The following is a 72,089-nucleotide window of genomic DNA, read 5'->3' on the forward strand; positions in this document are numbered from 1 at the left end:
GTTACGGGATGTGTTGAAAGCGGCGAGATGAACCTTTATGGGCAGGTTGTGAGGACCACACTAAGTTATCGGTGACAGCCCGACTATTAAATATCAAGGCGAGCATAATGTGTCTGCGGATTGCTTTAACTCTTTTGTTGAAGTAATGCGGGAATCATTGCCTCGTGATAACATCATGCCAAGTGATTTTTATGATATGAAAAAGCTAGTGGATAACTTAGGTCTTAGGTTGTAAGGATTGATGTATGTAGTAGGGGTTGTATGATATATTGGAGAGATGATGAAAATGCAGAATCTTGCAAATTCTATAGCCAACCTAGGTACAAGATTAACAGGAGCGGGTGGTCGTAATCGAAGCGTAGACCATGCAAGAAAATGTTTTATCTCGCCCTTAATCCCCAGATTACAAAGGCTTTATGCGTCTAAAGCCCTGCTTGAACACATGACTTGGCATGCAAATCATGAAACAGAAGAGGGTCTAATGTGTCATCCTTCGGATGCGGAGGCATGGCAACATTTTGATAGAACATACCACTGAGTTTGCGATGGAGCCTCGGAACATCAAGTTAGGTCTCGTGCCGATGGATTTGCTCCATTTGGGAAAACAAGAAAAAGTTATTCATGTTGGCCAATTATCTTAACGCCGTACAATCTTCCACTGGTATGTGCATGAAGACACCTTATATGTTTTTGCCATTGATCGTGACAGGACCGCAAAATCCGAAAAAGTTGATAGATGTTTATATGCAACCATTGATTGAGGAGTTACAACGGCTATAGGTTGAAGGTGTCCCTACGTATGACGTTTCTACCGATCAAACATTTGTAATGAAGCTGCCCTTCTTTGGACGATAAATAACTTTCCAGCTTACGGAATGTTATTTGGATGGAGTCTGTTGGGATCTTAGGATGTCGATATGTTTGGAGAGGTCAAAGTCATTTAGATTAAAACATGGAAAGAAGCCCAGCTATTTTGACTCATCACTGACAATTTTTACCGCCAAGTCATCCTTTCGAAGGAATAAGAAAGAGTTCACCAAGAATAGGATTGAAAGAACGCGTCCACCATTGAGGTTGACCAGCGATCAAATTTGGGAGCGTGTGCGGGACTTTCCAAGCTGTTGTTGAGAACCGCACGGCACGACTTTGCGTACGGAAGTACACATAAGTGGACAAACGCAGTATATTTTGGGATCTACCATATTGGAAGGCCCATCTTATTCATCATAATCTTGACGTCATGCACATAGAAAAGAATGTTTTCGACAATGTCATAAATTTGTGATGGATGTCGCTGGAAAAACAAAAGACAACTTGAACGCAAGAAAAGATATGAGAGATATTTGCGATCGGCCAATACTAGCTGTGGATGCAAGCGAGCGGGGACCAAAACCGAAAGCGGTTTATACATTGGATAAGGAGCGAGGAGGCGAGTTGTTTGTCAATGGTTGAAATCATGCGGTTTCCTAATGGATATGCTTCGAACCTCGGGAGATGTGTTGATTTGAATGAATGCAAGTTCACAGATTTGAAGAGTCATGATTGTCACATCGATGGAAAGACTAATTCCAATAGTTTTGAGGGAAGTTCTGCGAACTTTGTATGGGGCGCCATTACGAGTTAAGCAATTTCCTCCATGATATTTGCTCGACAGTGTTAAAAGCATCGCACATGGAAAAACTAGAGAGAGATATTTCAATTATTCTTTGCAACTTAGAAAGGATATTTCCTTCAGGCGTTTTTTGATTTGATGGAGCATCTCTTAGTTCACTTGCCTTATGAGGCCAAAGTTGCGGAGTCCCGTCCAATTTCGATGGATGTATCCATTTGAGAGGTCATGTTTTTTAAAATACAATTCAAATTAGTTTATCATATAATATGTTCCGATAAGCTTCTTTCTATTTCAACTAGATTCTTATATCATTTGAAGAAAAAAGTGAAGAATAAGGCACGTGTTGAAGCTTCAATTTGTAATGCATATATTGTGGAAGAAGTGACAACATTTGCATCATACTATTTTGAGCCGCACGTTCGGTCTGCAAGAGGTGGAAGCGAGCAGAAATGATGAGGGCCCCATTGATCCCAATTGCACAGCATTCTCTATTTTCAATTATACGGGTCGACCAAGCGGCGCATGTCAGTTTTGTTACTTATTAGGCGAAGAATTTCATGCAGCCCGTGCTTATATTTTTGAACTTCCCGGAAGTCGAGCCATACTTCAAGTAAGTGTAAATTTGCAAATATATGATTTGTGTGTCAAATATTTGATAATATTTATATGGTTTTTAATATTAGGATTTTCCAAACTTCAATGTTTGGACTACAATAAATGAGTTTGACCGTTTGTGCGATGAACAATTTGCAGCATGGTTCAAGACATATGTAAGTTGCCTATGGACCAAAACCAAGTTATTAAAATTATATACATCATTTAGTATAATATATATTATTGACTTTGCATGTGTAACCTTAGGTTCACTGATAATTATGATGAAATTGGAGGGCAAGGATTGCTATATCATCTGTCATGGGGTCAACGGTTAAGAGTTCGAAATTGGCCAGCATATTTCATAAATGGTTATAATTTTCATACTCAAGAATATGGAATGGGAAAATCCACAATGAATAGTGGTGTGTCGTTCGGTCATCCAATGGTGGCGTTCGGAAGATGATTTTATGGCTTGTTGGATGAAATCATAGAGATAGAGTACCCTGGACCATTAATGATGCGGGTTGTGTTATTTAAGTGCACGTGGTTCGACCCCGTCAAAGGAATGAAGGTGCATACGAAGTTCAATTTGGTTGAAATAAATCACAAGAAAAGGTATATGAAGTATGAACCATTTGTCTTAGCACAACAAGCAATTCAAGTATGTTATGCATCATATCCTAGTTTGAAACGTGACAAAGCTGATTGGTGGGCTCTATGTAAAATCAAAGCACGAGAGGAAAATCGAGACACCTTGGAAGGATAGAGCCTACCAACAATAGGAAGTGTGTAACACGGTTGAAATTGAGGAATATAACATACCAACTTTACGAGATCCATGTGGAGTAATGATAGATGTGGATCCAACTGAAATTTGCGAATTAAATGTACAAGAATGCTCGAGAATCGATTTTCGGACGGATGACGAAGACGAGGACGAAGACGAAGACGAAGACGAAGACGAAGACGAAGACGAAGATTAAAATTTTGTCACAAAACACTACATATGTGTAATTATTAATGCTACAAGTGCTATTTTGGTTGTTATCATTATTGTTCTTGTTATTATTGTTATTGTGCTTTTTATTATTGTTATTGTCGATTATTCTTTTTATTTTAATTGATCGTCGAAATTTTGTCCCTAAATGCCGACAAGTCAAATATTATTAACGTGCCCTAACATTTCCGAAATTCTAATTTCCATTGCAAAATTTGAGATGCCAAAATTTTGGACTGAAAAAAAGACGTAGCAAATTTAGGACCCAAATAAATGAGATGCTAAATTTTGACCGAAAAAAGACGTCACAAATTTACAACGATCATGTAGTATGTCCATATTTGCGACGGACCGGTATAGTCCGTCGCAAATTTGCGACGGACTCAACCTGTCCGTCGCAAATTTCGACGGATTTTTATTTCCGTCGCAAATTTGCAACGGATTTTTTTTTATGGCGCAAATTTGCAACGGATTTTTATTTCCGTCGGAAATTTTTGTCGGTCGAAAATTTGCGACGGACATAGAAAGTCCGTCGCAAATTTGCGACGGAAAGTGGAGTTCCGTCGCAAATTTGCGACAGGACTCAACTGTCCGTCGCAAATTTGCGACGGACTATAGTGGTCCGTCGCAAATTTTGCGAGGCAATTTTACCGTTTGAAATTTGCGACGGATTTTTATTTCCGTCGCAAATTTGCTACGGATTTTTTTACGTCGCAAATTTGCAACGGATTTTTATTTCCATCGGAAATTGTTGTCGGGTCAAAAAATTTGCGACGACATATTAATCCGTCACAAATTTGCGACGGACTATAGTGATCTCTGGTCGCAAATTTTGCGAGGAATTTACCGGCTCGAAATTTGCGACGGATAATCCGTCGCAAATTTACTAATTCTTGATTTTTATTTCAGTAAATTTTTTGTCGATCGAAATTTTGCGACATAGAGAAATGAGCCGTCATAAATTTGCGACGGACACTTTAAGTTCGCCGCAAATTTGCGTTGCGACATTATTACCCACTCTCCTCCTCCTCCCCCCCCACTTCCTCGACGCCACCCAAGCCCCGATCTGCGCGGCTACCCCTTTGTCAGCTTAGTGCTCACCATGAGCCGCCTGTCAAGTGTCGAGGGCCAGCCCGCTTCGCATGCCCCCCACTCGTCTTTGCCCGCCCACCCGCGCCGGTCGCGCCTATGTCATGGCCGTCAGCCACGTCGCCATGGGGCACGACCTGCGCGGTAGCTCGGGCGGCTCCTCGTGGGCAGCCTTCGTCCCGCGTGACGTTACTCTTTTAAAATCGCCTGCCGTCCGGCCGTTTGATAGCCACTGACCCATTGCTGTCCCGCCCACTGATTCATGCCCTCGCCCATCTGCCTCTCAGACCTGCGCTGTCTCGGGAGGCAGTGATGGCTCTCGCCAGCTGTGCCAAGCTGACTCAGGCCAGATAGCAAGCCGCCATTACGACCCCGCCTCGCCTTCGAGCCGCCTGGCAATCGGCAGCCAGCCTCCTTCGCCGCCCGCCGCCCGTCGCCGCCCACCATCCAGCCCGGCCGAGGCTCTCGCCGAGTAGGTCTCCCTCCTTGTCGCCATCGCCGGGAGCACAGCCACCGCCGCCGCCGGCCGCCGCCGACGCCGTCGTACCGGCCACCGCCCGCCGGGCCGGGCGCTGCCAGTAGGCCACCGCCAGGCCACCTACTCCTCCTGGCGCCGCTGCGGCCGTCGTGCATGCTGATCGCCAGCCAGCCGCCGCCGTGGTCTCGGGACGCCGCCGCGCCCCGAGCCGAGCCACCGGCCACCACCAATGCCCGCCAGCTCGTCTCGTTCGCCCGGTCCGTGGGCAGCCATGCTGGCCAGACTATTCACCATTTGGGCCCACGTTACCATTGGGCCACGCCCGGCTTAGGACCACCAGCATTCGATCGGCCGGTTTTTGTTGTCCTTGAACCAAGTAAGCAACTCCCTAAACCTAGTTAGTATAATTAGGTAATTAGTCGGACTTGTTTAGGGATTATTTAGGATCACTTTTCGTTGGCTAAGTTACGGGTCGATTTAGGATTGCATGTGGCTTTGATCGATGGTCATGGTTAATTTGTCTATTATGTAGATGATTAAGCGTTAAATGACGATAGGGTGATTGATTAAGCGTTTTCACAGAAAATGCTTGAAAATTGAACAATTCTATAAAAAATCATGAAAAATTATGGAAAATTAAAAAAACGGTATATGTTGGCAACAAATATGAAATTTGACCGTAAAAGTTTTTTAAAATTTTTAAAAAACTAAAATTTCATAATATCACAAAATGGAAAAAATTAATAGTGACCACCCATTTTGAGTGAAATTTAGATTTTTAACGTTAGGGACAAAAAATATTAAAATATTAAAAATTTTCATAACCTTATAAAATGGCTTAAAATAAATGTGGTCCCCTATTGTGAGGGAAATTTTTATTTTTTTTGGGTGAATTTTTTTTTTTAAAATATAAAATTTCAAAACTGCATAGAATTGCCTAGAAAACATGTGGCCATCAACTTGCAGTGAAATTTTTTAGGTGGCCAAAAAAATTAGAATTTAAAAATTTTCAAAACTTCACGGAATGGCTTATAATACACGTGTCACTTTTAGTTATATTTAATTTTTTAACGTGCCCTAAAAATTATTAAAATAAAGAAGGACAAAAATTTTGGAAACTTTACCTAATAGCTTAGACTACCTGTGGCCACCCAATTTTAGTATGGAAAATTTTTTTATTTCGCGGAAAAAATTTTATATTAAAAAATAATAATTTAAAAATTCTAAAAATTTTTAAATTTCAAAACTTCTATGAATGTCTTAGAATATCGGTGGCCACCAACTTTTAGTGAAATTTTTTTTTAGGTCCCAAAAAAATTTAACAATAATAATAATTTTCTCTTACAAAACTTTACAGAATGACTTAGAATATCTGTGGCCACCCACTTTCAGTGAAATTTAAATTTTTGTACGTGGTCAAAAAAAATTTATTCAAAATGAATGCGATTCATATAGTGATGTTTGATACCTGTGGCCACCCATATCGTGCTCATATATTGATGTTTCATATCAAAATGAATTGGATTCATAGTATATTTGTTCGTAGGAAATTGCACGTCATAAGCACTCGACATATGCACATTTCAAGGAAACATTTTCTCAGTCTTTCCATCAAAATGGTAAGCTTCGTCATGTACATCATTATATATCCGTAATACGTGTCAATAGTTCTTTACATATTTGCATAATCTTCCTACTTGTCAGTATAAACGTGGAGGTCATTCGTATAGAAGACAAGCCTTTTCCTCGTCTTCGTCCCCGGCCCTTTCCTCTTCCCCTGTCCCGTCATCTAATCCTCAACCACAATATGGTCCATCACAATATGGACACGTTGGCCCTTCCTCCAACACTCAACACACATGTTACGGGACTTGGCCACATGCGAACTGAATCTCCTCCAGTTCAATCTCCTTTAGCTCCCTCTCCTTCCGTTCCACCCCATTATTCGACGGAATAATCGAATATTGACGGAAACACAGGTCAAGAAGATAACCGATTCTTCATATGCCCATTTGGAGATTCGTAAGTACTTCATTTTTATTTTAGTATATGTAATATTTAGGACTTTAGATATTGATGTCAACTGAATTGTCGATGTTGCACAATATCCGTATGATTGCAGATTCACGGATGCTCCGTCTGTTGTGAGGGAATTGAACAAAATAGTAAGAAACTTTTGGATGGGAGAGTATATTACTTACAGAAGTGTTCAACAAGAAGTGAAAGAAATGTGGTGGAATGAGTTCAAGGTAAGTTTTACATATTTTATTTTCTCACCAATTAAGTTTGGTGTAGTATATTGATGGTCAAGAATGATGTAAAGGGACGGACCACTAACGTAGTTTTCAATACCTAAAGGACCAGATATTTTCCCGATATGAACTTTACAAAATCTGTCTATATTTGTGCGGTGCATGGTTATGGATATGTGATCATCATAATAACTTTCAATTTGTGTTTTTATTCATTGCGGCGGAAGTTCAAGTGGGAGGAAGCGGAAGACAATGAAGTGGGAAGAATTTTCGATAAGAAAACGGTGATTTTATGCGAAATGTCATGAATAGAGCGAAGATCAAGCAAGTGAAGCCGTCTTTCTTTACGGTGACAATTGGGCGGCAATTAACGGATTTTGGGCATCGAAGCAGTCGGCAACTCTGTGAGCGGAATAAGAAGAATCGATCTTCTAGTTCTAGTGATGGGTCGGCCACATATGCTTGGGGCTCTATCAACATTGCGGAGCATCGCAAACGACTGGTAAGTCGTTAAATGAGTTATAAGTTAATTTAATTCAATTACTCATGTTTACATTTTGTAGGCACAAGAATTGGGGACGGAACCGACATTTGCAGCTACATTTGAACGCACATTTCAAAAGAAAGATAAGACATGGACATGGCGATCGAGCAAAAGCTGTTAAGGTATGTAAGGTTATACTTTGGCTTATATATAAACTATAATGAAAACCGTGAATGCTTTCAATATTTATGGTAGATATATATATATAGTGATTTTATTTTCATCTACATTGTTAATGTAGGAAAAATATGATGAACTTTTAATGAGCAGGATGCTAGTGGTAGTGATGATTGTCCCGAGTGGACCATCGGTTGATAATATGGCATTATGGATGGAGGCAACGGGTGGGGTGAAAAAGGGAAAATATTTGGGATGGGATCGTTGTCAAGGATGTACATGCCGAATAATCTGGAAGTTCATCATCCACTTTGCGGCGGTCAAAGGAAGTCATGACAAGGCGAGCAATTGACTTTAGAAGTGCATCGTCGAATAATTTACTTGTTCAAAAGGACGAACAAATAAATAACTTGGAACAACAAATGAGACTCGTTATGCGACACCTTAACCTCAATCGCTATGACGATCCTCCTGTACCTCCACCAATCCAATAGGTGATGGGCACAATGATGACCAACACATTGATGCCGAGAATGCTGATGATGACGATGATGATGATGATTTTCTCCGGACTTTCTAGTTAAAATTCTCAAAATCGGGGGTAAGCTTGCTTCATAATCTTGGTTTTTCATAATTTCACTCATATTCATATGTAAGAACATTTATGTTCGTCCTGAAACGTATTTTTGTTAACCCTCTTGTTATTTTACACCTAGTTCCACATCCATGCATAAACGCTTCTTTTATATTACGGACTGATTTATATATCGACATTTCCTCGGTCTCGACAAAAGTGACTACTTTTGGTGTCCTGCCATCGTACCAAAGCTGCGTCTTCTTGTGTATGGTTTTTCGTCTTCTATGGTTGTCCCGTCTCTTAGTTCATGTTTTGAATGTATTGTAAGATTGGATATCAAATAGCATCATGTCGGACTACGCAACTTTCCTTCGTTATTTGTTTCAATTATATGTCATTGTGGTGGTTTGTCAGAATCTATGGTTTGTTCGTTTTTTCGTTTCAATTATATGTCATTGTCTCCTTTGTTTGATATGGACAAGAATTTATGGCCGAAATGATGTAAAAATAGCAATGAATATTTTAAGCGAATTTTGCGATCATTACAGCTCGTCAGCTAATTTGCGACGAATACATTTTACTAACGAATTTTGCGACGAAATTTGCGACGAATTTTGCGACGAAATTTGCGACGAAATTAGCGACGAAATTTGCGACTAAATTGCGACGAATTTTGCGACGGTTCGTCGCAAATTTGCAACGAAATATTTGCGACAGATTGTATTCGTGGCTAATTTGCGACTAATTTTTCGACGAATTTTGTGACGAAATTTGCGACGAATTTTGCGACGAAATTTTGCGCGAATTTGCGACAAATTTGCTTGACGAAATTTGCGACGGATAGCGTTTCGTCGCAAATTTGCTGACAAGCAATATTTGCGACGGATTGTATTCGTGGCTAATTTGCGACTAATTTTGCGGCGAATTTATTTTCGTCGCAATTTTGCGACGAACTTTTAAATTTTCCGTCGAAAAATTTTGCGACGACTTAGTAGCGACGGAAATTTTTCCGTCGCAAATTCGATTTGCAACGGATTTTTCAAATTTTTGAAATTTCGTCGCTAATCCGGTGTTTTTTGTAGTGTCAGTATACTAGTTCAAACAAGTGAATATTGCATGGATTTACTAAATCGACCCAATCACATTTCTAGATTAAATACCAAATTTTCTCAGTTCAAAAGCTTAGAATCATACTAGATTCTTCTCGGACACATTATTCACTATTGACACCTAAATTTTGACTAACCATTTAGAAAAAATTACATAGAAAATCAGGGACTAAATTTTAGCTGCTAAACAAAAATAATTATAATTAAACTGCATAACATATAGATATTAGCAACATTTGTATTAATAGTTAATTAGGCCCATATAGCTTTTAGGATCATGTAGTTTAATCCATTCATTGAATTGGACTGGCGGCAGATGGACTTAAGTGAATGGTTTTGAGCTTAATTGAATTAAATGGACTCAGCCCAGAAGATTAAATGTTTGTCCAAGCCAATTGAATACATATATAGCTGAAATTTGAATTATAGAGCAAGTTGGACTAATTGAATTCTTGAATTATTAAATTATATATTTGGAAGATAATTCATATTATTCTATGAATATTCAGCTAGAGGAAATAATCAGAAAATTGCACAAGTTGAGTATAAGAATTAAGAAATAATATATCTTGATTCTTGCAAGATAACCTTGATTAACTCTTATAAATAGATAATTTAGGTTCACAATTGAGGGGAGGGCCACACATTTCATAGACGGCCACATTGGGGCCACACAATTGCGATACAAGGCCACATTGAGAGAAGCAGCAACATAGAGAGGGATTCACAGAGAAAATAGACGGGGGAGGAAACGTGAGAAAGAAAGAAAGCCTGAGGGAGAGGACGGCTACCATTTTACTGTAGATGGCCATTATACACACATGAGAAGAGAGAGATCATGAGTGGGAACCGAGGGAGACATTGAAGTGTCCTTGAAGATTGAAGATCCCACTGGTGATCCTTCCGACGAGCGTCAACCACTCAAGCGAATCCCAAGGCGGCCACGAGTGCACCAGCGGGTCTCTGCACCTACCATAGGTCAGTCCCGACGTGTGGCCAACCCAAAAGCTCATTCATCGGAGAAGACAGTCCTCACTCCCACACCGATAGTGTCTCACTCCAACAGGCGAGCTTCTGACGATCTCTCCAGCCCCCGTCGCCGCTCCTGGTGTTCAGTCCAACAGATCTAGCAACTCAGTCGCCTCTCATCGAGCACCTCTCCTCACTGCCGTCGGCGCTGATTGTCCAAACACCACCACATGTTATTTCAGTCTACTCTCGGTCTTCATTACTTTGTACTAAGTTCTGGTTGTTTGCTTGCTCCAGTATATGTTGATGTCTTGCCTCTCGCCACTCATTTAAGATAATTTGTGATTATCACGAGTGACCTGCAGGCATGAATAAATGAGAAGCACGCATGTTTGAACCGCATGAGGATATGACATCTGTATACATGCTATCATAGCATTGCTATGCACTTGATGGATTGCTGGATGTGTTATTGTGAATTCACGTGTCTCAGTTCTACATGGTTTTAGAGTCTTGTACTTGGCTGTTTCGTATCTAGTGAATCTACTCAAATTGAATTGAATGGTCAAGTTAATGTTTGTGATTTGGTTTCTAGTCAGCTCGTTTCCGTACAATCCCTCGGAGGTTCATTAAGTCTTGAGGTCGGTCCTTGGATACATCGGCCTGTACGGGGGCCACGATCCACCATTGCCGATCACTGTGACCCAACGAACCTCATCCGCAAGCCGTAATCTGGTCCAATTCCAATTCGGCTTATGCATGTTCAAATTAGGTAACATTCTTTATCCAATTCGATTTGAATATTTCATTCATTAATTTGGACCAATTGTTATCTAATACGTGACACTTGAGATCTTAGACATATCCAATTAGGGCTTATTGATAAAGTTGATTAAATTACTAATTTGATCCGCAAAGACATTGGATCATTTTTTTTTGTTACTTCAACTTAATATTGGATAATTGTGTTGCCTAAGATTGTGATAATTTTTAATTTAACCCGTGAAACGATGAGTTATTTTTTAGATTATCGTAATCTTTAATTTGAAATTTTTGTGGATTACGCTACAGATTGGGTGAATATTATCTTGCGATGAATGCTTATCCTTTGCTTGATTGTTTCCATGAAAGAAAATGCAAAAAAAAAAATCTCATCATAGATTAGATTACATTCATAGATAAGTTTAGATGTTTAGGATTAGATTTTAGGGATAACATATTTTCCTAGATAATCTTGCATGTTTGGACATATTTTTTAGAGATAATATTAGGTTAGAATCATGCTAAATAGAATTTCCTTATTAAGTTAGGATAGTTTGGATGGATTGCATATCTAGCTAGTAAATTAGAATTATTTTCCGATTTGAATTATGATTTGACGTAGATTATTTCTAGTTTAAGTTAGATATTATCCTAATCTTGTTAACTAATTTGGGTTATTTTTAATTTCGAATTTAATGAAAAATACCAAAAATGTCATGTTGGGGTAGTTACATATTAACTATTGCCCATTATTTGAATTAAGTCATTTAATTAAAATCGCATGTCATATAGTTTGCATGTTAGTTTTATTAGAAGTTGCATGTCATGTTAGAGTAAACATACTTTGTACGTCATTGCATTTAGAGTAATTGCATCACATGCCTTACATTTTTGCGATATTTTTCATTTAAATAAGAGAAAACCCTAAAAGATTTGAGTGGAATTGCATGCTAATTAGAAATCATATTTAGGGTGATGAGGTGAATTTCTAGCTAACATTACAAATGCTTTCTTTGCTTCAAGGTAAGTGCACCCTTTTTATCTTGCAATTTATTCATCGTTTTGATTATTGAGAGTTTCATTAATGGTTACGCACCCACATGATCATCTCACATGTTGGTGGATAAGTTTAAAATCAATCTAAGCTGCTTGCCAAACATTTTTTGAATAAAAGATAAAAGGTATCAAAAGGGAGTTAGAGTAATTTAGAGTAATCAAGTCTCCAAACTCATAATCTTTGATTCGTAAAAGTGAAGTAATTCTCTCAATACTTTATTTGGGTATCTAATCAACCTATCAAAAACTGATTAGTGGTGACTCCTAGATAAAAATGATTTGCATGTGTCGCGCTGCGCTTTTTTTTTGGAATTTCGGGGTTCGCATGCTAAGGAGGTATTTCCGTGCAAGGGTCTCTCCTAGACCATACCTCACGTGACAATGGATAGTAATTTCCTATTTGATATAAGTTTTCGATTTTGGAGTCGCCACTAGTCATTATTGATAGGTTGACTAGAAACCTAATCGGGGTACTGGAGAAATATCACGATTTTACGAACCAGAGATTCTGAGTACGGGGACTTGGTTATGCTAATGATCCCGAATGGAGATCTCTAACGCCCTTTTGGTACCTAAGAACGATACGATGTCTAACGTGTCTTGCAAGTTTCCGAGGCTTACCATTAATTCTGTCCTTTCTAATTGCGGGGAAAATCAATCAAGAATTAAATGCGCAATCAATGTTAATCAAATTAGTCAATCCTAAATTGTCTCTAACAATGAAAATCAATCAAAACATCTAAACCCTAATGAAGCCTTAAAGGCTTGTTCATTTCATGATTTGTTTCTTTTTTAGGGTTTTAGGGTTTTTTAGGGGTTACAACTCTTGAATTTGAGATTTTCTAAAAATGCCACTTGGGCACTTCAAAAAAATTCAGATTCACTTTCTAAGGTTGGCCACAGTGTTTTTAAACAATTCTGTGAATTTTTGAATTTTTTTTCGGAAATTGAATTTCTGAGAATTTCATTAACCGAGAATTGATTTTTATGAATTTTTGAAAATTTTTATGAATTTTCCAATTTTCCAATTTTTTTTAGATTTTTCTGAATTTTTTTTGACATTTTTTATTTGTATTTTTAGAATTTTTTATTTTTTTATGAATTTTCTAAATTTTTTTTGAATTTTTATGAAATTTTCTAATTTTCTTGAATTTTCCGAATTTCTGAAATTTTTTATTTATTTTTCTGATTTTTTTTTTTTTTCTGGTTCTTTTGAATATTTTAGATTTTTTTATTTTTTATTATTTTTCCCCCCGAAGTGGTGAACTGGACTTTACCCGGTTCAACACGGGTTCGGCCCGAGCCAAACCGGCGTCGCCGGCAAAGACCCGCCGGCTTGGGCCATCTTCTTCCGGCGAGAAACGCGCAAAACGGCGCCGTTTCCGGCGTTTCTCTTTGAGGCATTTCGTTGAATATGTGGTGGGCATGTTTATGAGTTTTATATTGTCGAGGCCGTGACTTTGAGCTCATCGCTGAAGACCTTCCGGCAACTATTTCGCCTGATTTTTGGTTTCGTATCATCCCCTCATCACTACCTATCAATCTAACCTATCCAATTCGTCACTAGAGTATTCCCGACAGGCGAAAAACCGATCCAAAAAACCCTAACCTAAAACCAATTTTAATAAGCTCCTCTAATTTCCAGATCAATATAAAGTCCGCCCTAACCGTCTAAGTCGATTTAAACAAGCACAAAAACATCAAACAAAGTTAGAAAAGGCTAACTTGAACAATTTATGGCCACAAGGACGCTCCGGCAAGGTTTGAATGGACTTCGGTGAGATAGTTCATGGACAACCGGTTCGGTTTATGCAAGTTTATCCACCAAAATGCAATCAATCAACAAAAAAAAATTGATTAGAAACTTGTTTTAGACATCAAAGAACTAAGAATAAGAATCAACAAGGAAATCGCATAAGTGTTAATCTTGAACTACAACTCATTTTCTGGAAATCTGAAAAAACCATGACTGTGATACATTTTTACCTACTTCGTCGAGGAATCAAACGAAGCTGTTGCGCTTATCGATAACCGTAGAGTTCTTTCTGGATACTCCGGCTTCTAGTAAATGGCCTCAGCTTTGCCGGAAAAGCTCTGGACACGCCGGCCGAGACTCGTTTTCAGACCTAGATGATCAGCTCCGTCATAGGTTCACCAGATGTGGAAGATCACAATCGGAGCCAATTTGTCGGCACTTTCTCGCCGGAGAAGATGCCGATCACTTGGTCCTTAGATCCTCAACACATCTTTTGCTCTCTTTCTCTCTCTTTTGTGTTCTCTGGTTCGCTCTCTCCCTCTCTGGAATTTCGTCGAATACCTTCTATGCCTTGTTCAAGTTTTTCTTTGTTTTTGTTAGTCGATTTTTCCCGCCCAAAATCAGTTGCCATCGCCTTCCAATCGGTTGTAACCGATCTCCAACGACAGCTATAGATTCTCCGGCTGTTATTTGGGTCAAATACATGTTCATTTGATCGGATTGAGTGGGTGAAGTGGCAGGGTCGAAGATATTTCTGGGTTTATTGCACGTTTTGGGTGAGTCGGGTAAGGAAGAAGGGTAGCCGGGTCGGATCGGGTTGATCCGGTCAACCCGGCAGGCCCGGTTTTGACTAAACTCGAAAATTAAGCTCAATTTTGACTCAATTTTCAAAATTAAACCCCAAAATTGAATTCCTCATCACATTTTGAACCCAAATATGTAATTTTCCCCAATTTTTTATAAAATCATGTCCAGGATTTTCGAACTTTTGTGTTCGGGTTATTAAGGTTTTATTCAATTTGATGTCTTAATGACCTGATTAGATAAAATTGGTGCCAAAATTGAATCACCCATATATGATTAATCCTAGAAATGATGGTCTCATGGTTTGACAATTTCGAATTGGGCACGATTCCCAATTTGGGTTCAAAATTCCGAATTTTCAATTGAATTTTGGGGATTTTTTATTTTTATGATAAATTGTGCAATTGGACCGACCATCATGAAATTCAAGGTCCCATAATAATTTATTGTGAAGACACTATGACTTAAAAATGACTAGAAAAGATTTAATTGCATTTTTTGTTCAATTCGAGTTTGATTTTGCCCAATTTTGGGAAAAACACATAACCGATTGAGATTTTTCAAAATTGATGATGCATTAATGAAAGTGGATTTAAAAGAAGACTTATGACTATTTTTATGGAATTTTCTGATTCCATTTGTTATTTTTCTTGATTTTCTCACTTATTTTGACCAAAAGAAATTAAAGAAAAATGCTAAAAAAAATTATTTTTGGTTTAGAAATAGGTTTCTAGGCTTGGCCAAGGTTCCTAATCCTAATTTTAAGATTTTTGAAAATATGAAAAAAATGAGCTAAAAATCAGGTGTCAACAGCATGTTAATATTTGAATCAAGTTGCGAATTGATATGGGCTTGGGAGAGCCCGAACTAAGTCTAGGTTTAATAATTCATTAGCCGAACCCTAGGTGGTGCACCCTAAGGTAAGGTCGTGACATTCACGCAACCGACTCAAGTTTCATGTCACAACAAATGCATTCAATCGCCAATTAGATGGTTTTAATCTTGTTGTGTCGATATTATCATGACGTCAAGATTTGATTTTCCTTGGAGCCTGTGTGGAAAGAGACCTCTCAAGTAATCAGCAAAGTTGATTCTCTTGAACAATGCTGGACTTCCAGAAGTAATTAGGCTTTGTGCTGGGTCGATCTCTGCATCGAACCTTGGGCTGAAAAAGGTGTCGACCAATAACCTTTCTTTAGTCGAGTAACCCGAGTTGATTGTGGCCTGATGCTCAATGACGCGATATGTCCCATTTGACACCGTTTGCCAATCATTTTTTAAACAAGTATTGATTTTGTTCTCTAATCACAGAGATCAATAATATACACATGATTGTTGTTAACAAGTACAAGAGAATCAATCAAAATATGAATTGCGATTATTTTAGGTCGACATCCTCTCCTTTTAAAAATTTATTGAGAGATTGACACCTGCCACAAATGCATGTAAATCACCGAAATTTATTTATTTTTCCTTTTCCATTTACGCCCTTATTTTCCATTCGTTCTTTTCAATTCTCTCTCTCTCTCTCTCCATGTGTGTGTGTTCAGTCCGCGCTCAAGTTGTGGGCATGGAGGGTAATAGTAGACTTGTTAAATGGGTCTTAAACCTATATAGGATTTATTTAAACAGATCACATATGGGTCACTAAAACTTTGAAGGCCTATCATAAATAGGTATTTAATGGGTTGAGTGCAAAACCCATTTCCAATCCACCCATTAAATCCATACACACTTTCCCCCTTTTAATAAATATATTTTTTAAAAAATTGAATTTTTTTATATTTTTTCTCTTTCTCTTTTTCTTTTATTTTTCTTTGTTCTTTTCTTTTCTTTCTTTTTTCTTTATTTTCTGCCGGTGGCCGGCCACAAGGGAAAGACGACCTCGCCAGCCTGGGGCGATGCTCTAGCCTCGCAGGTCTCAGGCGAGGTCGAGCTCGCCCGATTCCAGCGAGTCGAGCCTCGGGCGATCTTAAGGCTCGTGTAAGGCCTTGCCAGATTGGCGAGCTCGAGCTTCACTGGCCTCCGGCAAGCTCGTCCTCGCCTGTGGCCGGTGGGCAATCGCCGGTTGTGACATTTCGAATTTCGACTCATTTTTTAGATTTATAAAATGTGTATTTTGTCGGTGCGCTTATAGTTAAATCTCGCCCTGAACTGATCACTCTCAGGTTATTTTTAAATTAGAAATTTTGCTAGAATCGCACTCAAACGAATTTGACCGTTATTAGAGCCCGAATTTTGGTATTGAATTTCTTGGAGTTTTGTGACAAATTTATTTGGACGGTGTCGATATTATTGTGGCCAGCGTCGATATTACCCGGGATTCGTGAAAAGTGAAATTTTGACCGGGTGCGGATTGGACTAGTAGACCTCCCTCGTAGTGTGTTTTATTTAGTGTCTTTTGGCCAAATTCTAATTTATAATTAGGATTTTTCGTGGACCGTTGGATCGATTTCGGGTTTGAACGTGGGCCATCGCATCGCACTCGAGTGCGTTTGACTCTCTCTCTCTCTCTCTCTCCCTTTGCCCGGTCACGTCCCCTCCCCCATGTTGCGCACGTCCACTCCCCCGCCTCCCCATGCAAACTCCTCTCTCTCTCTCTCTTCCTTTTTCTTTTTTTTCTTCTTCTTTTCCTCTGGTGCCGCTGCTTCTGCTTCTTCTTCTTCCGCTCACTCGACCAGCCGACCACCACTCACCGTCCGCCTTGTGCCGCCAATCGCTCGAACAGCCACCACCTCGGCCGTCGCCGCCAGGGCCGCCGTCTGTCCCGCCGTTCGTCCTTGGGCCGACTGCCCTTCTCACTCCTCCCCCTCCCCTTTTCACGCAGTAGCAAGCTCGCCGCCGCGTCCGCCGCGGCTCGGCGATGCCGAGAGGCCAACCGGCCCATCCGGCCTCGCCCAGCCACCTGTGACGCCGCCGTGCCACCCCCAACCGCCGCCTGCTCGCCGCCACCACCCCAGCTTCCCCTCTCGCCCATCGCCGCTGCCTTGCTCCCCTTCTGCCCCTCGCCGTCGCCGGACACCAGCCCAGCTCGCCTGGCTGAGCCCGTCGTTGTCACCGGACACCAGCCCAGCTTGCCTGGCCGAGCCCGTTGCCGTCGCCGTCCGACCATCGCCCTAGCTAACCGGCTGTGTCGCCTAGCCGCTGCCTGGGTCGTGGCCGAGCTCGTCGGCCGCCTGCCCAGGCCGTGGTCGAGCAGCCCAGCCACGGTCCTAGTCTTGGCCGAACATCCTTGCCTTGTGCCGAACCGTTGCCCGTCGCCCAGCCGCTCGCCCAACCACTCGCCCAGCCACTCGCCCGGCCGTGGCCGAGAGCCCCGGGCCGTGGCCGAGCGCTATGCCGAGCTGTGGCCGACCACCGTGCCCGTTGTCCCCTCGCCCGCGCTGAGCCGCCTGGTTTTGGCCCCTAGCCGGTTTTTCCCGGACCAAACCTAGGTAAGTGACTCCCTAAACCCTACTTAGTATAATGGATATTATTAGACTTGTTTAGGGGTTGATTAGTATCGGTTTAGTGGCTAAGTTAAGATTATTATTGATGTTTGAATGTGGCCCGTTGGTAGACTAAATTGCAATGATATTGTGGCTTAATTAGCGGCTGAATTACTGCGGGTTCAACGGCTAGTTTGTTGTGGTATTCGTGGGTGAAAATGGATGCTTGATTGTGGCTGACTTGAACGTCGGATTGGTGAGCTTATGACTGGAGTTTGGATAATATGACGTGTTAGAATGGCGAATTGTGTTGTGGTAGTTTGGAAATGGTTGTGTGATATTTGATTATGTGAAAGACGTGGAAATTGATTGAATTATGTGGCGTGTGTGTTTGCTTGAACAAGCCCGGATCGATCGGAGGGCTGCCAACTTGTAGGGTGTTGACTCGGGTTGTGAGAAAGGACCTGTGGGGTGTTGACCCGAGTCGTGAGAAAGGTCCTGAGATGTGTTGACATGGGACAAAGCCCGGATTGATCGGAGGGCTGACCTGAGGCGTGTTTACATGGGTCGTGAGAAAGTGAGAAAGGACCTATAGGGTGTTGACCCGGGTCGTGAGAAAGGTCCTGGAGCGTGTTGACGCGGAACAAAGCCCGGATTGATCGAAGGGCTGACTTGAGGCGTGTTTACGCGAGTCGTGAGAAAGCGAGAAAGGACCTGTGGGGTGTTGACCCGGGTCATGAGAAAGTTGGATGGACACGCATGTGTAATGTATTTAGTTGAATTGGATGAATACACGTGTATATGGCGCTCGGGTGATTGTGATATGTGCTTGGGCTATTATTGCATTATAGTGTTTGATTAATATGCGGGGTTGACGTGTGAATTGAGGCGAGGTAAGTATGTTTGTGTGAATTCTAGTACATCAATTGTTAGATTGCATGCGGAGACTTGTCTAGGTATGCATTGGCCTATGTGGGGTTTAGGGGTCTGCTTATTAAGATTTATCTCATCCTTCGTTGTTAAACATTTTCAGGCTTGAAGTGACGAATAGTCGTCACGCGCGATTCGGAGACCGGGAGTGGTTTTGGACATTGATGCTACACCCCTTTTTGGATGCCCCTTTTTAATAGTGAAGTTAGGCTATCCAACCACCGTCCCCTTTTGTTGAGCGTGGTTTATTCGTTAGTAACCTGGGTTGTTTTGGTGTAAATAAATATTGTAAGTAACTGTCATGATCATGTTATGCCTTTATTGATTTGTACAAGTACTACCCTTTTGTCATTGTTTATTGCTTGGGTTGTTTGATTTCCGCTTCCGCTTGCGTTTGTCTTTGCGTGTTTCGTTTGGGTCGGCGACGCGTCCTGGGACGTCACGTTCAATACGATCGTTGTAGGGGTGTCGCGAGCCTGTTGGGGTTCGGGGCATGACACCGGTCGTCGTCGTGGTCAACCACCAGCCAAAAATAAAGGAAACAGAAAAAAATAATTAAAAATTCTATGTTAAAAAATAAATAAAATAATAAAATTACTAAAATGAATGCATGAAGTAAAATACCAAACGTCAGAAAATATTTTCTAATTCATTTTCAGGTTTCAGCCAAACATTGGAAATTTTTTTATTTTCTTGGAAAATAACTTCATGGAAAATATTTTATAAAAATGTTGCATTTTTCACAAAATAAATAGAACCTCAATTTAAAAAAAATTAAAAAAATTGTTCACTAGCTTTGTATTGTATGAAAATTTTTTAGTAGTATAATGTTTTAAAAAAGTCATAAGAAACAAGTTTTTCTATATTGAGTTAAATATAGAACTGTTTTAGTAATATGAGTCGAGTCAGGCATGAGTTGGGTATGGGTCGGGATATTTATATTATAAATAAATGGGTCATAAATGGGTTAATTGGTCAATTTGGGTCGAACCATTTATGATCCTACCCAAACCCGACCCGATTCACCCGTTTAACAGGTCTAGGTAATAGTTGTTCCCCCACATCTGTCTTGTCCATCCTCAATTCCTTTGCCATTAGAAAAAGGAATGTTCATGCCTAGTTTAATTAGTCAATGCTATTTACGGCTCGCATTGCTCACGTTTTGGAGATGTCATAGTTTATTCATTTCCCTCCTAAAAATTTAACTGTTATATCGTAAATATTGGTTCACTAAAAGAGCTAGTGACGTGATTATATGGATTACCATATGATGAAACATCTATCAAGATAGAGTTAAGACGATACCTACGCTAACATTCTTTTTCAATGGGTCAGGTCAGCAATAATTCCAACTCTGTGAACCATTATCCCTTATCCGGTCAAGGAAAAGCCATTCATGCCCAGACTAGGAAGTTCCAAAAAAAGGATTGTGGATAGTCCCTGAACATAAATGTTTGCTGCTCCACAACTTATCACCTACGTTCTGGGTCACACCTTCTTTTTTAGGTAGAATTAATGGTTGTGTGAGCCCTGGACTACTTAAAAATCACTCCAAGAGGACATTACAAATTTTCACGAATATGCGACAAGTTATTTCTTGTAGCGTTTTACCCACTTACATTTGACTTAAAGTACGAAAGTTAATGAAGGTGCAAATGTTTAGATGTAACGTCCCAATAGTTTTACCAATTCAACCAACCTTGAAGTTCAACTTATGAATGCTTTTGTCTTTACGGGGAGCAAAGAAGTATTGTAAGGACTAGCGTATTTTCGATCAAGTAAATCACATTTCAAGAATACGTGAGACTCGTGTTGGGTCCCCTAAAAAGGGCAAATTCCCTTTTGATTTCTTTACCCAGACAAATTCTATGTAGAATTTCCTTTTAGATGACATGGAGAGAAAGAACCTGAATGGAGGAGGAGGTTAGGGAATAAGTAAGGCTTCCCGAAGTGCTTGGGATGGGACAACGTGTAGAAGAGGTCTCCCAAGTCCAGCTTTTGGTCGTCGGATTCAATGAAGGCCTGACCGAATTCCTAGGTTTGTCATCATGCTGCATGATAAAATTAGGAATTGAACTGAAATGAAAAGAAATTCTAAATATAATAGTTTAAGTACGAAAAGTTGTGAATAACGAAGGACTAATTTGACTTTATCATGAAAAGTGAGGGATTCAATTGAATATATTAAATGTTTAGTGTTTCGACCAAAAAAAATTTAATGTTTAGTGACTATATTGAATATTTAAAAATAATAAAAAGATCATATTGAATAAATAAAAAATCTAATGACGTCGTTGCACATAAAATCAGAATTTTGTGCTAGACTTAGGATTTATCTCTAGGGGGTCTCTAAAGACATGTTTCCATCTTTGTCCTTATGAACATGTGCATGCTCAATCAGTAACTTCCTTCTGCTGCCTTCTTCATCTTTTGGCGAGTGGCTTGCAAGAATCTGCTGCTTTCTGTCTTCTTCCTTCCCTTCGGCTAGCACGCACGCAGATAATTTAATGTAATGAGTACGGCGAGCATGCTAAATAACATCATAGACGATCACAAAAGTCTAACTTGGACTTTTTTTATCGAGACAGATCAATATGCTTTAATTTTGGTGTTTGTTCAAGGGCTCAACTTTGAGTCATATTTTAACAAAACATATTATTAAAAAATAGAATGCAGAAGCTTTAGGGTAAATTTTTTTTATACTTAAATTACGTACTTACTACCTTTTAATTGTTTGAAGATGTATAGTGAAACATTTTTCGAAATGATTTGCAGTTTGTAATTCAAATCTCATGGGTAAACATTACACACTCCCACTATTATTTATATGAAAATAGTGCCAAAATTGAAATATACAATATCATCAAACATAAAGATACTGGTATAACGAATTACCTATTTTACAAGACATTATACTTTTACAACAAACGATGCTACAACACTCAATACCCATAAGCGGCATAGAAATTGATTCACTAGATATATTTATGATATGATGTGACAAACTTTTATTGGATGCTTAAGTGTCTTCCAAAATGTTTCTCATTCATTCCCCTTTAGATGCAACAGCCTTCTGTGGTTGAAGCTTCATCTTCTCTAAATATGACTTTCCATTAAGCTTCTGGGAAAAAAAATCTTTGATATATTTCTCCGTCTTTATCCTTCTAAACAACAATGGACTCTCCTTCGTTGTCAGAGATTGGATTGGGCTAATTTCCGAGTCTAGCTTAGGGTTGAAGAACATAGCAATTGAGATCCTTTCTCTTGTCGAATCCACCATGGCTCTATGCTCGATGCTATTGTAAAGACCATTGCTAAGAATCTGCAATTATAAGCAAAGGAAAATTATATTGGATACGAGTGTAAACGGGCTGGGCTTCAAGGACATTTTCGGCCTGGCCCAGAGAAAAAAGGAAAAATGGGCCCATTTGAAATTTAACCTGTAACAACTGGTCGGAGCTGACCGGGCCAATTTCTTTCGTGCTTTTGGATTAATTTGACTACTCCTAGTAATAGATGCCTTTTATTAACCGAATTATTCGTATGATATATTCATGGTTGTTGACATTTATGTGAAATGCCTTTTATGACAAAATGCCTTAGTATTTCAAATCGTTGAATTGTCCACGAAACAAATTCAAGGCTAATTTTAGATACAAAGGAATAGAGATAAAATTGAAGTTTTAATTGTTATATATATATATTTATATCACACACACACACACACACACACACACACACACATATATATATATCACACATGATTGGATTTTCCCTTAGAGTGATACATGGAAATTTACCATCTTCCGGTGAATGGGGTATCGAAAATTTCACCATGTAGAAATTGTGGGATTTCAAAGTGTGTCTAGATTGACTTTTACTTTTTTTTTCTTGTTTAATCTAAATCTTGCAATCCAAATTCTTTAACATTTTTTGAAAATTTGAACCACTTGAAACTTTCCACATAATATATTAGAATAATTTTTTTTTAAAGTTGACTAAATCTTGAACAAACAAGCCCCGGAACCTAATTTGGTAGATGAATACATGATTTAATATATAAATCATATAATGATGAATGACATGGTCATCAAGATCTTAAAAATATGACACTGGCAAAAGTTCAGGATTGTCGTCATCATGACCACACCTCCAAATGAAACTCCTTCAATGATGATGCACTAAGTTGATCGAGTTAATTAACAAGTTCAGGTGGTGATGTGACATGAAATCTTACGTGTTTTCAAGTGACCTAGAGTGTGTCCTGTAAGTTCTCTCGATATATCATGAGTTCAAACAATACGTATTCGCTAGACGACCAAAAAATGACATGCTTCATTAAGGGGAAAATGTCAAACAAGTAAGAAATTCTAAAATTGAAGGAGAAAGTTTGCCAAAGCAAGAAAATGATACCTCCATGACATCTCCCACATTCACTACAAATGCATGTGGTACAATGTGAATAGGTGTCCAAACTCCATCCTTCTTAATTTGGAAGCCATTGACACCATTGATTTGGTGGAGGATGGTGATGCCGGTAGCATCAGAGTGTGGTGTTAGCCCGACAACAAGCTCCGGCTGTGGGCACGGAGGATAGTACGTCATCCTCATAGTTTGAAAGCCGTCCTCAAATAACTCTTTCATCTCATTTATTTCGATATCTAAACATTTTGAAATCAAGTGAAGTAGCTGCATGGCCAGCTTTTGTGTCTCCTTAATGTAAGAGTCTAAGGTATATCTACATGTGAAAGGAAGGTATCGAGTATTAGTGTCAGAGCCACAAATGGTAGAAGATTCTTGTACATATTAATACGACATATGAGCTAACTCACCTATATCATTAGATCAGGTGGCTTCCACGTGAGACTTACCTTATCTAAGGATGCATGTGGGTTAAGCTCAAATGCACCAGATGCAACCAAGAATTTTATGTGTACGCGCGCGAGAGAGAGAGAGAGAGAGAGAGAGAGAGAGAGAGAGAGAGATTGATTTGGGTTACAATATACATTATGAAGTTTGCCATTCGCCGCCTCTGAGACCCAAAATCACTAAAAGTTGTGTAGAAGTCCACAAGTATGAGTTATCTTCCTACCTCTATAGATATGAAAAACATTAAGTTGGCTAAGTGAAATGATAGACATAACCAATCACAGCGAAAGAAATTGTATGCAAGCTCGTGTTTTAAGCAAGATCCAGTATGAGCCCTTAAGATTTCTACAACGCCACTGGTGAGCCTAAGAGATCTACCCCCGGAGTTCCACCAACATAAATCTATAGCCAGGCCATCATCACTACTTGTCAAGATAACGAGTATTTATCTTGACAATTCACACGACCATCACATCTATATAACATGTGTATGTGTGCGTGAATAAAGATAGAGAAAGAACCTGAGTGATAAAGGGAGCTCTGGAAATAGATGAGATTTCCTTTTGGCGACGGGGTTGACTATCATGAAGAACCTATCACCCCAATCAAGCTTTCCTTCCGATCCTGCAACATTCCCGTAACCTTCAACCTCTCCTAACCTTATTTTGAATTTCGTTTTCTCTGACAAGGGAAGCTTGAAAAATTCTTCGATTTCATGTCTTAGATCCTCCAACAAAGAAGGACCCATCCCGTGGTTAACCAGCTGCATAGACAAATTGCTATTTAAAATTTTAACTTTGTAGAACATAGTCTTGAAATTTTTTAAATTTTCCAATATAGTGTTGATTATCACTTCCTCAATATTTCCCTCAGTCACAACGCATGTGATTTACCCAGAAGAATTTAAATTTGTGGAATATAGTCTTAAACAAACTGCAGGGTACATTACTGTACCATATAGGTACTCAATATCCAACATAGAAAAACTTCATGCAAACCATAGTTAAAATTGTTACCATCGCCAAGTATTAGAACCCGAGTCATTTACGAAAAAATAAAAATAAAAGAAACACCGCATGATATGCCGAATGCTTTTGACGTCGTAGGATCCATTTGGGCCGATTGATGTGATCGGAGGTCCAGGTCGCAGGGTGCAGTTTCTATTTTCAATCCATGTATTTTAGGAAAATTTGAGACGACATCAACGTACGAAGCTTCAAGTCCAAATGGGCTTTAAAGATAGAGAAGAGGAAGTTTGAGAAAACCTGAAAGAGACCCAAGTCTTTGCAAGCCTCGTGCAATTTCTGCAATTCCTGATCACCCGCAATTTGGTCCGAGGACAATTTGCCCAAGTCAATGACTGGAACAACTGGCGTTGGAGTAGTTCCATTATCAGAGAGGATTCGTGGTTCTTGGTCGCGACGAACATACCTCTCTGGAACAGCATTCATGGTTTCTTTGATGAGCTCTTGAACGCTCACCACCGAAGAACCAGTATGGAGAGGTGGTAATTGTGATTCCATTGCTCTAACTCAATGCTGAACTCGCTCTTGCACGACGCTATTTATAATGAGCGAGAGAGAGAAGAGAGTTCGACTATGAATTTGTCACGATCATAGAACAGAAAGTTTGAATGAAAGGTAATGATATAAACGGGTCAGATTTGACGACCAATATGAACTCGTTACATTACTTAATTTGAGAGAGAGAGAGAGAGAGAGAGAGAGAGAGAGAGAGAGAGAGAGAGAGAGAGAGAGAGATATGTGAAAATCAAAATAGCCCGACAGGAAAAAGGCCAAAAAAAGAAAGCAAAAGCTCTAGAAATAGCCATAATCACATTACCTTCGGTTGTCTCGATTCTGATTGATTTTCTATGAAATGCGCGTTCTTTTATTTATGGTCTTATCCATACTTAAGCAAACTTCCAATTTTTTTGTTTGTTTTTCATGCTCCTCTTTGGCATCAAGCTAAGGTCGGTTGAAATGGTATTTGGACAGATGGAGCAATGGTTTCCTGATGCTGAAGTCAGAAATTAACAAAAGTTTTGGGGAGATATAATCAAAGGAACATTTGACATTAGGGAGATATAATCAAAGGGTCTGGGGAGATGTAATCAAAAGTTCACAGATCTAGGACGTTGAGGACGGCAAAGCTAGATCCGCTTGTTGGAAGAGGGATCGGCTCCACCTAAGTTCAGGCAGCAGCGTAGGACATAGCTCTTTCTAAAATTAACGAAGAAGGGAAGAGTTTCATGAAAAAGATGGTACTTATTAGGGGTGTACATTGGCTCCAGTTCAATCCGGGAATTGGACTGAACTGGCATAAATAAATTAAAAGTTTGTGGAGTACATTACATATTGGGGTAAAGCTCAGGGACCATATTGAATAAATTAAAAGTTCATGGATCACATTGCATATTAGGCCAAAGTTTAGGGACTTTATATGTCATTATCCCTAAATTTTATGGAGTAAACATTCCAAAGAATGACTTAAAAATAAAAAAGACACTCGTCTCGAAAGTTTTATTTCATCATAAAGTTTGATAATATGGAGAGCTGAAGCTTTGAGTTTTGACCCTAAAATTAAAAATTAAAAATTAAAAGTTAAAGTTAAAGTTAAAGTTAAAATTAAAATTAAAGGGAGGGGTGGGATTAGTTTACTTCTGGTTTGTGGGGTCAGGAACGTGAGGAAGTATAGGTTTGTCCGATTAAACTCTTGAAGCTTATTTGCATGTTGAATTTTTCAGGAAGATCAAATCTGATTCAAAAAATTGTTTTAACTTTGCTTCTTTTGAATAAGCCACGTTGTTCATTTCTAGAAATCGCCATATATTGACTTTGGACAAATCCAAAAAGTAGCACAATTTTTTATGGTTCTGGCAAATCTAACATAACTTTTCAATCATAAAAAAAAAATTAAGGATAAGTGTATTTGAAGTCTTAAAACTTGTCAGGAAAGTGCAATTGAGTTCTAAAACTTTCAAAATGTGCAATCAAGTCCTGAAACTTGTCAAGTTGATGTGATATTTTCTTTCCAGAATAGGACGTAATATTTTGGCAATTAGGTTCCGATTAAAATCTTTCTATTTACTAGAATTAGGGTTTAGTTGCCGGCAGCACTATACACACTGACTTTACTAACTCTTTCTATTCAAGGAGGACGGATCGGAGAATGGAATGGTTGAAGAGGGCAAGGCTCAAACTTGCTAGATCTGGCGAGGTCATGCCTCGCTAGTGGCTAGCAAGGTCAACCTCATTGGCCCTTGCCTCTGGCCGTGGCAACGAGCTAGAGGAAGAAGGGAAAAAAAAATAAAGAGAAAGAAAATAAAAAAATCGAAAAAATATTATTAAAAATTGTTTGCATCAGCGCCGATTGCGCCACGTAGGCCGCCGGCAACCATGTCAGCGATCTCCATCCAAAATTGGCTGGACGGATTAAATTGGCACAAAAGAAAAATGTTTAAGATTCAATAGGTATAGAAAAATGTTTATAACTGAATTGACACAACTGCAATAAATTCACAATATTTTGATAATTCTCCTATTAATATTTTATGCATGGCCAATATTTGGGGAATCTTTGTTTTTTTTTTTTTTTCTGTTCAAGAGTATTTTGGGAATTGAATCGTTCCAAAAAGAATGTTATAAGGGCACTTTCATACTACGCATGGGGGTTGCGAATGGAATCTTCCTAGAGACACCGTCCGGAAAAAAGAACTCTTTGATAGTTGACGGGTGTATCGTACAACATTGACTTTGAAAGCCCGACATGTCCTTGATCAACATTTTCTTTTCCCACCATCTAAATTAGAATTTCATCACATCATTGCATCGGATCTGTCATTCTCTCTATTGGCGGATCAACGATCTGCTTTCCCCGCAAGAGTACGAGAAAACATGGGCCGAACATTCGTGGAATTTCAGGTGGAATAGTTTAATTACCTCTTGTGCGTGATTGACGGTCATGGGACGACAAAAGTAACTATCTTTTGTCGAGCGTTCCCAACCGCTATTATTTATCTCGTTCCGTTCACAATTCACGTTGAAGAACATGCGCGGTAGTTGCAAGATTTCCACATTAATCACGGTTCCGGGAGCGATACACCTGTTTTTCCTTGATATTGAGTTTCTCTAAATTCTTCGGTCTAAACTTTTCTCCCCTTCTTGTTATCCTAAGTTTTTTTTTTTTTTTTGCTTTCTATAATTTTCAATCATATTTTACTACATGCGTCCGTTCTGCAGTACTTTGGTATCAAAACTAGATATGTTCTTCATCAATTAGTATCAAAACTAGATCCGTCCTAGTTATATATTAACAGATGATCACTCGTCATTCTCCTATTTCCAGGATCCTGTATGTAAAATATATTTCTTATTTGCTATATCAAGGAATTTGCGGAAGCTTGTACATAATAAATATGACCATACACTGTCTAGTTACAAAAATGGTACCGTAATCGATAGACATAATATACGCATCCATTACATGAGTTCGCTTTCAACCCTATCGTCAAAATACGTAAGTACAAAAATTACGTAGATTCAAGCCAAATCATAATATATTCACCATCCCAAATTTGAAGCTCACGTCCATTTGATGAGAATAAACTACCATGTTTTGTTGTTTATAAGGTAAGAAACTATCAAAATACACTGCCACACCATATAAGGAAGAGTACTTACCGTCTTAGAACGATAATTGTTTGCCAAAAAGCATTGCTCTATTACCATTTGTAAAAATCTTACCTTTTTTACATTGGTCAATCCTTCAAAGAAGTACTTCAAGGCGGTGAATCTTGAGCGTGCGATATACTAACGAATCTAGTTAGTCATAAATTCTCACCCATTCAATAATGTGAGGCTTGAGTAGTGGATGCTTATCCTTTCCATAGCTGATCAAACTCCCAGTATAAATTACAAAAGACCTTTTTGGGAGTAATTCATCTAATTTGGTTATTTCTTATTGGACTTTACTTTGTAATGAATGATGTTGGTAACTTATGTACCTAGTCGATGGTCTTTTAGATGGCGACTAGACGTGGTCTTAAATTGACGAGACTCTTTGATCGATTTTAAGTTATGGATCTCACATTTTTATAGGACCTAAACCCATCGTACATTTTATGTAATGACTTCTCAAGAAATTTTGGGCAAATGAAAAGGAAAAGGAGAACCAGCGAGGCTGAAAATACTTTAGGTCGGCTGGTCAATGTGACGGCATTGAATGTGGAAGAAAACAATAAATAAAAAAGAAATTTAGACTCATTAAGACTACTTTACAAACTTACTTATTAAAAAGTGACATACCGGACTATAAGTGATCCTTCAAATAAGTGAGTTATTTTCATGATTTAATCATAATCTGACACATCACTTAACAGATCGATTCTCTAAACAAATTTTAGTAAGTCTAGTATTTTCCATAAGAAAAACAAAAATACTGAAGCTAGATAGTCAAATCACGATCCAGTTTAGTACCTTTATAAACGATAAAATCAGAAATTTTCGAATGGTAAAAAAATGAGTACAGTCACATAACATTTGGGTTAGTTTTTCCTGGTTGGCTAGCAGAAAAAATATTAGTGATTCTTATAAAGAAAAAAGACCGAGGGCAACAATCTATATTATGTTTTTTTCAAGAAAAGGTTTGGATAGGATTAGAACTTACCTCACCTATGTTGGAGTAATCGGGTTAAGGCGCCAATAAAACACCATTTGCCCACTGAGCAAGCCTATCACCATAGGCACAACGAGTGCAAGTGTGGAAGCTCAAATAGACGGTACACCTAAGCCAAGGCCCTATTGGAAAAATATTTTCATGACATCCAGAATAGATATAAATATTTCCAAATTATCCCTATTGGAAAAATATTTTCAATAACTTTCCACTTTCATCCACTTCTTTAAATAAGCACCCATTTTCATTTTATTCCCAAATCATCTTTTTTACATGGTATCACCTTTCATATCATTTTCTTTTTGTTTCATTTTTGTCATGCAAGCGCGTACAGCATGCCTGAATCACTGTTAAGGACGAAAATGATTTTCCACCATTAACAAGTATCAACCTACAAATAGATCAACCATAATACATACAATTTCTCTAGAAATTGAAAGATTTACCTTCAGGGAAAAAAAATATCCAGACCATCTTTCATCTCCATTGGAAATTCATGCACCTTTGTAAGATGAGAGAAGAATCACTCCAAATGAAAACAAAAATATACTGCTAAATATGTGATCCTCATTGTGATATTCCGAATTTCGGCCCATTTTTGGGATTTATAAAACGTGTATTTCGTCAGTGCACTTATAATAAAATCTCGCCCGGAACTGATCACTCTTGGGTTATTATTTTAAATTAGAGATTTCGCTAGAATCACACTCGATCGAATTTGGCCGTTATTTAGAGCCCAAACTTTGATGTCAAATTTCTCGAAGTTCCGGGATGAATTTAATAGGACGGTGTCGATATTACTGTGGCCAATCTCGATATTACCCGGGATATGTGGAAAATGAAATTTCGACCGAGTGCGGATTTGGACTAGTAGACCTCCCTCGTAGTGTGTTTTTATTAATATCTTTAGGCCCTTTTTCCTAATTTATAATTACGATTTTCGTGGACCGTTGGATCGATTTTGGATTTGAATGTGGGCCATTAGATTAGCACTTGAGTGTTTGACTTTTGTGTGTGTGTCTCTCTCTCTCCTCTGCCACACCTGCGCGCACGTCTCCTGTCCTCTCTCTCTCTCTCTCTCCTCCCCCATGCAGCGTCCCCTCCGCGAACGTTCCCCTTGCCCCCTCTCTCTCCTCTGCTTCTTTTATTCTTTTCTTCTTCTCTGGTTTTTCTTCTTCCGCCCCCGACTGTGATTGCTTCTGCTTCTGCTTGCTCGCTCGCCCGACCCTCGCTCGCCCCAGCCGTTACCCGCCGGACCGTCCGCCTAGCGCCGCCGCCTCACTAGCCGCCGCGCCGTCGCCGCCATGACCCCCCCACTCTCCTTCTCCTTCCCCTATTTTCCTTCGTCGAGCTGAGCCCGCCCTTGCCCAGCTCAGCTCACCGCCGCGTCCGACGCGGCTAGGCTCCACCTAGCCGCTGGCCAGCTCGTCCGGCCTCACCCCACAATCGCCGTTGCGAGCCAGCTCGACCGTCGGCTGTCGCCCCCAACCAACTGTTCTCTCCCTCTCCTTCGCGCCCAGCTTGCTGCTCGAGCTCGTCGTACCCGACCGCCGCCGCGCCTGTCACGGCTCGGCGCTATCCAGCCGGCCGTCCTGCTCTGCTCCGCCACCTGCGACGTCGCCGTGCCACCCCGACCGTCGCCGGCCTCGCCGTTCCCACCGCCGACCTTCCTTCCCGTGTTTCTCCTTCCCCGAGCTCTTCTCCCCCCTATCCAGCTCCGCCTCGTCCAGCCACCGTGCGCCGTCGTTCTGGCAATCGTCGCTGCTTCGTCCGCCACTACCCAGCCCTCAGCCACCCTGCCCAGTCACCTGCAGCCGCCGTGCCCGCCTGGTTCGCCCTACGCCGCCCCAGCTCAGCCTTGGCCGGACTGTCCCGGCCGTGGCAGAGCCTCCGCCGCCTTGCTGCCATCGCCGTCACTATCGTCGTGCCGCCCGACCAGCCGGCCAGCCAACCGAGCGTGCCCAAGCCTTGCCCGAGCTCGCCGGGCCGAGTCGCCTAGGCCGTGCCCAAGCGTGCCTAGCCCCTGCCCTTGCTGTGGCCGAGTGTCCCAGGCCGTGGTAGAGTGCCGCGCCGAGTTGCCGGGCCGTGTGCTGAGCCGTGGCCGAGCCCCGCGCCCGTCGCGCCCTCGCCCGTGCCGAGCCCGTTACTGTTCACCCGGGCCGTTTTGAGCCCGCGTGGATTTTTCCCGGGCCAAACTTAGGTAAGTGACTCCTTAAACCCTACCTAGTATTTTGGGTATTTATAAACTTGTTTAGAGGTTAATTAATACCGGTTTAGTGACTAGGTTAAGGTTAGGGTTAATATGTGAATGTGGTTAATTTGTAGATTAAATTGTGATGATTATGTGGCATAATTAGTGGCTGATTTCTGTGGGTGTGATGACTGGAATGTCGTGGCATTTGTGGGTGAAATTGACATTTGATTGGGCCGACTTGAATGTCGGATTGGTGAGCTTATGACTGAAAATTGGATGTTATGATGTGTGAGAATGATAATGATATGATTTTGACGAATGGTGTTGTGGGTGTTCGGACTTGATTGGGATGATTGGCGATTGAGCTTATTAAGGTGTGGTTTGATTATGTGATTGGTGGAATTGTGTGGCGTGTGCGGGCTAAATTGATTTGTGGGTAAAATGTGTACGTTTGAGCGATATTTGGGCTTGTGAATGACATGGATATTGAATGAATGCATTATGCGACGCATGTGCTTGACTGTGGGAGGCAGGATAGACCCGTTGCGTGTTTACGCGGGTCATTGGACAAAGCCCGGATTGATCGAAGGGCTGAGTCTGAGGCGTGTTTACGCGGGCTGTGGAAGGTGAGTTAGACCTGAGACGTAGGTTACGCGGGACTAAGCCCGGATTGATCGGAGGGCTGAGCTTGAGGCGCAGTAGCGCGGGCTGTGAGATTGGGCCTGAGGCGTAGTGGCGCGGGCAGTGAGAATGGACCTGAGGCGTAGTAGCGCGGGTCGTGAGAATGGGCCTGAGGCGTGTTTACGCGGGCAGTGTGAAAGGACTTGGGAGGTCGTGAGAAAGTTGGCTGGACCACGCATGTTGCATAGTGTTTGATTATGGAGTGAATATCACTAGGCATGGTATGAGACGTGCCCAAGTGGTTTTCACTTATAATCGAGACACGCGCGAGTGTGGTTGTATGATGCATGGGAAATTTCTTTGTGTGCTCCGAATATGTGTTATGCTGGATGCATTAATGTGATTTGACTATCGCACAGAGTTGGCGTGTGATTTGAGGCGAGGTAAGTATGTGTTTGTAAATTCTAGTTCGTCGGTTGTTAGATTGCATGTGGAGACTCGTCTGGGTACGCATTGGCCTACGTGGAGTTTAGGTTGTCTACTTATTGAGATTTATCTCATCTCCCGTTGTTAAACATTTTCAGGACTGGAGTGACGGATAGTCGTCATATGCTGTTTGGAGACCGGGAGTGACTTTGGGCATTTGATGTTTCATTCCACGTTTTTGGTTGCCCCCGTTTTGTATAGTGAAGTAGGTTACCCAACCTTTACCCCCTTTTGATGAACGTGTTTCTGCTGTTTGTATCTGTCAAGTATTTTTTATAAAATGCGTATATTGATTTTTATGCTAGTGCTATCCCTTGGTCATGGTTAATTGTCTGGGTTATTTATATTTCGCTTTCGCTTGCGTATTTCGTTTGGGTCGGCGACGCGTCTTGGGACATCACGATCAATACAACCGTGGAAGGGGTGTCGCGAGCCCGTTGGGGTTCGGGGCGTGACACCCCCGTTGATTTGGTATCAAAGCAAGGTTAGCTTAATCCAAGTTGGTCGAAGCCTGGAGTGATAAGGAGCGATGACTTTGGAGTAGTTAGTTAGGGAGACTTGTGTACTATGCGTACCCCAGACTGTGTGATTATGATTGTTGAGTGATTTTATGCAATATTATGTGAGGTGCAGCTGCGTCGGGACTTGAGGTAAGTGTACGAACTTTATTGATTGTGATTGGGTGTTGTTTTTGATTGGCTGCCTGTTTAGTGAATTATTGTTGTGATTCACTGCCTAGGGCTTTAGACTAGTATAGTTGGTCTAGGTTTTTAATTCCTGAGGGGAATTATAGCAGGTAAGTGAGTGGTGTGACCCTGTGAGTTTGAGCAGTCGAGGTCGAGGTCGAGGTCGTGTAGGTCCTCAAGTTAAAGTTGTAGACAATCCCAAATGGGATGAGATTTTGAGGGCATTCGAGGAAGTTGGAATTTTAATAGGAAGACAGACTGAGGAGCGAAATGTTACTGTCGCTGCTGCTGCAGAGGCCACTGTTGCCGCCGCCAATGGAAATAACGAGAATCATCGGTATAATGGGAATGATGGGAATCAAGGTCAAGGGCAAGTTAATGCAGTCAGACAGAAGCAATAACTGATTGAGCAATTTTGAAATTGAAACCTCCGAAGTTTGATGGGAAAAGTGACCCCGAGGTTACATCACTTTGGATATATAAGAGTTGGAAAAAGGCTTTAAAGTATTGGGGTGCTTTGGTCGAGGCTTTCAATAGGAAGTACTTTTCGGAGAGTGCGCGAGAACAGAAAAAGACAGAGTTTCTTTGGCTTCGCTAAAATCGGATGTCAGTCGATCAGTACGATGTCAAGTTTGTAAGGTTGTCTAAGTACGCACTAAGGATGGTCAGGGACCATGTGGATAGGACAAGGAGGTTCCGGGATGGATTGAAACCGGAACTCCGCAGTCAGTTAGTACTCTTGAGTCCTAAGAGATTACAATGAGCTGTATGAGAGGGCTCGATGGTTGAAATGGATATGAGTGACAGGGCTGTCACTTTTGGATCGTGGTACGCGCCGATTAGGGACAATATGAACTTGGGAAGAAGTCTATGACAGAGAATATGAGACTTGTACCTCCGGTAAGGAAGAACTTTGGAAAGCCGAACTATTACTCCAACGCCGCATGTCGGTCTTGTGGGAAGAGGCGTAGAAATGGCCATTGCCAAGGTAGAAGTGGAGTATGTTGTGGATATGGACAGCAAGGTCACCAAGTGAGAAATTGCTGAACCGACAGGTTAGACCACTGATGCAATCGCAGCGATCGCAGGTAGGACATTAAGTGAGAGCCGCCCTGAAGATTAATCGGAATCGGCTAAAGACGTAAGGAAAAATGTATGTTGTGGTTGAGAATGAAGCGGAGGATATGCCTTGAAAGTCTAGATGTGTTATGAGAAGATATTGGGTGCAATAGGAGATGATTTTGAAGTTATTGCTTGAGTGGTCATGAAAGACTTATAATCAATTTTATGGTGAATATGCGTAATCGGTTTAAGGATTTATGGATTACTAATGATATTCTTGGATGGGTTTGGAAGGATGAATGTTGCTTGGTAATTTTGGATTTTGTAAAGAACTGGGGTGATTTGTTTTGGGAGACTGTTGGATTGAAATTGGATGGATTGAACTTTGTCTTTGAGGTATAGAAAGATAATTATTTTGTGGCTGACTCGTTGGTTAAGGAGCCAAGGCTAGAGGACATAGCCAAGGTGTGTAATCTTCCCGATGTCTTTCCTCAGGAATTGCTAGGATTGCCACCTGATAGAAAAGTGGAGTTTGTGATTGAGTTAGCCCTAGAGACAGAACCGATCTCGAAAGCGCCCTATAGGATGTCGTTGTCAGAATTGAAGGAATTAAAGGTTCAAATATAAGAGTTATTGGATAAAGGTTTCATTCGTCCGAGTGCATCTCCATGGGGAGCGCCAGTATTATTCGTGAGGAAGAAGGATGGGTCGTTGAGCTTGTGCATTGATTACAGATAGTTGAACCAGGTGACCATTAAAAATAAGTAACCGTTGCCAAGGATATATGACCTATTTGATCAGTACAGGGGGCGTCGATATTTTCAAAGATCGACTTGAGGACTGGCTATCACCAATTGAGGATTAAGAAAGAGGATGTGCCGGAGACGGCATTCAGGACGAGATATGGGCACTATGAGTTTACGGTGATGCCATTTGGATTCACTAACGCCCCTACTGCCTTTATGGATTTAATGAATCGGGTGTTCAAGGAATATCTGGATTAGTTTGTAATTGTGTTTATAGATGATATCCTGGTATACTCGAAGAGTCCCGCTGAGCATGAGTTACATTTGGAAAAGTTTCTACGGACTTTAAGGGAACATGCACTCTATGCTAAGTTCAGTAAGTGTGAGTGTTGGCTTCGTCGAGTGGCATTTTTAGGGCAGATGATATCCGGGGAAGGAATTGCGGTGGACTCGATAAAGATCGAAGCTGTCATGAATTGGCCGAGGCCGACAACGGTAATCGAGGTTCGGAGTTTCTTGAGTTTAGCGGGTTATTACTGACGTTTCGTGGAAAGGTTTGCGGCATTGGCAATGCCGCTGACGCGGTTACTAAAGAAGGAAACGAGGTTTGAATGAACGGATAAGTGCGAAAGGAGTTTTCAGGAGTTAAAGCAGAGGTTGACGACCGCGCCAATATTGACAATCCCGTCAGGTCCGGGAGGATATGAGATTTACAGTGACGCGTCGTTAAGAGGATTAGGATGCGTGCTAATGCAACACGGAAGAGTAGTGGCATACGCATTGCGACAATTTAGGCCTCATAAGCAGAATTATCATACGCATGACTTGGAATTAGTCGTGATCATTTTTGCCCTTAAGATTTGGAGGCACTACTTGTGTGGGGAGAAATTTCAGATTTATACGGACCATCAAAGTTTAAGGTACTTGTTCTCCCAGAAGGAACTGAACATGAGACAGCGTCGTTGGATGGAACTCCTTAAGGACTATGACTGCGATATTATATATCACCCTGGGAAGGCTAACAAAGTAGCGGATGCATTGAGCCGGAAATCGAGCATCGCGCATATGATGGTCAAAGAGTGGACTCAGTTGGAGGGAGTTCAGGATTCGGAATTTAAGTTTGAAGTGAGTCATGTCTCGAGTCTGCTTGCAACATTAAGGATTGAACCGGAAATCCAGACTAAGATTAAGGCTTTACAATCGACGGACCCGGAGATTCAGAAGATTTTGGGTATGGAGGTCACAAAAAGGAAATCGGATTTTCAGGTATCCGAGGATGGGATTCTGAAGTTCCATGGACGGTTATGTGTACCCAGTGATACAGAACTGAGGGAAGAGATTTTGTCTGAAGCACACCGTAGCAATTACAATATCCACCCGGGCAGTATGAAGATGTATCAGAACTTGCGACAACATTATTGGTGGAACGGCATGAAAGTGGATGTAGCCAAGCACGTGGCCAAGTGTTTAACATGTCAGCAAGTGAAGGCGCAACATTGCAAGCCGGGTGGAATGTTGCAGCCATTGGAAATTCCCGAGTGGAAATAGGAACACATCACGATGGACTTTATAATGGGATTACCGAGAAGTCAAAGGGGTCATGATTCGATTTAGGTGGTAGTCGACCGATTGACAAAATCAGCACATTTTCTACCAATGCAAAAAGACTTCGCCTTGGAAAGGTATGCTGAGATTTACGTGCGACAAATAGTCCATCTGCACGGAGTGCCAATGACAATCACTTCAGACCGTGATCCTAAATTTATTGCCGCCTTTTGGAAAAGTCTTCATATGGCATTAGGAACGAAGTTACAGTTTAGCACAGCCTATCATCCCAAAACGGATTGCCAGTCTGAAAGGACGATTCAGACTTTGGAAGAGATGCTGCGAGCGTGTGTATTGGGTTTTAAAGGTAGTTGGGAGGAACAGTTGCATTTGGTTGAATTTGCCTACAACAACAGCTACCAGCAGAGTATCATAATGGCACCATTTGAAGCCGTATATGGTAGAGCTTGCAGAACACCGGTTTGTTGGGATGAAGTTGGTGAGAGGACCATTACGGGTCCTGAGTTGGTTCAGCAGTCAGTCGAAACGATCAAGGTGATTCGGGACAGGCTTAAGACCGCTCAGAGCCGCCAAAAGAATTATGCAGACCGGAGACGTAGGCCTTTGGAATATCAAGTGGGGGACCACGTTTTCCTCAAAGTATCGCCGATGAGAGGATTGTCACGGTTTGGCAAGAAAGGAAAGTTGAGGCCGAGGCACGTGGGTCCATTCGAAGTCTTAGAGAGAATTGGCACTTTGGCCTATTGTCTCGCACTATCGCCGTATTTGTCCAAAGTTCACAATGTGTTCCACGTGTCAATGTTAAGGAAGTATGAACCGAACTCGACCCACGTGCTGAATTACGAAGAAATAAACGTGGACGATAGAGTGTCATGCGTAGAAAAACCAGTATGGATCGAGGACAGAATGGAGAGAGTGTTGCGGAACAAGACAATTCCGATGGTCAAGGTGATTTGGGAGCATCATGGAACCGAATGTGCGACGTGGGAAAGCGAAGAGTTGATGCGACACCAATACCCCCATTTGTTTGAATAGTCGGGTTGGATTGTAAATTTCGAGGACGAAATTTTTGTAAGGGGGAAGAGTTGTGACATTCCGAATTTCGGCCCATTTTTGGGATTTATAAAAAGTGTATTTCGTCAGTGCGCTTATAGTAAAATCTCGTTCGGAACTGATCACTCTTGGGTTATTATTTTAAATTAGAGATTTCTCTTGAATCGCACTCGATCGAATTTGGCTTTTATTTGGAGCCCAAACTTTGGTGTCGAATTTCTCGGAGTTCCGGGACGAATTTAATTGGATGGTGTCGATGTTACTGTGGCCAGCCTCGATATTGTCCGGGATATGTGGAAAGTGAAATTTCGACCGAATACGGATTTGGACTAGTAGACTTCCATCATAGTGTGTTTTTATTAATATCCTTTGGCCATTTTTCCTAATTTATAATTAGGATTTTCGTGGACCGTTGGATCGATTTTGGGTTTGAATGTGGGCTGTTAGATTAGCACTTGAGTGTTTGACTTTTGTGTGTGTGTGTCTCTCTCTCCTCTCTCTCCTCTGCCGCGCCTGCACGCACGTCTCCTGTCCTCTCTCTCTCTCTCTCTCCTCCCCCATGCAACGTCCCCTCCGCGCACGTTCCTTCTACCCCCTCTCTCTCCTCCTTTTCTTCTTTTCTTCTTCTCCGATTTTTCTTCTTCCGCCCCCGACTGTGACTGCTTCTACTTCTGCATGCTCGCTCGCGCCGACCGCTCACCCTCTCCCTAGCCATCGGCGCCGGAGAGCGTTCGGTCTGCGCCGCCGCTTCGCCACCCGCCGTGCCGCCGGTCGCCGCCACGAGCCCCCCCACTCTCCTTCTTCTTCCCCTATTTTCCTTCGCCGAGCCGAGGCCGCCCTTGCCCAGCTCAGCTCACCGCTGCGTCCGACGCCGCCAACTCGTCCGGCCTCGCCCTGCCGCCGTCGTTGCGAGCCAGCTCGGCGCCGTCCGTCGCCCGACCGCCATTGTTCTCTCCTCTCTTCGCACCCGCCTTCTTCGCCTGAGCTCTCACCCGGGCCCTGCCACTTGGTGCTGTGCCCGACCGCCACCGCGCTTTGTCACGACTGCGCTGCCCTTGATAGGCATTTGTAGTGTTTTGCTCCGCTCCACCTCTGCCCTACGACGTGTCACCGTGCCACCCCCAACCGTCGCCGGTCTCGCCGTTCCCGCCGCCGACCTTCCTTCCCGTGTTTTTCCTTCCCCAAGCTCCTCTCCTCCCGTCCAGGCCCTGCCTGCGTCCGGTCGCCGGCGTTTCGTTCGGAACTGCCGCCTCCATCCGCCACCACCCTGCCTTGGCCCAGCCGTGCCGCCCAGGTCCACTGCCGGCCCGCCGTACTCGCTTGGGGCCGCCGCCTACCGCCGCCCCGCCCGCTCGGCCCTTGGGTCCAGGCTGCCGTGGCTCCGGCGTCTGCCGCACGCCGCCGTCACTGCCGCCATCCGCCGCCGCGGCCAGACCACGCGCCTCCCGACCTGTACACTCTAGCTTGCCCAACCCAAATGTCGAACAGCCATGCGTCTTGCAGGCCCGGCCGCGCGCCGCCAACGTGCCCGCCGGCGCGGTGCCCGGCGTGCCCGCCCGCCCTTGCCGTGGCCGAGTGTCCCCGAGTCATGGCCGGCGTTGCGGGGCCGTGTCTTGAGCCGTGACTCCAGCCCCGCCCCGCCCGTCTGCGAGCCGCCTTGCTTATTCTGTTCACCTAGGCCATTTTGAGCCCTCGTGGATTTTTCCCGGGCCAAACTTAGGTAAGTGACTCCCTAAACCCTACCTAGTACTTTGGGTATTTATAGACTTGTTTAGGGGTTAATTAATATCGGTTTAGTGACTAAGTTTGGATTAGGGTTAATATGTGAATGTGGTTAATTTGTAGATTAAATTGTGATGATTATGTGGCATAATTAGTGGCTGATTTATGTGGGTGTGATGATCGGATTGTCGTGGCGTTTGTGAGTGAAATTGACGTTTGATTGGGCCGACTTGACTGTCGGATTGGTGAGCTTATGACTGAAAATTGGATGTTATGATGTGTGAGAATGATGATGATGTGAGTTTGACGAATGATGTTGTGGGTGTTCGGACTTGATTGGGATGATTGGCGATTGAGCTTATTAAGGTGTGGTTTGATTATGTGATTGGTATGGAATTGGTGGAATTGTGTGGTGTGTGCGGGCTGAATTGATTTGTGGGTAAAATGTGTACATTTGAGCGATATTTGGGCTTGTGAATGACATGGATATTGAATGAATGCATTATGCGACGCATGTGCTTGACTGTGGGAGGCAGGATAGACCCGTTGCTTGTTTACGTGTAACGTCCTGAAGTCGGCCCACTTTCGTGATCAATAAAATGGATATGTATTTCTCACTTCGTTTTAGCAAGTCTCGTCCGGAACTGATCATTCTCGGGATACTAACCAATAGGGAACGGCTAACTAGGAAAACGGTACGTGGACCCAAGAACTCGACCGTGAATTGAGCCCCGATTCTCGAGAAATGACGAGGAAATATTTTGGGCCAATGTGGGCCGATCTAAGAAGGGTGACGGATTTGGTTTGGCCAACGACGCACGATCGAATCGTGGGTGATTCCGCACGATCGAGAGTACGCGTGGCCAACAATCCCGAACTTGTTTCGAACGATCGCGACCCCCGGAACTAGTGATAAATCCTTGTGTTCTCTGGGAGATCGAGACCGTCACGACTCGAGTAACCCTAGGTCGATACGCGTAACCCCTAAACAGCCACCCGTTAGTGAGAGACGCTAAAATCACATTTGAGCGAAATCGATCGTGGAATTGAGTCCGGACTTCGGTGTCGAATTTCGTGGACGTACGCGACTATTTTGCAAGGACAATGTCGTATAAGTGTGGCCAATTATATTTGGGATTGGTAGAGTCGAAAATTAGAAATTTGACCCGGGACCGGAAAATTACCGTTTTGTCCTTGGACCCCTAAGCTTTGATTCCGAATTTTAGAGGTTTAAATTGGAATTATCAGCCCCTACTATTGCTATAATTAGTGGACCAATCTACCCCTAGATATTTTAGTCTTAGTTGATCATAGCCATTGGTGTGAGGGCTTGATGGTAATTTTTGGGGAGTTAGTCAACCGCCCCACTCACCACCTTTGCTTAAACAATCTACCTCACTCTCTCTCCTCTCATTTCTCACCCTCACCAACCGGCCACTCTCCCCTCTCCTCCCCCTCTCGCCGATTCTCTCTCTCCCTCTCCATTTTCCTTACTCAGCCGTGAGCCGCCGCCGCGCGTCACCGCCGTCCGCCGTCTCGCCTTTCACCACCACCAACCGACCGCCCCTCTCTCTCGTCACTCTCACTCTCCTCCCTCAACCATCACCGAACCAGCCCCCTTGGCCGTGAACCATCCGTCGCCGCCGCACGCCACCGTGGGAGCCACCATCCGCCGCCGTGAGCCATTGACCAACCACCCGTTTCCCCCACCTGTTCATCCTTGTTTGGAGCTTAGGAGCCTAAGTGAGTATTAACCCTAAACCCTAATTAGGCTAATTAGCATTTCTAGATAGGATTAGGTTAATTTAGGGGTTAATTCGGGGAGTTTAGGGATAATTAGTGGGCTGATTAAATTAGCGGTGGACTATGTGATGATTTGGGAGTCTAATATGTTGATTTCAAGGTGGTTTAGTGCCCTAGAGTGGGCTGTTTAATGGCTGGAATTATTGGGTTTGATTGGCCTAGGTTGGGTTAATTTAGGGTTTAATGGCGGAAATCCCGAGCATGCTTTGTATTATCCTTTTGGTGTCTGGTTGTGATTGATTGGATGCTAAATTTGTGATGCCATGATGCATGTCTAGTGTGACCGAGAATGAGGAGGCATGGCGGTCCGTGCGAATGCGTATGTGGATTGTTCTAATGGCATGGTAATTGTGTACCAATTGTAGGCCGTGTTTGAATCGGACTAATTGTATTAATTGGACATGTCAATGTGATGTTCTTAGCATGCTAAATTGTGAGTCGACCATATCGTGGTTGAATTGAGTTATTGGATTAATTGGGCAAGTTAATTTGTGGTATTAAGCATTTTGAGATGCACATTGAGTTGGCATTAATTGATTGTATGCCTATGTGAAATCGAGTGCTCATTGTGCATGGCCACGCATTTCGTATGCTGAGCACGGGCATGATATGAGAATTGAGCGAGTATGCGTGTATGACATCAGCATGTAATCACCTAATCACCCTGATGCGTCTTACGTGGGGTTCAGATAAAATCTGGTGTGTGTATACGTGTGATCACTATAAGCCTTGATGCGTGTTACGTGGGGTATTGAACCCGTCCTAATGCGTTTTACGTGGGACGATGTCTGGATTGTCGGAAGACGGCCAACCTGATGCGTTGTACGCGGGTTCGGTTCGTATATGGAGATCGGTGTTGCGCCTGATGCGTTTTATGCGGGCTAGAGACACTGGGCCTGATGCGTTTTAAGCGGGCCAGGAAGTGTTGGATATTGATAGACCTGATGCATTTTACGCGGGTCGGACTTGATGCGTTTTACGTGGATCGATTAATAAATGAGAAATTGGCAGTGTGCAAGTGTGCATAATTGAGCCGATCATGAACATGGGCATATTGATGGCATATGTGTGCAAGAATGCATTGGCAGGTGTGCAAGTATGCGCGCATCGGTGAAGAGTGTGTGTGATGCCGACATCAAGGAGCATGAGCATGTGTATGGCGTACGTGTGGTCGCGTATGTTCGCGCATGTGCCATTATCGTGATTATTATATGCCTAACCTGCAGGGTCATTTGTGTGCTCGATCTGGGCCCGAGGGCCTAGGTCAATTGATTTTGATCTGTTCGTGTGATTATTTGCCTGTCAGGAGGTGCATGTTAGCCTAGTTTAGGTTTAGGGGGTTTACTCGCTGAGATTCGTTCTTATAGTTGTTAAAACCCACATTTTCAAACCCCTGGCCCTGAGGATGTCCGACGTGCCTATCCATTTTGGGATCCCGTCTCGGATAGACCGGGAGGTGATCGAGTACCCCTTAGGGAACGGGGATACGTATATTAGACATTTTACTACAGTATGGGTCGACGTGAGCGAGCAGCACTTTCAGGCCCACGAGTATATAGCTTGGTGCTTTAGGGACTACTCCAGGACATTCAGACCTCTTAGGACCTTTGATGTCCCGTTCAACGGGCTAGGTGATGTAGATCCCCAGTGTGAGGATGGAGATCTGGCGAGCCGTAAGGCCTCGTTCGAAGAGGATTTTGATGACGGACACGGACCCGTCATCTGGGAGGTCGACAAGCCAGACCCGATGGATGAGGAGCCGGTAGACTGGGATTTCGACTCGGAGCCTATGGAGTCGGATGGTGAGCCAGAGCCGATGGAGCAGGACCCCGAGCAAGAGGGCGAGCCTGAGGAGGAGGATTCTGAGGAGCCGGCAGAGGCCGAGTCCGAGCTGGATTCCATGGACTCCTAGGACGAGCCGTCTGATAGCTCTTTCGAGTCCTCGGGATCCGACTCGGACTGGGTACCTTAGGGCTTAGCTGTATTCCTAGTTAGGTCGGGCCAGTACTTTTTTGACTGAAGCCCTTCCTTAGGTTAGTGTTTAGACTGACCGCCCGGGCCACTTACCCATTTTTTGTCCGTAGTGGCCGTTGACCCGCTTTTGGTTTTTGTGCTTATGCTGTAAATGGATATTGTATATGTTTTCCTGATGTCAATGCAAGTGTATATTCATAATGTTGTTTATTGTTTGTGCTATCCCTGGTCACGTGTTTTAAATTGTGCGGGTGTTGATGTTGCTTCCGCATGTATCTTGATCTCTGTGTTGGGTGTTGGGTCGGCGACGCATCCTGGGACGTCGCACAAGTTCGACCTCGGTTGGGATGCTCACGCGCCGTAGGCATCGGGGCGTGACATCCCCCGTTGATTTGGTATCAGAGCAAGGTCAGCTCGGTCCAATTCGGTCGAAGCCTGAAGTAATAAGGAGCGATGGCCTTGGGTAGCCAGTAGGGAGACCTTGTGTGCTACGTGTACCTCCTGACTGTTTGTGTCTTGATTGACTGATTGTTTGAACTGACCCGTAAAGTGCAGGTGCGGCAGGACCCGAGGTAAGTACGTGTATCTCCTTGGTTGAGGTCTTATGCTTCTTGTGTTTGGCCGCATGCTGAGTGATTGATTGCTGTGGTGTTAGTTCCCTGCCTAGGACCTTAGACCGGTTTAGCTTGGTTTAGGTCTCTAATTCCTGAATGGAATTATAGCAGGTAGGTGAGCGTGCGAGTTGTGAAGATGAGTAGCCAAGGAAGAGGTAGAGGTCGAGGTCGTGAGCAAGACCGCGTAGAACCGCAAGTGAGGGTTGTAGAGGATCCAAGGGTAGATGGAATTTTGAGGGCACTCGAGGAAGCGGGAATACTGGGGGGTAGGCAGACCCAGGAGAGAAATGCCACTGTTGCCGCTGCTGTTAAGGCCTCCATTACTGCTGCCAATGGGGCCAATGGGAATATTGGGAATCAGGGGAATAATGGGAATCCAACTCCGGGACCGGCAAATGTGATCAGGCCGATGTCTAAGTTTGTCGAACAGTTCTTGAAGTTAAAACCGCCGAAGTTCAACGGAAAGGGTGACCCCGAGGCTGCACCGCGTTGGGTAGAAGAATTAGAGAAAGCCTTCGAAGTTATGGGGTGCACCGAGACTGAAAGGGTGACTTTGGCTGTATACCAACTGCAGGATAATGCAAAGGACTGGTGGAAGGCCACCAAGGGCAGAGTATTTCCCGAGGGAACCGCCCAGACTTGGGTTGTGTTTACTGAGAATTTTTATGGAAAATATTTCTCGGAGAGTGCCCAGGAAAGGAAACTGGCGGAATTTATAAGACTTTGCCAAGGATCAATGACTGTGGATCAATATGAAGCGGAGTTCGCTAGATTGTCGAAGTTTGCACCTAGGATGGTGGAGAACCCGCAGGATAAGGTTTGGAGATTTCGGACGGATTGAAGCCGGATCTTCGAAGCCAGATGATTTCCTTGAATATTTGAGACTATAGGGAGATGTATGAATGGGCCCAAGCCATAGAACGAGATCAGTTGGAAAGGACAGCTGCTTCTGGGTCGCGGTTCGCCCAGAATAAGGACAACCGCCGCTTCAGGAAGAAGCCGATGGCGGGAAACAGGTGATTCGTCCCACTGATTAGAAAGAATATTGGAAAGCCGAACCACCAACAGAATAGATTTGGGACTTGCTTCAAGTGCGAGAGTTTGGAGCATCATATAAGAAATTGTCCCCAGCAGCGCCCTACAGGACCTCAGGTACAACGGCATCAACCCCGGGTAGGAAACCAGGCCGGAAATCCCCCACCGGCCAATCAAGGTCGATCGCCAGCTCAAGGACGAGTTTATGTGATGGCGCGCAGAGAAGTTGAGAATGCGTCGGGCGTGGTCACAGGTATGGTTTCTCTATGCAATCCGGGGGCGTCGCACTCATTTGTGTTTGCTCAGTTTGTTGAATTGGCTGGATTAAAACCTGTTTTGTTAGAAGTGCGGTTATGTGTGACTACGCCATTAATGGATAAGATATGCATATCGTTAGGATGCCCGGACTGTGATATAGTAATTGGTGGCGTAGAAAGGAAGATAGATTTGGCTGTTTTGACAATGTATGATTTTGATGTGATTGTGGGCATGGATTGGTTAGTCAAACAGAATGCTGTGATGGATTGCAGTAGTAGGGTGATTCAGTTTAGTCTGGCTGGACACCCTAGATTTGAGTTTGTAGGGAGTCGAGGAGGAACCTCGATCCCTTGGGTTTCATCAATAGAAGCAACCAAGTTGTTGGATGAGGGATGTCAAGGTTACCTGGCAAGTGTGGTTGATTCGACGGCAGGAGAAGTGCGGCTAGAGGATATAGCAGTGGTGTGCAACTTTCCCGATGTCTTTCCCCAGAAATTGCCGGGATTGCCACCAGAAAGAGAAGTGGAATTTGTTATCGAGTTGGCCCTTGGGACTGAGCCAATCTCGAAGCTACCTTATAGGATGTCATTATCAGAGTTGAAAGAATTAAAGGTTCAAATGTAGGAACTGCTGGACAAAGGTTTTATCCGACCGAGTGCGTCTCCATGGGGAGCGCCGGTGCTATTTGTAAGGAAAAAGGACGGAACTTTGAGGCTATGTATCGATTACCGCCAGCTGAATCAGGTGACAATCAAGAATAAGTATCCCCTCCCAAGGATTGACGACCTGTTCGATCAGTTACAAGGAGCCTCGGTATTTTCTAAGATTGATCTAAGGACAGGGTATCATCAGTTAAGGATCCAAATGGAGAATATCCCAAAGACGGCATTCAGGACGAGGTATGGGCACTATGAATTCACGGTAATGCCGTTTGGGCTGACTAATGCCCCTACTGCTTTCATGGACTTAATGAATCGGGTATTCAAGGAGTTTTTGGATCAGTTCGTCATTATCTTCATAGATGATATTTTGGTGTATTCAAAGAGTCCCGAGGAACATGAGGTACACTTGGAAAAGGTTCTACGAACGTTAAAAGAGCATGCACTGTATGCTAAGTTTAGCAAGTGCGAGTTTTGGCTGAACCGAGTGGCGTTTCTTAGACATATAATTTCCGGAGAAGGAATCTCCGTGGATCCGGTGAAGATTGAAGCAGTGATGGATTGGCCGAGACTGACGACAGTTACTGAGGTTCGAAGCATCTTAGGACTGGCAGGCTATTATAGGCGATTCGTGGAAAGATTCTCAGCAATAGCCACTCCATTGACAAGGTTGCTTAAGAAGGAGACGAAGTTTGAATGGACAGAAAAGTGCGAAGAGAGCTTTCAGGAGTTGAAGCAGAGATTGACGATTGCACCAGTGCTAATGATCCCTTCAGGACCGGGAGGATATGAGATTTATAGCGATGCTTCACTCAAGGGATTGGGATGCGTGCTAATGCAACATGAAAGGGTGGTTGCTTATGCATCGTGACAGTTAAGGCCTCATGAGATGAACTACCTGACTCATGACTTGGAGCTGGCAGCAATCATTTTCGCACTTAAGATTTAGAGGAACTATTTATGTAGAGAAAGGTTCCAGATTTACACGGACCACCAGAGTTTCAAGTACCTGTTTTCTCAGAAGGAGCTAAATATGAGACAGTGCCGCTGGATGGAGTTGCTAAAGGACCATGATTGTGACATTTTGTATCATCCCGGAAAAGCCAACCAGGTAGCGGATGCCTTAAGCCGGAAATCGAGCATTGCGCAATTAATAGTCAAAGAGTGGATTTTATTGGAAGGAGCGCGAGACTCAGAGTTTAAGTTCGAGGTAGGACACCTCTCCAGTTTAGTGGCGACGTTAAGGATTGAACCGGAAGTGCAAACCAAGATTAAGGCGTTGCAGTCTACGGACCCTGAGATTCAGAAGATTTTGGAGATGGATGGCACTAAGAGGAAACCGGACTTCCAAGTGTCTGAGGACGGAATTCTTAAGTTTCGAGGACATTTGTGCGTGCCCGATGATTTGGAGCTTAAGGAAGAGATTTTATCGGAAGCTCATAGGAGCAATTATAGCATTCACCCGAGCAGCACGAAGATGTACCAAAACCTTCGACAGCATTATTGGTAGAATGGGATGAAGGTAGATGTAGCCAAGCATGTGGCCAAGTGTTTGACGTGCCAACAAGTGAAGGCACAACATTGTAAGCCTGGTGGAATGTTGCAACCGTTGGAAATCCTAGAATGGAAATGGGAGCATATCACGATGGACTTCGTAACGGGATTACCAAGGAGCCAGAGGGGACACGATTCTATTTGGGTGATAGTGGATAGATTGACCAAGTCAAAGCACTTCGTGGCAGTGCAAAGGTACTTCGAGTTGGAAAGGTATGCGGAATTGTATGTGCGCCAGATAGTCCGTCTTCATGGAGTACCGGTAACGATCATTTTGGACCGTGATCCCCGGTTCACTGCTAATTTTTGGAAAAGTCTACAATCGGCCATGGGAACAAAGTTGCAGTTTAGTACGACCTATCATCCGTAGACGGATGGCTAGTCTGAGAGGACTATTCAGACCTTAAAGGATATGTTGAGAGCATGTGTATTAGACTTTCAGGGCAAGTGGGAAGAGCAGTTGCTTTTGCTTGAATTTGCCTACAATAACAGCTTTCAGCAGAGTATCGGGATGGCACCGTTTGAAGCACTTTATGGCAAAGCGTGTAGAACACCATTGTGTTGGGATGAAGTGGGAGAAAGAAGTGTAACGGGTCCAGAGTTGGTTCAGCAGTCGATGAAAACGGTAAAGATTATCTGGGAAAGGCTAAGGACAGCTCAGAGCCGTCAGAAGAATTATGCGGACAGAAGGCGTAGACCGTTGGAGTTTCAGGTTGGTGACCATGTATTCCTTAAGATCTCACCGATGAGAGGATTGTCTCGGTTTGGCAAGAAAGGAAAGCTGAGTCCAAGGTATATAGGCCCTTTCGAGATTTTGGAGAGGATTGGAACGTGGGCTTATCGTCTCGCCTTGTCGCCGAATTTGTCGCAAGTTCATAACGTCTTCCACATGTCAATGTTAAAGAAGTACGAACCGGATCCGACCCACGTGCTGAATCATAAAGTAATAGACGTGCACGACAGGGTGTCGTACGTGGAGAGACTGGTGCGAATCGAGGACAGGAAGGAGCAGGTTTTGAGGAATAAGACGATCCTGTTGGTCAAAGTTGTTTTGGAACATCACGGGACAGAAGGCGCCACCTGGGAAAGCGAGGAAGTAATGCGACGTCAGCACCCCCATTTATTTGAGTAGTCAGGTTTGGATTGTAAATTTCGAGGACGAAATTTTTGTAAAGGGGGAAGAGTTGTAACGTCCTGAATTCGGCCCACTTTCGTGATCAATAAAATGGATATGTATTTCTCACATTGTTTTAGTAAGTCTCGTCCGGAACTGATCATTCTCGGGATACTAATCAATAGGGAACGGCTAACTAGGAAAACGGTACGTGGACCCAAGAACTCGACTGTGAATCGAGCCCCGATTCCCGAGAAACAACGAGGAAATATTTTGGGCCAATGTGGGCCGATCTAAGGAGGGTGACGGATTTGGTTTGGCCAACGACGCACGATCGAGAGTACGCGTGGCCAACAATCCCGAACTTGTTCCGAACGATCGCGACCCCCGGAACTAGTGATAAATCCTCGCGTTCTCTGGGAGATCGAGACCATCACGACTCGAGTAACCCTAGGTCGATACGCGTAACCCCTAAACAGCCACCCGTTAGTGAGAGACGCTAAAATCGCATTTGAGCGAAATCGATCGTAGAATTGAGTCCGGACTTCGGTGTCGAATTTCGTGGACGTACGCGACTATTTTGCAAGGACAACGTCGTATAAGTGTGGCCAATTATATTTGGGATTGGTAGAGTCGAAAATTGGAAATTTGACTCGGGACCGGAAAATTACCGTTTTGCCCTTGGACCCCTAAACCTTAATTCCGAATTTTAGAGGTTTAAATTGGAATTATGAGCCCCTACTATTGCTATAATTAGTGGACCAATCTACCCCTAGATATTTTAGTCTTAGTTGATCATGGCCATTGGTGTGAGGGCTTGATGGTAATTTTTGGGGAGTTAGTCAACCACCCCACTCACCACCTTTGCTTAAACACTCTCCCTCACTCTCTCTCCTCTCATTTCTCACCCTCACCAGCCGGCCACTCTCCCCTCTCCTCCCCCTCTCGCCGATTCTCTCTCTCCCTTTACATTTTCCTTACTCGGCCGTGAGCCGCCGCCGCCGGAGGAGCTGCCGCCGCGCGCCACCGCCGTCTCGCCTTGCACCACCACCAACCGACCGCCCCTCACTCTCTCGTCACTCTCACTCTCCTCCCTCAACCATCACCGAACCAGCCCCCTTGGCCGTGAACCGCCCGTCGCCGCCGCACGCCGCCGCACGCCGCCATGAGCCGTTGACCAGCCGCCCATTTCCCCCACCTGTTCAGCCTTGTTTGGAGCTTAGAAGCCTAAGTGAGTATTAACCATAAACCCTAATTAAGCTAATTAGCATTTCTAGATAGGATTAGGTTAATTTAGGGGTTAATTAGGGGAGTTTAGGGATAATTAGTGGGATGATTAAATTAGTGGTGGACTATGTGATGATTTGGGAGTCTAATATGTTGATTTCAAGGTGGTTTAGTGCCCTAGAGTGGGCTGTTTAATGGCTGGAATTATTGGGTTTGATTGGTCTAGGTTGGGTTAATTTAGGGTTTAATGGCGGAAATCCCGAGCATGCTTTGTGTTATCCTTTTGGTGGGTGGTTGTGATTGATTGGATGCTAAATTTGTGATGCCATGAAGCATGTCTAGTGTGGCCGAGAATGAGGAGGCATGGCGGTCCGTGCGAATGCGTATGTGGATTGTTCTAATCGCATGGTAATTGTGTGCCAATTGTGGGCCGTGTTCGAATCGGACTAATTGTATTAATTGGACATGTCAATGTGATGTGCTGAGCATGCTAAATTGTGAGTCGACCATATCGTGGTTGAATTGAGTTATTGGATTAATTGGGCAAGTTAATTTGTGGTATTGAGCATTTTGAGATGCACATTGAGTTGGCATTAATTGATTGTGTGCCTATGTGAAATCGAGTGCTCATTGTGCATGGCCACGCATTTCGTATGCTGAGCATTGGCATGATATGAGAATTGAGCGAGTATGCGTGCCTGACATGAGCATGTGATCACCTAATCACCCTGATGCGTCTTACTTGGGGTTCAGATAAAATGTGTGTATACGTGTGATCACTATAAGCCTTGATGCGTGTTACGCGGGGTATTGAACCCATCCTGATGCGTTTTACGCGGGACGATGCCGGGATTGCCGGAAGACGGCCAACCTGATGCGTTGTACGCGGGTTCGGTTCATATATGGAGATCGGTGTTGCGCTTGATGCATTTTACGCGGGCTAGAGACACTAGGTCTGATGCGTTTTACGCGGGCCAGGAAGTGTCGGATATTGATAAACCTGATGCATTTTACGCGGGTCGATTAATAAATGAGAAATTGGTAGTGTGCAAGTGTGCATAATTGAGCCGAATCATGAACATGGGCATATTGATAGCATATGTGTGCAAGAATGCATTGGCAGGTGTGCAAGTATGCGCGCATCGGTGAACCGTGTGTGATGCCGACATCAAGGAGCATGAGCATGTGCATGGCGTACGTGTGGCCGCGTATGTTCGCGCATGTGCCATTATCGTGATTATTATATGCCTAACCTGCAGGGTCATTTGTGTGCTCGATCTGGGCCCGAGGGCCTAGGTCAATTGATTTTGATCTATTCGTGTGATTGTTTGCCTGTCAGAAGGTGCATGTTAGCCTAGTTTAGGTTTAGAGGGTTTACTCGCTGAGATTCGTTCTCACGGTTGTTAAAACCCACATTTTCAGACCCCCGGCCCTGAGGATGTCCGACGTGCCTATCCGTTTTGGGATCACGTCTTGGATAGACCTGGAGGTGATCGAGTACCCCGTAGGGAACGGGGATACGTATATTAAACATTTTACTACAGTATGGGTCGACGTGGGCGAGCAGCACTTTCAGGCCCACGAGTATATAGCTTGGTGCTTTAGGGACTACTCCGGGACATTCGGACCTCTTAGGACCTTTGATGTCCCGTTCAACAGGCTAGGTGATGTAGATCCCCAGTGTGAGGATGGAGATCTGACGAGCCCCGAGGCCTCGTTCGGAGAGGATTCTGACGACGGACACGGACCCGTCATCTGAGAGGTCGACAAGCCAAACCCGATGGATGAGGAGCCGGTAGACTGGGATTCCGACCCGGAGCCTATGGAGTCGGATGGCGAGCCAGAGCCGATGGAGCAGGACCCGGAGCAAGAGGGCGAGCCTGAGGAGGAGGAATCTGAGGAGGAGCCGGCAGAGGCCGAGTCCGAACTGGATTCCATGGACTCCGAGGACAAGCCATCTGACAGCTCTTCCGAGTCCTCGGGATCCGACCCGGACTGGGTACCTTAGGGCTTAGCTGTATTCCTAGTTAGGTCGGGCCAGTACCTTTTTGACCGGAGTCTTTCCTTAGGTTAGTGTTTAGACTGACCGCCCGGGCCACTTACCCATTTTTTGTCCGTAGTGGCCATTGACCCGCTTTTGGTTTTTGTGCTTATGCTGTAAATGGATATTGTATATGTTTCCCTGATGTCAATGTAAGTGTATATTCATAATGTTGTTTATTGTTTGTGATATCCCTGGTCACGTGTTTTAAATTGTACGGGTGTTAATGTTGCTTCCGCATGTGTCTTGATCTCTGTGTTGGGTGTTGGGTCGGCGACGCGTCCTGGGACGTCGCACAAGTTCGACCTCGATTAGGATGCTCGCGCACCGTAGGGATCGGGGCGTGACATTATGCGGGTCATTGGACAAAGCCCGGATTGATCGGAGGGCTGAGCCTGAGGCGTGTTTACGCGAGCTGTGGAAGGTGAGTTAGACCTGAGGTGTAGGTTACGCGGGTCATTGGAAAGAAAGAAATGTCCTGAGGCGTGGTTACGCGGGACTGAGCCCGGATTGATCGGAGGGTTGAGCCTGAGGCACAGTAACGCGGGCTGTGAGATTGGGCCTGAGGCACAGTGGCGTGGGCAGTGAGAATGGACCTGAGGCGCAGTAGCGAGGGTCGTGAGAATGGGTCTGAGGCGTGTTTAAGCGGGTAGTGTGAAAGGACCTGGGAGGTCGTGAGAAAGTTGGCTGGACCACGCATGTTGCATAGTGTTTTATTATGGAGTGAATACCGCTAGGCATGGTATGGGACGTGCCCAAGTGGTTTTACCTTATAATCGAGACATGCGCGAGTGTGGTTGTTAGATGCATGGGAAATTTCTTTGTGTGCTCTGAATATGTGTTATGCTGGATGCATTAATGTGATTTGACTATTGTGCAGAGTTGGCGTGTGATTTGAGGCGAGGTAAGTATGTGTTTGTAAATTCTAGTTCGTCGGTTGTTAGATTGCATGTGGAGACTCGTCTGGGTACGCATTGGCCTACGTGGGGTTTAGGTTGTCTACTTATTGAGATTTATCTCATCCCTCGTTGTTAAACATTTTCAGGACTGGAGTGATGGATAGTCGTCATATGCTGTTCGGAGACCGAGAGTGACTTTGGGCATTTGATGTTTCATTCCACTTTTTTGGTTGCCCCCATTTTGTATAGTGAAGCAGGTTACCCAACCTTTACCCCCTTTTGATGAACGTGTTTCTGCTGTTTGTATCTGCCAAGTATTTTTTATAAAATGCGTATATTGATTTTTATGCTAGTGCTATCCCTTGGTCATGGTTAATTGTCTAGGTTATTTATATTTCGCTTCCGCTTATGTATATTGTTTGGGTCGGCGACGCGTCCTGGGACATCGCGATCAATACGACCGTGGAAGGGGTGCCGCGAGCCCATCGGGGTTCGGGGCGTGACACTCATGATGGGGCTCCCGTGATTAATTGCTCATGATTTAGATCTATGTGGTCGGTAGACTACGTAATAACTTTTCGTTTCGGATGGATTCATGAACCTCTCATTTGCCATAAAAATCAAATCATCGAACTGTAGGGTATCTCTTTTTGGTTCTACATAAAAACTTACGGCATACGATGACAAGTTTAGTTCATAATCATGCAATGCTCAATTTAATCACTAATCTAGAGCATTTACAGTACAAGGAGCTAGACTTTTTTCATATAATAAACATACAACAAAAAAATAAATTTACTTGTTACATTAGTGAAATTGGGTCAAGTCACATCCATCTAATCACGCGTTAATGTTTGATTTATTGCTTGTTCTCTGGTTAATGCGTTTCGACCTAAACCAATAAGAATACAAGTTGATATCTGATGTCAAGTATTCGCTTAATTTTTGCCGGCTAAAAGTAGAAACAATGATGGCACGACACAGACTATATTTGACATTGAACGACATCGACAAAGCTTAGAAAATGACAGACATGAAACGGATTCAGTCATATAATCCACATCAGTGTTTCGGAATCGATATTTGTAATATATATGCAATGACTCAATCAACCGAGAGGTTGCGTGGTCAAAAATTCCCTCTTTTCAAAGTTACCGTCTTGAGAAAGGCATAATATCATACATGTTGGTGAATTAAAACGTGCTTAGTTCTTGGTTTTTAAATATTTTATATGTTGGTCAATTAAAACATGCTTCGTTCTTGGTTTTTTATTACTTGAGGCCTGTGTTGTGACTTTATTGAGAACATGTCTCAAGTTTGAACACATAAAGGAAACCCAATCCATGTAAATTTCCTAATTTGAGTAGTGTCCTAGTTTTAGTAGGTTTTCTAAAAGGAGTTTCCTAAAAATATTATATTTACATAAGAGAACTAGAATTATACTCAGTTAATACATACTAGAGCAGACAAGAGAGCATTGAGGTTTTTTCTCTATGAATTTTCTGACTGAGTTCTCTTGTGAGAGGTTATGAAATAACACTTGTGGATTTGCTTTGGGTGTAATCTAAGATTGGGAAATCCCTGAGCAATTACGCGATTGTAAACTCTGTATTCTCCGGATTCATAGTGGATTGCTTGGCGGCTACCTCTCCTATGGGGTAGGTATCAAGATTCGAATTGAACCATGAAAATCTTTAGGGTCTTTGTCATTCCTCATTAACTTCTATGGTAATTTTTTCTTCTCCCGTTAGACTTGAATTGCAAGATCGTTATCTTCCGTGTTATTACACAACAATTGGTATTAGAACTAAGTTTAGGGTTTCTAGAGTAAACTTTGCTTGTTTGATCACCATTGTATGGCAACGTTGTGTTTGCAATTATGTTTGGAGTGTTGGGGCTAACTAAGCAATCTAGTGCGAGTATTTATAAGAGATGGAATTCTGCTCGGTCATTACACACTAAAGCAAACAAGAGCAGTGTTAAGGTTTTTTCTCTATGGGATTTCAGAATGAATTTGCTGTAGGTGATTGAGAGATAACACTTATGGGTTTGCTTTGTGTGTGATCAAGGCTGGCAAGCACTTGAGCGATTGTAAACTCTTTATTTTCTAGATTCATAGTGGATTTCTCGGCGGTTGGTTCTCTCCTTGGAGTAAGTACCAACATTCGAACCAAATTACGTAAGTCTCTGGTGTCGTTGTTGTTCCTTATTGATTTCTTTGACAATTTCTTCCCCACATTAGAGTCAAATTGCAAGGTCCGTTAGCTTCCACGTTATTTCACTTTGCTCGTTCTTCTCTTTCAGTGTTGCGTCTAAAAAACGGCATAATATATTATACGTTGGTGAATTAAAACGTGCTTAGTCATTGGTTTTTAATTAATTATTATGTAATTTCTTCATTGATATGAGGCATGGGTTTTAACTTTGCTTGCCCTTTTTATCTCAGTTACGTGTTGAAACTGGCACACTTGGATGGAGGTAAAGCACATGCCCCATGATTCACATGCTAGTACTGTTAATTGTCTGAGTTATGACCTAGATAGTCTTAGGCTTATTCTTTCACGTGCAACTAGGTGAATGTACACGGTTAATCCAAGTGTACATTGTGATGTTGGGAAGTGGACCCTCCTAGTTTTTTTTGGGAACAACAGATGTTGCAGCATGTTACAGAGGATACAGTTCAGGTAGTGTGACAGTAATTAGGTTTACGAACTCGGGTGACTCAGTGAACTTGAAGGATGGAATTCTAAATAGGTTTCTTATTTGAGTAGGTTTCATAAAAGAGGTTTTCTATTTTAAATACAAATACTATTATTATATATATAAGAGATGGAATTCTACTCGATCATTGCACACTAAAGCAAATAAGAGGAGTGTTAGGGTTTTCTCTCTGTGAGAATTCAGAGTGAATTTTCGGTAGGTGATTGTGAGATAATAGTTATGGGCTTGCATTGGGTGTAATCAAGGCCGGTAAGCACTTGAGCGATTGTAAACTCTTTATTTTCTGGATTTAAAGTGGATTTTCTGGTGGTTGGTTCTCTTCTTGGAGTAGTACCAATACTCAAACCAAATCACGTAAATACCTAGTGTCCTTATCATTTCTTATTGATTTCTCCAAAAATTTCTTCTTCTCACATTAGACTTAAATTACAAGGCCCATTAGCTTCGGTGTTATTTCACAACAGACTTTGCTCGTCCTTCTCTTTCACAGTTGCATCTAGAAAACGGCATAATATTTTATAAGTTGGTGAATTAAAACGTGCTTATTTATTGGTTTTTAATTAATTATTCTGTGATTTCTTCGTTGGTATGAGGCATGGGTTTTAACTTTGCTCGTCCTTTCTATCTCAGTTACGTGTTGAAACAGGCACACTACTTTATATGTTGGTGAATTGAAACGTGCTTAGTTCTTGGTTTTTTATAGTTCATATGTAGTTTCCACATAGATGCTTCTGGCATGGGTTTTGACTTTGCTCATGTTGAAAGTATTAACTATTCAACGTGAAATTCACGTTGATAATAAACCGAAGCACAAGAACTAAACCAGGATTAATTGTTCTTACCCCATCGAAACTAGAGATACCGTCATCGGTGACGTTTGACAATTGTGGACCAATTTCAATATCCATAAGAAGGGATCACAATTGGTTCCTAGAGTCTTTTGTACCCTAAGTTTAGGCTACCTAATTTAGACTCTGTTTGTTTCACAGAAAATGAATGATTAAAAGAACATCTTATTTAAAATAATCGCTTCAAATAATTATTCAATGAAATATGTCTTCATATTCGACAACAATTTATGCCTAAATATTTCGTGGCTAATGAACATTTTTTTGTTGTTTATTTTTGCAAGAGACACGAACAATCATTTTAGGAAACGTTTTCCCAAATCATTCAATTTTTTAGAAATAAACACAGCCTTAATAATCGGCATCCTAAAATCACTCTCCCCAAACGAATATTAATCAATCTATTAATTGTATAGAACATAGAACAAATCAATCAGGCTAAATTTTTGGGTTGGCGTATAGAGAGTGTCTAAGTCCTAAGCAACTAGGGGAAGTCTCCTGATCACTTGTAAGGGTTATTCGAAGTGCAATTATTTTACTGAAAACTTCATGATAAAGGAAAATTTTTTCAAGAACAAATGTTTAGTTTTCTTTTGTTTGATTATTTATGGAAAGTAATTTTCTTCAACAAAGAGAATTTGTTTTCCCCAATTTAAACTTGTTGTTTTTAGTCTATGGAGAACGCTTTCTGTAGATCAATTAGTTTTCCCTCATCCAAACGCCATAAAGTCGAAAAACAATTTTCCAAAAATAGTTTTCATTCAAACAAACGGACCGTTACTTCAAAAAAATTCAAAATTCGCAACTAACAAATTTAAAATTTTGTCAAAAAAGGTGCATTTAAATTTTTTTTTTAAGGCTCCTTTTGTTCCGTGGAAAATATGATGTTATGGAAAATGTTTTCCATGAAGTCATTTTCCAAGAAAATGATAATATTTTCTAGTGTTTGGCTGAAACTTGAAAATGAACTAGAAAATATTATTTGCCATTTGGTATGAAAAATCTAATTTGATTTTCCTAGGAAAAATTACCAGAAAATTCCAATCATTTATTTATTTATTCTATTCTTTCTTTCTTTTTCTTTTTCTTTTTTTCTTTTCTTTCTTTTTCTTTTTCCTTCTTCCTTGGCCAATCACGGACCACCGATGACCGGCCATAGGCGAGGGACGAAGGCTGGCAAGGCTCTAGCTTGCTAGATTCTAGCATGCGGAGTCGAGCTAAGCCTTGCTGTCCTAGAGCGAGGCTCCATTGGTGAGGTCGAAGCTCGAAGGATGAAGCTCGCCAATTTGGCGAGGTGAAGCCTCGCTTGAGGCTGTCAAGGCTCGGCTCGCCGAAATCTGGTGAGCTCAAGCCTTATTGGCCTTGGGCAAGCTCATCCCTTGCTTGTGGCTAGTCGCCGGCCATCACCATGGCCGGCGATCGGCCAACGAAGAAGGAAATAGAAAAAGAAAAAAATAATAAAAATAATTTAAAATCTGAATTTTTTTAAAAAAATATTTTTATAAGAAGGAATGTTTCATTAACTAAGGACTTGAGCTCGAGCGCCGAGGACCCATGCACAACCTTTGTGGACCCGAGCTTGAGTGCCGATGACTCGAGCACTGCCTTTATGGACCTAGGCTCGGGTACGGAGCATTGGACATTTGGCATAGGCACCGGGGCTTCGGGTCCGGCCTCAATGGACCCAAGCGTGGGTGTCAGGGACCCGACCCAGCCTCCGGAGACCCTAGTCCTGAACGTTGGGATCCAGAAACTAGTGTAGGAGTTCCCGTGTTTAAGCGTCGATACCTAATTATATTTTGGAAAATGTATTCTGGTTTTTTAAAAAGAAAACTATTTTTCTAAATTCAAGCATAAGTTTTCCATTGAGTAGGAAAATATTTTCTGTTGATCAAATTTCACGTGTCATTCTTAATTCGACTTGCACATAGTCCGGCCTCCAAGTCTAAGGTCCAGGCAGCGGGTACGGTTATGAAGGGAGAGGAGGTCAAATTGGATTCTAAAAATGTAGATAACTTAAGCATAGATTTTTGTTGACCATGAATATATTATCCTTGGGTTTGCATGAGCACTGGGTACGTGCTAATAGAAATTGGAAGCCCAAACGCGCATGTAAATTTCCAAATCATTCGATTTGGGCTTCGTCTGACCCATCTATCAGAGATGATTCATAAGCGGACGCGGTTCAATTTGAGCCGGGCCTAACTTTGTCACCGAGGCAAACTGTTGTCCGTGTCTTTTCCAAGTCTTGAGGATGCTAATTCTTGAGGCAGGAGTTTCACTATAGGACCTCTCACGTTCCGAGCTTCTACTAAGGATAAGTCCACATGCTCTTTACTAGATTAGCCTAATTGTTGGCGTGAGATGTCAATTAGCTGATTGTTGTAATATTTTATTTTAGGAATAGATTAGCACCATATTAGAAGGAATCGTTTTGTTATTTGTGAATATCCTATTACCATATTAGTAGGAGGAAGTTTAGACCAAACTTGTATATGTATCTCTATTAAGTCATTGCAATGAATAGAAGAACGTATTCTTTTCCTCAGAAATTTCTTTTCCTCATGGTATCAGAGCCCTAGGGTTTGATCCTTGGGGTACTATACGTCAATCATCGACTACGGCGCCGTTTTTCGTCGCGGTGCCGTCGTCTCACGCCGGTCGACTTCTTCCCGTCCGATCTTCTTCATCTTCATCTTTCTAGGACCTGCTGTATGCCATGGAGGGACAGGAAATAGCAACAACACAATCCAGTGAAGGATCGACGGCCACAGCGATCCTTGAGAGTCTTACGGCTGCGATGAAGCAGCTTGCAACACAACAGAATCCACCATCATCGACAGAAAATTCTGCCCCTACAATCGCCATTAAGTTCAACGGCATGAACTATGGCTTGTGGTCCCAAGTTGTCGAGATGTACGTCTCTGGCAAAGACAAATTGGGATACTTGACTGGTGACATTCCACAACTGGCCCAGACTGACCCTGCTCTTCGGAAGTGGAAAATTGAAGATGCCACCGTGAAAGGTTGGCTCAAAAACTCAATGGAACCCGCATTGATCGGAAATTTTATAAGATTCCCAATGGCAAAAGCAGTATGGGAGTCGGTGGCAACAACCTATTTTGTTGGGACTGATATGTCCCAAGTATATGATCTGAAGCGGCAAGTGTCGCGATTGAAGCAGAATGGAGGACCAATCGAAACCTTCTATAACAATCTTCAGGCTCTTTGGAGAGAAATCGATTTTCGCAGACCAAACCCCATGACGTGTGCTGCTGATATTGCGAGATATAACTCGACAGTTCAAGAAGATCGAGTGTATCTCTTCCTTGACGGACTGGATGATCGACTCGACAAGGTTAGAGCCGATGTACTACAGATGCAACCATTCCCCACTGTAGAGCAAGCATATGCTCAAGTGAGAAGGGAGGATGTTCGACAAACGGTGATGCTCTCATCTGGAGAACATGGAATCTCGGGTGGGGCTATGATCTCTCGACGTGGGGGGGGCAGATTCTCGATTCCGTTTGATGACAAGAGGAACACCGAATCGAGATGTTCGACAAAAAGGAGGTGCACAACAACCTACCGCTATCTCTGGAGGGTGTTCTTACTGTGGGAATTCACGACACACGAAGGATACTTGTTTTAAACTCCACGGGTATCCTGAGTGGTGGGAAGAATTACAGAAAAAGAAGAAGGCAGAAAAAGGGGCAGGAAAAGGAAGTGATCAGGCAGCTTTAGTCTCCGGAGGTACTGGTTTTTCGTTAGTGCTAGATCAAAAACCAATTGAAGAAGCTGAAGGTAATTCAGGTTGTGTTCTTTCTGTCTCTTACATGGATAAGAATGTTGGATGGATTATTGATTCCGAGGAGACCGATCACATGACCTTTGACTCTCAAGATCTTGCAACAACAACTTCTCCAATGCGAGACTAGATTACAAATGCAAATGGTCACAGCTCCAGTGTAACTGGAGCAGGGGATGTTATACTCTCTAAATCTATCTCTCTTTCAAATACATTGTTAGTGCCCTCTTTATCAAATAAGTTATTGTCTGTAGGACAACTTACCAAAGATCTACAGTGTTGTGTTTTGGTGTATCCTAATTTTTGTCTTTTCCAGGACATTCGCATGAAGGAGATTATTGGACGTGGTACTAAGAGGGATGGATTATATTTCTTGGATGATTTTGGGTCGAAGTCAGGTCATGTTTTACATACTCAGGGTAATCTTGACAGAGAAAGAAGCTTGGTTTGGTTATGGCACCGTCGACTTGGGCATCCTTCCTTTGGGTACTTGAAGATGTTATTTCCTGAATTATTTCGTCATTTTTCAGAGTCATTATTTACATGTGAAACTTGTATTCGGGCAAAGAGTCACCGTGTTAGTTTTCCTCCTAGTATCAATAAAAGAACAAAACCATTTGCTTTGATTCACTCTGATGTGTGGGGGCCGTCTCCAATCTCTACAGTTTCTGGTTTTAGATGGTTTGTTACATTTGTGGACGATTGCACTAGGATGACTTGGCTATATCCAATGAAACACAAGGATGAGGTTGCTGCTATATTTGAAAAATTCCATGTAATGATTAAAACACAGTTTGATGGAAAGATTCAAGTACTTCGAACAGATAATGGGGGGGAATATGTGAACAACAAACTTGATGCCTATTTTTATCGGCATGGTATCATTCATGAAACCTCTTGTGCTCAAACACCAAAACAGAATGGAGTAGCCGAGCGAAAGAACCGACATATTCTTGAGACCGCAAGAGCTCTTCTCATAGGGAGTCATGTTCCGAAGAGGTTTTGGGATGCTGCTGTAGTAACTTCAGTGTATCTAATGAACCGAATGCCCTCACGGGTGTTAAATTTCCGAACTCCATTGCAAAGCCTTGCCGACCATGTGGAGCTTCCTGGTGTTTTGACTCTACCTCCGAAAGTCTTTGGATGTGTGGCTCTTATTCACTTGCATAAAAATCAACGGACCAAACTGGATCCACGTGCAGAAAGGTGTGTGTTTATTGGATACGGATCAAACCAAAAAGGCTACCGATGTTACAACCACAGCACCAAAAAGATCCATGTCACACTGGATGTTACTTTCATTGAATCTGAGTTCTTTTGTCCAGCATCACAACTGAGTATTGGTACCGAGGGAGCAGAGCTGGATAAAAATTGGTAGGATATTCCCAATATATCGTTGCCTACAGTAAACATCCCAGAATCAATACCGCAACCTACAATGGAGAGCAGTATACTAGCGCAGCCCACGGTGGAAGTACCGCACCTTGCAATTGACGAACAGACAGAATCAGGCAGTGGTGGGGTTCAAGCAGAATTTCAGGAGGTTTCAGAACAAATTGATTCGGGAAAAGACCATAATGCTGCTATTGAACAAACTTCTATCCATCCATCTCCCTCTTTAGTACCCGACCAAGCTCTTGCGAATGATCCTGAGGTAACCATTTCTTCTCCACTCTGTGATAATTTAAATAGTTGCAAGACATATATTCTTCCTGATAGGCACAACAGGGGGAGGGTACCTGATAGATACTCTCCCGAAGTCAAAAATCGAAGATTCAAGTATCCTATAGCCAACTATGTGACAACAAGAAGATTATCAGAATCATACAAAGCTTTTATTGCCAATGTCTTAGCTGAGCCTGTTCCCAAGAGAGTGGAGGATGCTATGAAGGATCCTAAATGGATGGCAGCCATGAAGGAGGAGATGGATGCTTTAGAAAAGAATGGAACTTGGAGACTAGTAACTCTTCCAACGGGGAAAAATGCAGTGGGTTGCAAGTGGGTTTTCTCGATAAAGTATAAGTCGGATGGCTCCGTTGAGAGATATAACGCACGACTTGTGGCAAAGGGGTATACACAGACATATGGAGTCGATTATAAAGAAACATTCTCTCTAGTAGCAAAATTAAACACTGTGAGAGTTCTGTTGTCTTTAGCAGCTAATTTAAATTGGCCCTTACATCAACTTGATGTAAAGAATGCATTTCTTCATGGGAATTTGAAAGAAGAAATTTACATGACAGTCCCACCTGGATATAGGTGTAATGGCAACCCAAATGTTGTGTGCAGATTGGAACGGTCACTCTATGGACTGAAACAATCCCCCCGTGCATGGTTTGGAAGATTTTGTTTAGCTATGAAGCGGTATGGATATGAGCAGAGTAATGCCGATCATACCTTGTTTCTGAGGCGGCGCAATGAGAAGGTAACTCTTTTCATTATATATGTTGACGATATCATTATTACAGGCAATGATCATGTGGAGAGTACAAGACTCATGTCTAGACTGAATGGTGACTTTGAAATGAAGAATCTCGGAGAGTTAAAATATTTTCTAGGAATTGAAGTAGCAAGATCGGAAGAAGGAATTTTCTTGTCTCAACGGAAGTACGTGCTAGATCTTCTTTCCGAAGTCGGAATGCTGGAGTGCAAACCAGCTGATACTCCGATAATACAGAATCATAAGCTTCACGACAGTCCAGTTCAAACTCATGTAGATAGAGATCGGTACCAACGTCTTGTAGGAAGACTAATCTATTTATCTCATACCAGGCCTGACATTGCATATGCTGTAAGTATGGTAAGTCAATTCATGCACGCTCCCAAAAAGGATCACATGGATGCGGTTGTTTGAATCTTGCAATATTTAAAGGTAGCCTCGGGAAAAGGTTTGTTTTTCGGAAAGCATGGTCACCTGGATGTAGAAGGGTATAGTGATGCAGATTGGGCAGGAAATGTTACGGATAGGCGGTCAACTTCTGGATATCTTACTTTGGTGGGAGGAAATCTTGTTACATGGAGAAGCAAGAAGCAAAAAGTTGTGTCCCTTTCGAGCGCAGAAGCTGAGTTCAGAGGAGTTACAAAAGGGATATGTGAACTGCTTTGGTTAAAAAGGTTGATGACTGAACTGGGTTACCCTCCAAGAACAGGAATGAGACTCTTTTGTGACAATATGGCAGCTATAAGTATCTCTGAAAATCCTGTACAACATGACCGAACTAAACATGTGGAGATTGATCGTAATTTCATCAAAGAGAAGCTGGAAGAAGGGTCATTCAAATCCCATTCATCAGATCAAGTGATCAACTGGCAGACATGCTAACTAAAGCTATATCTGGGAGGGACTTCAAAAGCTCACTTTTCAAGTTGGGTATCAAAGACATTTTTTCACCCACTTGAGGGGGAGTGTTGGCGTGAGATGTCAATTAGCTGATTGTTGTAATATTTTATTTTAGGAATAGATTAGCACCATATTAGAAGGAATCGTTTTGTTATTTGTGAATATCCTATTACCATATTAGTAGGAGGAAGTTTAGACCAAACTTGTATATGTATCTCTATTAAGTCATTGCAATGAGAAGAAGAACGTATTCTTTTCCTCAGAAATTTCTTTTCCTCACTAATCACATTTCCAGATTATTAAAAGCGAATCATATTGAAAAGAAAAAACATATGCCTAGTCCAGAGTATAATTGTTTCGCAGAGAATGAATGATTTGGAAAATATTTTTCTAAAAATGATCGTTTGTATCGTTTGAAATAATTAGCCGAATTTTTTTCATTATCGACAACAATTCATATCTATATATTTTCTGTTGATGATAAAAATATTTTTCGATCATTCATTTTTATAAACGGTACTAGCAATCATTTAGGAAATTTGTTTTCAAATCATTCATTTTCAACAAAACAAACATAGCATAATAGAAAATGTTGTCTATATTCACAACAATTGGTATTATAGCCAATGTTGGCTAACTTGAACTGAAACGGTAACGATGAAAGAAGGAAATGTGAGAATCGACCGATTTGATAAGAAGGATTTTGCTTTATGGAAGATGTCAATTGAAGATTAACCGTACAAGATAAATCTACACTTACCCCTATATGGGGAGAAACTAGATTTGATGAAAGAAGCTAAGTGGGATTGCTGGATGGACAAGCAATGGGTGTTATCCGGGTGACGTTGACTCATAACGTCATGTTTAACTTCGTGAAGGAGAAAAAAACAGCGAGACTAATGAGAGCCCTATTGAACATGTGGGAGAAACTCTCCGCGATCATGGATATTGGGGTGTGTTTTTCTTAACAGGACTCACTTTTGGTTCCACATAATCTAGAAATGGGATTGGGTTGATGTAATAAATTCATGTAATATTCGCTTGCATGAAATAGTATACTGAACTATATGTTTAAACTAGTTGGTTTAGCTTCTTGAGTTCTTGCTCTATGCCTTTTAGTATTTTGGGACAATTCCCGCTGGTCCAGTCCAGTTCCCAATTCCTAAAATTTGCAACTAGTGATAATCGGTCTGGTTCCCAATTCTAAGTGTGGACCAAACCACCCGGATTGAAGCGATCGTTTTTTCATTTATTTATAATTCTTGTTAATAAAAACCCTAATTGTCCATTCTCACTCAATCTCACTCTCACGCCTTCTTAGTCTCACTTTTAGTTCTCAGGCCTCTCGCCTCTCGCCTCTCACATGGCATAAGTCACACCTCCCTCCTCAGACCCTCTCGCTTGACACCTCCTTTGTCCCTCTCACTCAAAGTCACCGCCTCCTCTATCCATCGGTTCTAGAACTAGGTGAGCTAGTTCCAAGGTGGGAATTGATCCATTTTAAAACCGATCACCCCTGCTGCCCAGACCTTAGACTCAAGGCCTCACTTAAAACGTCAAACCTTAACTGACCACATTGAAGCCTAAATCTCAAACCCCTACGCTCAAACTCGAGACATGCTCCCATAGTAGGTCACCATTGTAACTTCTCATAAGCTTTGTATCTTTCTATAGCTACCTTAAAGAATACAACACGTAATAATAGGTACCAATACCTTGCTTTCTATATACTCATACATCCTGTATTTATGTCTATATATACATTCATGCTAACAGGCAGGGGTGGCTCGCCTTAGTCTATACTTCTCAATAAAGTCAATTTATTTTGATGACGAAAATATCACGTGGGCTTTTTTTATGTGCCTCTTTTCTATTGCCTATTTATTAGGACATCTGATGTTGATGTCTTAAGTAATAGATGCCAGATATAGGCCTAAATGAAAGTTTATGTAAACGTAAAAAATTCAAAAGGTCAACAAAGAAAGGACGTCAACTAACTCTACCCCCTTCTCACCACCAACACTTGTCCCTACCAACCTCCACAGCCGAGTACAAAAGTTTGATTGTAACAGGAGTGATTTGATAGGTTTGGATTCTTGTATATCCACTCATGCGGTATTTCATCATATGATATATATATAATTCCTTTATATACATATCATCATTTACATTGAGAAAGTCGCACACTTTGAAAGAAAGTTGTAAAGTTCGAATATGGATTATCTTAGGCAATGATCACGGAACCTTTGAGAGAGAGAGAGAATAATCACCTCGGTTGGCATGGTGGGACAAAAATAATTTTGTTCTTGTTTCTCATCTCCATCATTTTGTTCTTGTTTTTCAATCACTTTCTTGACGTGGTCCTCATGGTAGCTTGTCACACTATTAAGTGTACCCAACAAAATGACAACAAAAGAAAACCAATCAAAAAAATCTACAATAAAAGATGACCAATCAATAAGTCTACATCAAAATTTTCCGTTTTTTAAATAAAAAATGGTTCTAATGATGATTTTTTATTGCACCATTTTTAACAAATTTGTTAATTACGAAATCTAAAAGTTTTAATAGCAAACTGCACTTCGAGTATCACTTTGAAGACATCTGAAAGATTTTCAAAATCTTGGAAGACCCTTGGCGCCTCAAAAGTGATTGGGAGACTTCCCCTAGATGCTTAGCTTTGACATACTCGATGCACCCACCCGAAAAATCAGATCGATTGATTTTTTTTCTTTGGACTATAAAAATTGATTGATTGATTGAAATTCTTGGAATTGGTGCCATTCACTTTAGTCCACAACCTTTAGAAGTCGAGGCTTCTTTATCTAGAATTTCTCTTGGATATTGAATTTGGTCCACAAGTGTGAAACGTCACCAATGACGGTATATCTAGTCTCCATGGATAAGAACGATTAAAGCTGGTGTAGTTCTTGCGCTTCTGTTCATTATTAACGTTAATTTCGTGATGAATAATAACTACTCTCGACACCAGCAAAGTCAAAGCACATGCCTCGAGTTAGCTACAAGGAAACTACATAAATATTAATCAAAGATCAAGAACTAAGCACGTCTTAATTTACCAGCATATAAAATATTATGCCTTTTTCTAAAAGTAGCTATTATAAAAAGCAAAGTGATCGAACACAATAATAAACGGAATAAGAAAATAAATCGAACTTCAAATTTATGTGTTGAGGTCGATGTAACCAACTTCATGGGAAGAGCAGCACATGATATTTCTATAGATCAAGCGATACAAAAGAGATTATAACCTTACTCTAATCACTCAAGCACTCTCATTGTTTCTTACCCTACAATTATACCCAATAGCTCACACAATAGTTAGCTTTCACAATTTCTCTCAATCTCATAAATAAATTCACAAATCTTACCTCAAGATTTATTAGATTCAAAATACTTGCAATTTCTTCGTGATATAATTCACAAGCCCGCCACATAATTGATTATTATGGCCAAAGCTCATCTACTCAATGATGTGCTTTGGCCAGATCAGCTTTGGCTAGCTTAAACTATGATTCCAATTCCAGCATGAAAAATATTTAAAAAATGTATTGCTTATTCGAGCGTCAAACCATAAGCCCTATTTGGATTTGGAAGTTCTACTTGAACCAGGTTTCCCTCGCGTGGCTCAAATTTGATACACATTCTCAACAGTAATTGTGAAAAAAGGACAAGCAAAGTCAAAACACATGCCTCAAGTATTAGTGAAGAAACCGTTGATAGTTTATTTGTAAAACAAACAAAAAGTGCTACTATATAAATGGAAGGGTTCTAGCCTAACAATAAAGACCATGGGCAAAGGGTTCTCGCATGTGGGTGTGCCATTATTAGGTGCACTTAGCAACGTTTATTAATATCATTAATGTTTTTATTACGGGCGATCATTTTTCTTTGCTAACGATTATTAGGTGGCTTACATCCTATAAAAGGTTGGATCTTTTCAGAAGTTATAAAATTCAGAATAAAAAACAGTTATTATAATTCTTTTATGCGAAATTACAGTATGTCTTTTGAAACAGTGTATGTTTAGATGCAACGTTTACAGAGGAAAGGTTATGTTCTAAAACACTGTTATAAATTCGTCGTTTTTGCCTCAATACTTTTTACCTCTCGATTTGCCTTGCTAAAAAAATACAACCATTGTTTTCAATTGTTTTGCCTTTGAGAATTCTTGGAGAAATACCATAATTACTATTTGATATTTTCTTTTTAAAATTTGTTGTATCCTAGAGGATTTTTGCCAATAACCTTTAGCAATGTTGTGGGCAAATAATTCTTTAAAGATAGTATATTCACGCCGTAGAGTTTGATTCCATTTTCCCGATTGACTTTTCTCAAAGAAACTACATAAGAATTGACTATAAAAAAGAACTAGGCACGTTTTAATTCACCAACATTTGAAATATCATGCCTTTTTCCAAGACGTAACCGTGAAAAGAAGGACGAGCAAATTCAAACCACACGTTTTAAATACACCGCATAATAGAATGCCTTCTTCGAGACGTAACCATGAAGGAAAAGAAGTCTTCACCGCGCAACCTCTCCGTTGATATGTTATGCTTGTCAATATCGACACGTTGATCCAGATTCTAAGACTGAATCCATTTCAGGGGCATCATATTCGATGCTTGTCCACGTCGTTGGTTTATAACGTGGTTTTCGTGTCATCATTGTTTGAACTTTAGCCGGCGAAAGTAAGCTAATGCTTTTAACGTCAGACAGCTTAAGCCTTCATCTGTTTCATGAAAAATATGATAATTTTGAAAAATATTTTCTAAAAAAATAAAAATATTATTTGATATTTAACCGAAACCTGAAAATGAACTGAAACATATTTTTCATGATTTGATTAGGAAAATCAAGATTTGATTTTTCTCAATATACATATCTTATTTAAGCGCTAGTGATTTGTGCATGGATAGTCGGGAATTGAGTATGGGTGTGACATCCTGAAAAATAGTCCATTTGGGATTTGTAAAATATTGAGTTTTATGAATGTACTCGTAGTTAGTTCTCGCCCGGAACTAATCATTCCTGGGATGCTAACCATTAGGGAAAGGCTAATCGGGGAAATTAAATTCGTACGACTAAATAAAATTCGATCGTGGATTGACTTTCGATCATTAAATCGTCGAGGTGATATTTTGAGCCACTGTTGACCGATCTAAGGATAGTCAGGGGTCAGTTCGCCACTGTCACAGTAGTGGATCGCGGGTGATACCGCTGGACCATGAAATGAATTGACGAACGATCCTGAACCTATACCGAACGATCGTGCCCCACGGATCTAGTAATTGATCCTCGCGATTTTATTGACAACCGAAGTCGTGACGGTCCGAATAAATTGCACGTGACTCGATTTAGTGTCAGTCACGGGTCGAATAAGCGAATTTCCCCAACAAGCTGCCCGTTAGTTTGAGAAACGCTCAAGTTACGTTTAATAGAATTGAATTATTTAATTCAGCCCAAATCGGACACCGGAAAATTTGGAAGTCACAACGGGACGTTAGGACGACGTTGCGGTTGTAACGTGTAATTTTTGTTGCGCCCGAATCCTTCAGAAAAACTCGATTTCGACGAGAAACGGAGAAAGTGACCAAAATGCCCCTAAGAGTTAATAAAGGATTAGTTTTGTTGGACAAGGGCATTTTGGTCATCTTAGGCCCAAAGTTGGAAAAGGCATAATTACCCATGGATATTTTTAAGTAAGATTCAATCCTAACCGTTGATTTTTAGATTGAATCGAATCTCGGCCGTCGGATGAAAAAGATTAGAGAGGGGTATTTTGGTAAATTGCCAAGGTTGGTCAAAATTGGCACTATTTAGACCTTGACCCCCTTTCTCTCTCTCCTCTCTCTCTTCTTTCCCCCTCTCCCCATGAAATCCCCCATTGCCGTGAGCCCCTCCCCTTCCACCGATCTCTCTCTCTCTCCCTTTGCCGTCGCCGCCGCGCCATCACCACCGCCGGTCACGCCCGCCGGATCGCCGCCGCGCCACCGCCGAGCTTCACGCCCCCCCACCCAAGCCGCCGTTCTTTTTCTCTCTCTCTCGGTCCCCCTTTGGCCGTGAGCCTCGCCGGCCACCGCCCAAGCCGCGCCGTCGCCGCCCAAGCGGATCGCCGCCACCCAGGAGCCGTTCGTCGTCGCCGCCGCTCCCGATTATGTGCCGCCGCTTTCCGTTCTAGCCGCGATAGTCTAGAACGCGGGTAAGTCGCGCTCTAAACCCAACTTAGGACTTCGGGTATCGTCGGGCGATTTGTGGGCGAAATCTGGTAAAACTTAGGTGCGGAATTACATGAATTGGGAGTAGAAATTTTGTGGCGGGCCTTAGGATTTAATTCGAGCAATATTTATTGGAAATTCGAAAATAACAGTGGCTGTGGTCTACTGTTCATGGGGCCGTGATGGGCCGATCGGGACGCGAGTTGGATTTTTAGAACTGAGAATTTATGGTGAGAAAGTCCCGTGAAGGACCGGAATCGATTTGGCGTCGTTTGGTTGGAGAAAAATAATGATTTTTGTGTTTTACGTGCGTTTGAAAATAATTAAATTGTGGTGGTGAAATTAAATGTGTGATTGTACGATTGGTTGAGTTAATTATGTTTGTTGGGTGCACGCTTGGGCCAGATTGTTTTAATTATTAAAATTGGCCGTGCTGAATGCTGAGTGAGCATGGTTTGTGTATAATTGTTGCGTGCACGGGTTACGTGTGATTGACCAGTTATGTGGCAAGTGATGGTTGCACGTGTGAAAGCATGAAAAATTGTACGTGGTACGGTATGTGAAATCGTGGAAATTGTGCCGTCCTGAGGCGTGTACGTTTACGCGGGACGATGCCCGGTATTACCGGAAGACTGCTAGCCTGAGGCGTGTACTTCAACGTGGGTTATGCAGCAGGTGGTAGGTGTTGAGCCTGAGGCGTGCACGTTTACGCGGGCAAGAAACATGGCCTGAGGCGTGTACGTTTACACGGGCCTAGAAGTGTTGTGGAAAGAGGTCGCAGTGTACCTGAGGCGTGTACGTGTACGCGGGTCACTAGCGAGGAATGTGAATGGGATATGATGAGAACGAGGTCGCAGTGTACCTGAGGCGTGTACGTGTACGCGGGTCACTGGCGAGGAATGTGAATGAGACATGATGAGAACGGAACGAGTGCATGACATGAGAATTGTGCATGCTTGCGATTGCATTGATGTGCCTACTATGTGATTATGTGGTGTAGGTGTGTGATTGTGTTTTGTGAAATTGTCTGGAGGTACGTGATAGTCTAGGTGGGGTTTAGGGGTGAACTTGCTGAGAAGTGTTCTCATGGTTGTTTCAACCAACATTTCAGAACCCCGACAGGAACCATGAATCCTCCACCGCCGCCACCAGAACGTTTTGGGGTCCCAGTGCACACTGAGGTTGACGCTACAGAATTTCCGATGGGAGATGGGATGACCTGGATTAAGCACACCTCTACAGTGTTTATAGATGTAGGTTTGCCTCTTTGGGAAGAGAATAAGTACACCGCCTGGTTCTTCCGGGATGCTGACGGGGCTGAGTTCGGGCCCTTTAGAGAATTCGATGTTCCGTTTGATTTAGTTGGGGATTGTGACCCGACGGCCGTACCCCCGATAGACGGAGAGTTGACTAGTGTGGATACTAGTTTAGCTCAGTCGGGTTTGTAATTAGCGGCTGCAGCTCAGGGATCTTCAGAGGCTGAGCATGAACTTGAGCCCGAAGCATCGCAAGCTGAAGACGATCCAATGGACATCGATTTGGAACCGATCCCCGAGGAAGAACCCGAGGAAGAAGAGGCTGAGGTAGAACCCGAAGTGGAACCCGAGGACGAACCTGGCGAGTCTGAAGAGCCGGTAGGAGACCCGGAGTATATACTCCCTTTTGAGGAATACATGGATCCCAATTACGTGCCTTAGTATAATTTCTTCGATTTTCTGGCTGAGGAGTATCAGAACGCAGCTCCAGCTGAGTCGGGCGACATCAATCACCCGATTGTGATCGAAGCAGAACCGGAGTCCTCAGAGGAGCAAACTGTTCTAGGGAGTTCGAATTCAGATGGTGATGAATCAGACTCGGAGTGGACGCCGAGTAAGGGCCGTAGGGATTAGTACATGGGTCTAATCAGAGTTTTTGAGGTGTACCATTTTTGGAAGTTAGGACACCAGGTCATCTAGTCCTTTTATTATCGGAGGTGGACGGTACGGTGTGCACTTGTATATTAAGATTGTAATTGTGAATATTCTATAAGTTGGTAATGAAAAGAAATATGTGCATTCTCCCTGAATGTTTTCCCCAGTTTTATATTGTCCAGGATTATTTGTTGTATCCGCTGTGGCTTTAAATCTCTGATGGCGTTTTGAGGTTGGCGACATTCCTGGGACGTCGCATAGATCGACCAGGTAAGGGTGTCGCG

General features: G+C 42.5%; 1 protein-coding gene across 1 annotated transcript; it reads right to left on the reverse strand.

Moving 5' to 3' along the window:
- Positions 1-22,104: 22,104 nt before the first annotated feature.
- Positions 22,105-25,471, reverse strand: LOC115691615 (codeine O-demethylase-like). Its single transcript, XM_030618310.2, has 4 exons — positions 25,212-25,471; positions 24,468-24,709; positions 23,491-23,815; positions 22,105-22,399 (listed from the first exon to the last, which is right to left on the reverse strand). The coding sequence occupies exons 1-4, from the start codon at positions 25,467-25,469 to the stop codon at positions 22,124-22,126; spliced, it is 1,101 nt and encodes a 366-aa protein (XP_030474170.1). The 5' UTR covers positions 25,470-25,471; the 3' UTR covers positions 22,105-22,123.
- Positions 25,472-72,089: the final 46,618 nt, after the last annotated feature.

The sequence above is a fragment of the Syzygium oleosum genome, unplaced genomic scaffold (genome assembly GCF_021117445.2).
Source record: "Syzygium oleosum isolate NSW1041296 unplaced genomic scaffold, Sole_v2.1 Sole_v2.01, whole genome shotgun sequence".
Taxonomy (NCBI): domain Eukaryota; kingdom Viridiplantae; phylum Streptophyta; class Magnoliopsida; order Myrtales; family Myrtaceae; genus Syzygium; species Syzygium oleosum.

Coding starts and splice junctions, on each gene's coding strand:
- LOC115691615 (XM_030618310.2), bottom strand. CDS start 25,469: ATGGAATCACAATTACCACCTCTCCATACTGGTTCTTCGGTGGTGAGC. Junction 24,710..25,211: donor AAGACTTGGGTCTCTTTCAG/GTTTTCTCAAAC, acceptor TTGTCTATGCAG/CTGGTTAACCACGGGATGGG. Junction 22,400..23,490: donor ATGTGGGAGATGTCATGGAG/GTATCATTTTCT, acceptor TTATAATTGCAG/ATTCTTAGCAATGGTCTTTA.